The 62,102-nt window shown below is 34.1% G+C and overlaps 1 protein-coding gene and 1 long non-coding RNA gene across 2 annotated transcripts; both read right to left on the reverse strand.

Moving 5' to 3' along the window:
* Nucleotides 1–31,007: 31,007 nt before the first annotated feature.
* On the reverse strand, nucleotides 31,008–54,731 carry LOC146998314 (uncharacterized). Its single transcript, XR_015040061.1, has 2 exons — nucleotides 54,569–54,731; nucleotides 31,008–31,426 (listed from the first exon to the last, which is right to left on the reverse strand). It is a non-coding gene; the product is annotated as an uncharacterized LOC146998314 (long non-coding RNA).
* On the reverse strand, nucleotides 41,894–47,399 carry LOC146998315 (uncharacterized). Its single transcript, XM_085812298.1, has 3 exons — nucleotides 47,358–47,399; nucleotides 42,766–42,858; nucleotides 41,894–42,055 (listed from the first exon to the last, which is right to left on the reverse strand). Exons 1-3 carry the CDS (start codon nucleotides 47,397–47,399, stop codon nucleotides 41,894–41,896), a joined length of 297 nt encoding a protein of 98 aa, XP_085668424.1.
* Nucleotides 54,732–62,102: the final 7,371 nt, after the last annotated feature.

Consider the following 62,102-nt stretch of genomic DNA (forward strand, 5'->3'; position numbering starts at 1 on the left):
GAATTTCTAATTTGTTTCAATATTTATTCCATATTTTGGAAAACTTTATCGAATTTCTGATTAACAAACTCAACGATTTAAAAGCGAGCAATAGCAACATTCTACGGAAAAAAATACATAAAAGAAAAGTCTGAAAGCTTTCAGATTTTATATTATGCGCAAAGGTTCGTTTTTTTAACGTTTTGTGTGTTACCTTTATTTATTAAATATCATTTTCTTCGCACTTAAACTATAAAATTCAGCTCAACAGCAATATCTCAATATATTTAAAAGAGCATATCTTTAGAATTTTCGATACACAGTCTCGCGCGCTGGACGTAAAAAAATTTTTTTTCGTACAGTGTTGCCATGGCTCGCTTAGAAATCGTTGAGTTCTTAATCAAAAACTCCTAAATTCTTACAAAATATGAAAGATATAATAAAACAATTCCTAATTCGGGCTTCCAGATGGGTGGAGACGTACATTATTAAAAATTCGATTTCTCTAGGTATCGTTGTTTTATCACAGTGCGAAAAAATACATACATTCATGCAGATTCTTCATTGTTTAATTTCTTTAAGTATCGCGCAGGGTTCTAATATTTGGTAGCAATAATTTAAAAAATGTTTCCCTGTTTATAGTGAATCAACACAAAATGCCAAAACGAAACAACTAGCTCATCTGGGCAAATTGAGCCTTTGGGATAAAAAAAAAAACATTTCGATCTCCAACGCGCAAGATTATGTATGGGAAATTCTAAATATATGATCGTTTTAAATATTTTGTGATATTGCGGTTAAACTGAATTTTATGGTTTAAGTGCGAAGAATATGATATTTAATAAATCAAGCTAACGCACAAACTTTAAAAAAACGCCCCTTTAATAAACATGAAATAAGTAATATCCCTTAATACAAATATTAATTTATCCTAATAAATAAATTAATCAACTTCCTGTTGCAAAATCTTAAGAATTCAAATAGTATAAAGGAAGTTAAGAAATTTGTTTCCTAAAAAAAATGCAAAACTTTTCAATATCTTAAAAACAGTGAAATAAACAATAAATAACATTAAAAAAACACAAAAAACTCTGCAAAGGAAACCATAATTAATTAAATAATATTTAATCTCATATTTTCAACAGTCAGCAGTCCAGGATGCAAAGTACTGAATGAAACACTGCTGCCAAAACCACATTTGTAAAAGAAAGAAAATATTCAAAATGATGCTATTTCATCAAAAAAAAAAAAAAAAAAAAGATAAAATTAAAAAAATCTGATTCGAATTTTGAAAAAATCGCTTCGACGTGCACTGGATCTTGTTTAGATGCACCTATGTACCAAATTTCGTGCCCTTAGGTCTATCAGCTTACACGCAACACTAACGAAAGACACACAGACTCTTTCTTTTATTCTATGTAGAGATATTCGGATGGAATTTTTAAGCATTAGTATGCTGCAGTAAAACGATGATAGAATTGTTTTCCTTTCTATTTCTAGATATTGCCATTGAGCATCTTCTGGAAGCGAGGATTTTAGTTTCATTCCATTCAAAAATGAACCTTATTCTAAGATAATAGTTTTTGAATTTCTGCAGAGAACTATGCGATTCTGAAAGCGTAAGCGAAAATAAATTTTTTCGACAGCACATACTTAAAGCACATTCTTCAGACAGATTCAAAATCTTCAAAAGCGTGAGACTGCGTACATGAAATGATTTGGAACTTTCGTACACTGTACTTTTGTAAACACTAATCAAATCTCTTTTTAATATAAAAACTATGCTGGATTAATTTTCGAAGCACTGAATTTTTTTTCACTTCTAGATATTGAATAGATTAAGAGCTAAGAATGATGCTTCATAGTAATATAGTAATGCGGAATAAAATAAAATTAGCTGACATAGCAAAGCTTGACTCCTTGTTGGTTCACACACTTAGTTGAATTTTGTACATAAACAGTACTTTAAAACAGGGCTTATTATATATATATATATATATATATATATATATTTTTTTTTAAAGCAGCTATTGTATTCATATATATATATAAGAATACAATAGCTGCTTTCAAAAATAATTGGCGACCTCGAAATTAACATTCTAAATTTGGTGCCTTTCCCCTAAACTCACCCATTCTCCCAAATTCGAGATGTTTCTATGTTACGTAAAGTTTAATGCAGATACCTCTCGCCCAATCAAATAATGCACGACAATAAAGAAATTGGCATTAAGTGTGTGTCTACAACAGAAATGCCAGCCGATATTTTAAGGAAGAATCTCAGCAAGGACAAACACAGGAAATGCATGAATTTATGAAGTCTTAAAATTTAACTAATGAATGTCATTTTTTTTATTCTTTTCTCTTTTTAGCTCATCGAGAGAAAGTGTTAAAGATTGAAATTTGCATTTCTTCCCTCCGAGATTACGCTGAGCAGAAAAGGCGATATAATTCAGGCGATGGTTCCTGCCGAGGAGGAGACGAGGAGAGACGAACAGGTAGTCAGCCTTCCCGATTCTGTGGGTCCTGATCTCCCTGCTACGTCTATCTGATGATGTTTGCCGACGTGGCCAGCCGCTGTGATTCTCTGAAGCGTGGTGCAGAAACGTGATGAAAGGAGCCCAAATAAGGAACAGTTCAGTGGAAACAAAAATCTACTCAAGCATCCTGGATTATCTATCTAGTACATCGCCAAATACTTGCCTATATGAAAAGGACTGTTAAGCAGGATCATATCACATTGTACCAGTCTAGTACATTTAGTACGTTATCCATCGTATAAGTTCATTAATGTGTCAACGTCTGACACATATGTTCATCTATGTTGTTAAATCTTAAGGATAGAAGACGCTGATTAAACTTTTATGTTTAATATTTCAACTTGGTGCAGTTTTATACTTCTGTAGCAGAGAACCTTGATTCACACCCACTACTACGCACAAATCTCAAAATTCTGCAAAGAATGCTAAATCTTCAAATACAGCACTACATAACCGAATGTTTTTTAAAGTAAAATCTGGGAATATTTACACATATTAAAGTTAAAATTTTCCATACAAATTTAAAGTATAATGATCTGTAAATAAAGAGCAAAAATATGAACGCTTAACGAAAGTGAGGTAATTTTCAAACTTGACAGCCTTTCCAATTTTTCATCAGTCCCTAAATATTTCTGTCACGGAAAGTTTCTTTTTAAATGCAAATTATTTATAAACTTTCAAATTAAATCTTTCCAGATATATTTGCTTTGTTGCAAAGTTAGGTTATGTCAATCCAGACATCGCTTTCCAGAGTCACTTGTAATACCCATCTGTTTGATTTCATTTTAAATCCCATCATCAAGACAGCAGGCAGTAAAAGTAATAAAAAGGCTGGCTTTCCGTGCTTACGGCCTTTTAACTCTTCCGTAAATCCAAGCAGAGGACGTAAAAATTCGTCTTCTCGTTAATAATTAATGTTGGCGCTTCAGGATGTAGCAGAAAGTCTCGAAGTCGTATCTTTTATTATTTAAAAGATTAGCCTGGCTTTAGCTTGAACTCTTGTTTCTTCTTGTTTTTCGCTTTTAGCGCCCTGGAGAAAAATAGAAGTAATTCTAAAGTATCAGAACAGGTATGTATAAATTTTCTAGGTACCTAATTCGACAGCGAATGGGTTATCATGGGACAGCAAATCTTACTAAGTGATGAATGCTATTTTTGTTTTGCATGTTGGCTCGTAAAATTACTATTTCTAATTTCTAGAGATCTCCAGCTTTGTTTGAAGAGCGAAACTGGAAAAAATGGGTTTCGTTTTAAAACTTCATCCCTTAAAATTTTGGGCATTATTTTGACATCCTGAAGCAAATAAAATTGACTCGAGATGAAGTTAAAGCGAAATCCTTTATAGCATAACATTTAGCGTCATTTTTAATATGTTAACATTTATTTGTTACGTTTCAAATTCAGATTAAACTGCAGAGAGAAAACTATTTTAGACATTTCTACAGAAAAGATCTTCCAAATTTTGAAGCCCTTTGCTTTACGTCATATTTATTATTGCATTTGAAAGACGAGTTCTTTAATTGCCATGCTTCCTGGCAATTAGCCAAGTTCTCGGACAGTTACCATAAAAATCTCTAAATATTTTTTTTTTCAAATCATAAAAGTAGTTATTTAACAAATTGAGAGGATTAAAAAGATGAACTTTCTTCTTGATAATTTATATTTTATTTTTTTACAATATAGATATCTGGGATAAGTTATAATAAACCCAACCTAAAAAGAGTTTTGAACATTTTCGCTATTATTGCAATTAATAAAAGATGTTCCTAATTCCAACACCATATTTCCCCATAGAGTTTTCTACATATGATACAGAAACTACTGTTTTATGGTAACGCGGTAAAATGTAGACACAGGTAGGAAAGTACATTGTGTAGGCAAAACGAATACTAATGAAATTAATAACTTTACGGAATCATTTTGAAATGCAGAATTTTAAAACAAAATTAAAAATCCAAAGGTTTCCGATTTTAAATTACGTCCAAACGGGCTTTTTTTAACATTTTGTGTGTTACCTTTATTTATTAAATATTACGTTCTTCGCACTTAAACCATAAAATTCAGTTCAAGAGCAATATCGCAAAATAATTTTAAATTGAGCATACCTTTAGAATTTCCGATACACAGTCTCACGCGCCGAAGATAAAAATGTTTTTTCTGTATAACGTTGCCATTGCTCGCTTTGAATTTTCCGTTTGCTTTTGCAATGCGTTTCCGAAACATCCAAGCATTTCGCCTCTATCAAACTAAACCTTTCTAATATTTTCCGCTTTCCAATAAAGCAGAAACCTTTAATTAATGTACAACAACTCTCTTTGTGTACATTTGAGTCATTTATTTCCAGTTTTGTAACTGTATAATAATACCATTTCCTTTCCTTGGAGAAATAGAAGCCGGGTGCCATAATAATTTATCAATATTTAAGCACGAATTTAATATAATCCGTCAAAATTGAGCTTAGTATTGTGGAAACGAAGCAGCAGTCATTTTATGCAAAATTGAAGGCTTCAGAGAAATTAAAATGCAACTAATAGAAGCCTGGATATTTTACAGCATCAACTAGTTACATATATTAATCTTGGAATCAATCAGATATAGCCTCTGTAAACTAAATCAACATCTTACGATCCATAAAATGTTGTAATTAATTAAAGCATTGCTACATTTATATACAGCATTTATGTAATTATTAAAGTTCATTTGATATGTATATCTAAACTTCTAACATTTTGGATCAATAAAGTTTAATTTTGCATTTATTCTTAAGAGCGTGATCTGATTCATCTACAAATGTCCCATAATTTTGGACTTAATGTTAGAAAAGATGCAAATTTAAACATTTTAAATTAAGATGCTTAACTGAGAGCTCATTGTGAACTGCTACTTTAATTATAGTAATACGCTTATAATTCAACTAAATATATACCGTATAATCCTACAGTATTTTATTTACAGCGTCATCTTTCGGTGAAAATTTTAACTAAAATATAACCCATTTCATAAAATCCGAAAAAAAAAAAAATCCATGTTTGTGATATGTAAGGGCTGAAATTGCATGCTGATACGCCAATATGTTATTTGTATGCTACTTTTGAAATGTGTCAAAATTATGAACACCTGTACCAGGGGAGTAGCTAGAGTTTCCAGCGTCCGGGAACAACTGAAGAATTTGTGCCCCTTCCTGTGTGCCAAGAGTGGAAAAAATTTCATTAAAAAACTTCGTAGCATCAATTTGACGCCCTTTGGATGCTGCGCCCGGGGACTGATCTCGCCCTTACCCTATCCTAGCTACGCCACTGCCCTGTACTATATTTTATATTTTACATTAATATGAAAACTATTACAGATAAAACGCCAAGTGTATTGTTCAAGAGTATTGTTTGTGACTAATAGGTTGGTTTGGTTTGGTTTATTTAATTATGGCAAAGCACACTAGGGCTATCCGTCTAAAGGGAGGGAAGCCTTTGTGGAGGACCTTTTAAGGGAAACTGGCTCGTATACACGTCACACATGGGAAAAACCACGTAAACGCCCATGCAGCCAGCCCGTTCGCGGGATTCGAACCTCGGACCGAACTACCAGTGTTCAGCGACTTTACCGCTCGGCCGTTGGTAGGCTATGACTAATAGGAATAGCTCTATATAACAGGCTGATTATTAAAAGCCATATATATCAAAACCAACTCATTACATTCATTTCAGAAAGCAAAGTTGAATTTTGAGTCATATCTCATTTTAATGAAATACAGAAGTTTACTGCGGCCCAAAAGGTATACGGTTTAGGGGTACTTACTACGCTATCGAAGAGCCTGGGTTCGAATCCCGGAAAAGGCATGGCATGGATGTTTGTAAAAGCATAGCGTTTTTGCGACATGTGAGCACTAAATATATGGCAAGCTAAAGTCCTGTCCTGTGGTTTGATGGTAAAGGAGTGCTCTCCCGCAAAATTGAGGTGGAAATAGACGTCTAACCTCTTTGAAGCGCTGGCAACCATTCTTCCATGAAATACATGGACAAGACATCAACAACAACAGAAGTTTATTTTGCATGCCAATAACCCTTAATGGTCCAGCTGTAAATTCTCTTCGAAATTGGACTCTTTACCGAACGTATAACGGTTGCTCAACTGTGGTATATTAAATGAATTCGCGCAGTGAGCAAGATATTGCAAACATTTCCCGTGCTCCTTTGCTCTTTGTTCTTCTTAAGTGTCATGTGCAGTCTGAGCCATCATGAACTCATCATGAACCATCACGAGCTATCACTAACCGAAAGGTCCATATCAGAATGTCAATGTCTTCCAACATAAATCCATTCAGGCGGTTTCTATTGAGAACTGCACTACGACAAAGAATCTACAACATCATTAACCTGCTAATATCATCAGGACTGGATATTGTGGCCACGAACTAAGTAAGCTCTTTGCCAATTTTCTTCCTGAAACGCTTCCATAGTGTCTGAACGAGCAAATGTATGATATATTCCACCACCAGAGACAGTGCCAAAGAGTCCAACTAGTGCCAGATTTGCAGCAGTAATACAATAATTAATTAATTAAGTATTCAAGCAATAATGTATATAAATATTCAAGATTATATGAAGTTATTCATTCAAGCTTGTAGAGTCAATAGGTTATTTTGTTGCTGGAGACGTGAAAAATGAGCAATGCGCTCGCCGAGACTTGAACCTCGGACCTCTCGTATACGCGTGGAATATGTTGGCCATTACACCACGAATTCATGCTGAAAGAAGGCAGAAATACCTTACAAGCTTATATGAATAAATATATTCAATGTAAACTATGATACTTAGGTAGTTTATGTATGGAAGAATTATTATATATATGTATATATAAGTGTCAACAAGCGTACTCAAGTACTCATATAATTAATGTATATAGGCTAATGTAATCAACTAATCAATGTTTTTATTGTAATTAAGTATTCACGTATATAACTAGTATTCAAGGGTAGAAACAGTATTCGTATAACATAATAATGTATCTATTATGAGGCATGTATGTACTGAAATAACGCAAGTTCCAAAATAATGAATGTAAACAGGTTTAATGTATTCAAGTGTCTAAATGTCATCAAGCTCTCAAGTACATACCTAATGAATCCATGTAACGTAATCATGCATCCAATGTATTAATGTATTTAACTGACAGATTATATTTAATGTAGTATTGCAAGTATTTGATGTATTTAAACATTATTAATATTATTGTTATTAGTTGATGTATTTAAGAATTATGGCAACGTGCACCCAGGAGCATCACCAATGCATTCTAACAGCTAATGCTTATATATTCATGCAGCTAATGCATTCATGTAACATCATTCAGGTCCCTGTTTGTTCATGCGACTTCACAGAGAAGCAAATGCATTCCCGATGCAGGCTTCCTGGGATTCGGGATCTGCCGGTTCAAGATAGTGAAGGGCATGGGACATATACCTGCTTTTACCTTTGTTAGACACCATATGTCCCCGTCTTCCGTCACCTGTCATGTGCAGTGAAAATAAAAAATAAATATATCGCCTACAAATTGTTTTATGTTATCCGCATGTTGCGAATGAGTTCCTTTATGTAGTATACCACATGTACAGCACAGTTATGCCTACATGAAATATTTAATATTCAGGTATTATGCTCTCTTAATGGGCATTAAGCTGTGATAAAAACCGGGTGCCAACTTTCCTCCAATGATTTAATAGGATTCCTTAAAAATTCCTGCATAGAAGAATTCCTAGTAAACAAAGTAGCTCTCGAATGCGTTGCTGTAATCAATAGCCTACAAACTGGACTTAAAGGACTCTCTTAATATCCTTAATTCTTCAAAAAATCATTCAAAGAAACAAGTGCTGAAAAGCAAGTCTCTCGTGACTTCTGTACGTCGAGGGTGACTGAGTGATCACAGGGAAAATTAGCTGCCTTTACAGCGACGCTCACAAGCGCCCGAGCAGTAAGGCCGCTGAACACTGATAATCCGACTTAGGTTCAATTCGAGGTGAAAGGGCTGCCTGATTGGGTGTTTACGTAGGTTTCCCTGTTTGTAACATATATACGAGCCAGGTTCCTTTAGCACAATCCTCCATGAAAGCATCCCTTATTTTAGGCAGACAGTCCTCGCGAGCTTTAACATTATTAAACAGACCAAAAATTAAGTCTTTCCGATAAAAACCCTTCGTATAAACGGAGGTCAAGTCGAGAGAAACCACATCAGCGGCCGAGTGGTTAAGATTGCTGTGGCGAAGTGGTTATCCCAAGCGAGCGGGCTGACTGCATGGTTGGCTTTTTTGGTTTTTATAATGTTTAACGCGAATACGAGTTAGTTTACCTCAGAAAGTCCTCTGTGAAAGCATCTCTCTTCTTAGGCAAATAATCCTCGTGGCTTTGCCACATTCAAATGATTTAATCTAACCCTAACCTTTCAAGAACAGTAGGGACTATTACGTTTGTAATGAAACTTTCAAATTTGACTCAGGCTGTGTGATTGTTATTATATTCCTCTAGATGTTAGCTTACGGTATGGTACTCCAATCACTGCAAGGTCAGCTTTGGGTCGTCTCGGCCAGGAGCTAGTCAACTGGTGCACTGCAGGGCAAGTTTAAAAACAAAATGCATTGTATTCCCTAAATGCAAATATCTACAGCTATAACCCTCATTCAAAGTGTAATAATGTTTAGCTATATACGTCCTCTTTAGTAAGTAAATACATACGGCTCACTGTGGCTGTCAACTTGCTGCGCTAAAAGACCAAGTGGACAGAGCCTAAAATTTGCCTTTTATTATGAAGTGAAGTCGCCTCCCGCAGTAGTCTGGAGAACGTATTTGTCTAATAATTTTTGGAAGAAACCGTAGTAATCTTCCGTATCACTGTCTCAGCAGCACAGTCAAAAATATTCTGTGACCTGTCAAGTTAACATTTATATCGCAGTATCTCTCTCTCTTGAGAGAGAGAAGTCACTTTTCAGCAAGAATAACCACAGCTAATACTGCTCTCAAAACTGGATCCATATGGTAGACAAGCGTTCAAATCAGCTAAACCTTGACAAGCATATTCGGGGCATAAAAAGGATGTCATTTGTGTTCTGTCCGAAATATTGACGAGGTAGCCATCCACTTGAATCACGTCTGATATTGGACGTGGAGGCTACATATGGCAATATTTCATATTAATTTCTTTCATTTTCTTAGCTTTTTTATCGAATAAATGGATCCACTGGTCTGGTAGAGTAGAGATTTCGTTTTTTACTCATCTGATTTGAACAAACAAATTTTTATTAGGTTTCGAGGATCCTCTTAAAATGTTCTTTTTTACAAATACTTGTCTACCAAAGAGTGAATGTATTTGGAGTACTGTCTTTGGAACTTATTTTAAATTGTGTTAAATAAAAACGTTTAACAATGTGGTATGCAGCACTAGTTTCCTTGGGGATACTAAAGTACATTTGATGAATGTGCAGCCTAATGCCTCTGGTGTTTCAACTGTATTATTCACATCTATGAATTCAGCTGTAACTATTAAGTTTCATTGGGCAGGCACATTTGTAAAACATTGTTTCGCACCATAAAAAGAAAATGCATTCTATCTGTAGGCAGTTTTATATGAAACCCAACTTTCTCCATATAAGCACAGCGCTATATAAATATTAATCGCCTTAATGTCTTTCACCGATAAAAAGCATATAACCACATATTATCCACTTATTCAGAATTTCAACACTATTTTTTTTTAAGCAGCACGTCATCAAATATGAGAGTCAGTCGACTAGAGAAGGGTCAGTGTTATATATCGCTCCATTGAGCATGGTTGCTTTTCGCTGTATCAATGTGTAACGTGAATACGAGCCAATGTCCCTTAGAAAGTCCTTCACGATAGTATGCTTCCACTTAAGCTGATAGATCTTGTGTACTTTGCCATATTTGAATACCCTCTTTTCGCTACGTGACATCACTAACCTGTTTCTCTCTCACAGCATCCGGTAAGGCGAAAGACACATTTCAAAATGGATTTGTAATGCTCGCGAGAAGGGGGGCGGGAACTTTTTAGTGCCACTTTTTCACTTTTTTCTTTTGACCAAACCAGCTAAACTAATAAGTTTTTACTTATATTGAATAAATTATAAAATGTTATTTAATGTACAGAGTGAAGTTTTAATAAGAAAACAAGCTATTAAGTCGCTCGCATCCAACATGTTTAACGTCCTAACTACGTTCAATGCTAAGGCCATAAAAGAAATGCAAAAGATTGGCATCGAAGTTACAAAAATTTTAAAAATGCATTACTTTGCTACAGTTTGATTTTACATTCTGTGAAGCATGCTGAATGAAAGATTCTTATAAATATTTTTTGTCCTTCTGGAAATATTTTCTTTCCTATGACTTCTGAGTAATTTGATTTTGTAGTCAGTAGGAATTTTCTGCTTAAAGCTCTGCTTGAATTGAATCGCAAATTCCTTTAAACCCTAGCATGTGAGCTTAAAACAACACCATTCTTATCTAGTTTATCCTTTACTCAGGGAAATAGAATAATTCTTTGAAGACATTTTTCGGCCAAAAATTTTCATAAGACATTTAACAAAAGGAAATTTTGTTTCAAGAAAGATGAATATATAAATAAAGACAGTTAGATTATAAATAGACAGAATATGAAATGTTAAGAATGCAGAATTTTCGAATGGCATTGCATAAGTTTGTTCAAATTCAGTATCTAAAGTTTTCTGTTTCTCAAATGACTTGGATTTTCATTTCCATGTCTAGCATTTCATTTATACGAATATGCATCTGAAACACCTGCATGGATGTCTGCATATAAGATTGTAAAAAATATATGTGTGTAATTTTGTGTATGTAAGAAATAAAAGACATTACACTCTTGTGCTTTTGTACTGCAGTGATGCAGCTAACAACCAGAAGAAATGAGTCCTTCTGATTGTGTTACGAGAATCTTAAAATTTACATTTTTATATATATGAAAATAACATCTCACTTGTTTTTAGTTTTTCTCCTCGCCTTTTTAAATATAAAACGTTGTTGGTTTTGCCCTTTTTTCAAAAATGAATGCTAGCTAACTTGTTTTCTCCATTCCAATATTATTTCAAGACATTCCCATCCCTTATTGCATTTAAAATTTCTTTGCAAATCTTTGCGATCCTCAGCTTCAAAACAAAGAATAATTAGATTAAACATCTCGATATATTTTCCAGTATTTGTTAATAATGATTTAGTATTTTTGCATGTTATCAATTCGTATAAGCTTTGTGAGTAAGCCTGCCAGAAGAGCAAAAATTTGGAGCATTTTTATAACTTCCAGCACTAACAATTTTTACAAGTAAAGATATCCGGAGTAAATTCGGATATATTCATAAATTTACGGATATTGAAAGCTATGTAAATGGTATAGCGAATGTAAAAAACGTATGGCAACATTTAGCCCACTGTAAACGTGAATATTGCTTAGCCGACTGCGTTCACGGCACACAGTCTTTTTTCTCTTCGCATTTTCCAATCTAGGATGCTATTGGTTGATATAGTTTTGCATTTGCATTTTAATAAATGAATGTTACTCAATTAATTCTCTCCATTCCAATATTATTTCAAGACGTTATCCTCACTTTGTGCATAATGTTATAATTTACGCAAATATTTGTGTTTATGTAGATTTATATTTATATTTATCTATATTTATATTTGCGTTTATCTCTATTTATATTTGTATTTATCTATATCTATATTTGCATTTATCTATATTTATATTTATGTTTATCTATAATTGTACTTAATTGATTTAAATTATGCGTACTTGTTTTTACATTTAATGTTCGTTATAATGAGCCGCCATGTCCTTAAAAAAGGATAGTATAACAAGCGATCATGTTAAGAAGCAGGATTTCACACCTTGTAATAAGCTATGAACTCGCACCGGCCATTGTATTCGAACCATCAATATGATGGGTCATTAAAATGAGATTCGATTGTATTTATTTATTATTATTTGTTATTCGCATAATGTCTTATTTTAGCGCAAATTCATCTACGTTAGTGCACATTCTTCAGCTTTTAAATTATGTGCATCAAATTTTATGTGCTTATTTGGTTTCTTATTCTTCAAAATCTTTACTAGTCTTGACAGCAACTTTTTATTGCTGACTTGGTGACATTCTGAAAGTTTCTGGGAAAATATACTTTTGAGAGAACAAGTTTGATTTTCCGAATTGTTCTAGTAGACCTCTCTCTTTAAAGAGATTATCAATGCAGACTTCCGTGTTAGACGAGAATCCTTTGAAAGTTATTCTGGTCTGTGGGCAAATTGGATTCTATCAAGTATTTGTCAGTTTTAGTTCTGTCTCTCTGAATGATTCTGTAACTGACGTACAGAAAATTTTAGACCTTTCTAAAATCAGGAAACCTGAGAAATTAACATTTCCTGGTTGAAGCACGCCAGGACTTGAAGCACATATTTTCCAGTTATTTCTTACTTGTAGTATTCATTCTTTTGTTGAACAGGAAGAAAAAGATGATTACATCTGGTATAGGTTTCTTTGGTTAAATAGAAAAGGAGGATATCAACTGGTTTTGCTTGAGCTGCTGAGAATGGAAGCGAGTTTTCCAATAGATTAAGTTCCAATAGTAAAGTTCCATATTATTCTCAAATATCTTTGATGTCTGTTTAAACAAAGGTATTTTCCCAACTGTTGGTAAGTAGCGAATTTGGTTTTAATTTCTAAAGGTAGTAAAAACACGGGAAATTCGGCGCCATAGGGTGCATTCATACGGCGAGGTAAAAGTCATAGAGGTATAGTCACAAGGAATAAAATTTGGGAATTCCGTTCAAACCTGCGACACAGGTCTAAGCCGCACCCACTTAGAGAAGCTAAATTTGCGCATGCGGTTGGATGTGTTTACAGCTTTCCATTCAGGTTTCGCGCGTTCGCTCTGACTGGTCGATGCTTATCCCAAATCGGCATAACGTTGAAAACTTCGAACTTTATGCCAAGAGCCCTAAGCCAGATTTTGGGACGTAGATTTTGGACTGGTTGCCTGGCAACGCTAGCTCGTTTGAAACCACATATGCCCTTTATACAGTCGTCTGAACACAGCTGTATAGACCAATTTGTCTCTTTCCTGCATAGGGAAAACTTTTTTATAAAATGACCTGTTATTATAACAGTTATCATAACATCTCAAGTATATATGCTCTTGATGCAGAGTTAAATGTGGTGGGTATTTTTCACCAAAATATAAGAAACAATGTACACAATAGTATAATTTTTTTAGATATCAAATCAGCTTTCAACTGTTTATATATCTACAAACTTTTATCATCTTATATGTATGCGGCTTAAGTGTTTGTCGCAGATAGTTTATTGGTTGCTTGCGTAACTGTAAATTGTTTTATTTCCCACGCAGTGTAGCGCGTGACGAATATTATGAGAAAACTGAGCCGGAAAAACTAAAAATACAAGAGCACGTGGATTTGACGTTTAATAAATAAATTTAACATCTATATATAATAGAATTCGGAAATATGCAATCTGCAAAAACCGGCAACAATGAAAAAACAAATAAAATGAAATAAATCAATATCTTTATTATATGCGGCTTAAGTGTCTGTTTTTCGCCGATAGTTTATTGGTTTCTTGCGTAACTGTACTAGCCAATGGGGCGAGGTTGCCACGGCGCAGGGTTGCCATTTCAATTGAGACGTAGACAATTTCCTGTAAAACTTGCCTTTGCTATGACTATCAACAAGTCTCAGAGCCAAACTCTTAAGTGTGTTGACATTTTTTTACCTCAGCCTGCATTTGGACACGGTCAACTTTATGTTGCCTGTTCAAGAGTTCGTGAAAGAACGTCACATAAAATTAAAAATAATTGATGGTCCTCTGCAAAGCGAGCTTAAAAATGATGGAAAGATCTACACAAGAAATGTTGTGTACAAAGAGATCTTTGACATGTGAATTAGCATTTTATTATTTAAATCACCTTTATCTATTGAGCTAGCGGTGGCTCTTGAGAAATTTACCGCCAGTGGTTTCCTTCATAGCACTCTACTTTAAGCAATTAAGCAAGTAGAAGGGGGAAACCCCATGGGGCAGTAAGCAAAGGGGCGTCCTAGCCGGCTGCCCTGAGTAATTCAGTTTGAATTAGCCGACACCTTTGCAAAAATAATTTTAATTACAATTTATAATATCTAGAACAGCGGTCATTTCGTATGACCGCCGAGCTTTCTAGTAAAGCTATATTATACCATATAACTTTGGCCAACTTTATTCATGAGATTACAAGAAATACTTTTGCATTGACACAATCTTTATTTGTGTGATAGCACTGTGTTATATCATAAAAAGGTATTTCTATCATAAAATGATATGAAAAAAGTGCACCACAAGGGTCTATGGTTTGTGGCTTCATTCTGGAATATCACTGTGGATTCTGCTTTAGAAATCGAATTTGAAGAACGCATAATCCTTCAAGCTTATGCTGAACGCGTTTTTATAATTGCATCTGGTAAAAATAGAATTCAAATTCAAGACCAGGATACGTTGGCTCTAAGAAAAATCCATGATTAGATTCGTTTATATAAATATAAATATATATATATATATGGGGGGATCGGTTTTTGTTTGTCTAGGAATATGATGTCTGTAAACTTACTTCCGAGGTGGCTGTCTAGGGGCTGGAAATGACAAATCCGACTTATGAATAACTCGAATATTTAATGGAAACATGAATAACTGCTACAAACTACAAAGTAATTACATACGTAGAAGGAAATAGATGAGATTATTTACAGATGAAGAGAAGGAATCGTCTTTTACATGCAAAACATCTTTCAGTCGTATCATCGTCTTAATGGCGGAATAGTCTGAATTCTATCATCGGAAAAGTAAAAGATTTATTTTCACAGCTTGTCACATCATCCGATTATAATGGACGATGCCATCCTATATGTATATATATATATATATTCGTTTGAAGGTCGTTAAGATTCAATTGCCAACTCTTCCTAAAATTGCTAAGTAATGCTAAGTCCAATTAAGTGGACTGCCATGATAACGTTGGATAATAGCCTTACTAAGAGTTGTGCTACTATGGTTTATCATCAAATTTGCTTACATGAATTCCATATCTCATAAAATTGCAAAAACAAAACCTGAAACATGACAAGTTGAATAATTTCTTTCGGAAGGAGATATGGCTTAAAAGGTACAATTTTTAAACTGTTATACTTTATTTGTTTAGAAATAGTGATATACTGGAACCGCTAGAGTATTTAATAAGCTATATCAGGTGCAAATATAGGCTTTATAATGACAAAAGTTTACATTAATACACCAATTGCAGCTTTACAACTCCTTTCTGGAGTTTTGCTTACTCATTTTAAAGCCAAAATTCTGAGATAATTGTATTTTAGTTGTTATAAAAATGGAAGTACTGCTCTCAAAGACACTGACATAAGAAGTTACAGCGAGTATTCTATAATCTTAAAGGGATTTCTACATTCAGCTAAATTTGATGCTTTTGAATTGTAACATTAGGATCCAAATATTCAAGAATATGAAATGGTTACTGGTGGTTCCGAAATTCAAGACATATAGATCCAGGGTTTATTATTGTATTATAAAATAATATTATTATAGAATAAAAATTATTTAAACTTAATGATACTTCATCAGTCTAAGAACGAATTAGCCCCAATAAAGGCAGCTTTCAACACGGTAATCACTAATCTAGAAATTGTTCACGCCTTAGCATCCTATATAAGTAGAATGGTAGTATTTTTTAATTTGTGGTCACTCTGGCATTCGTAGTAATGAACTGGTTGAAACTCGTGTGAAATCTGTAAGCGCTTTTGAAAGATATCGTTATTACCACTCTCTTTTCTAACAGAATCATCAGAAGTTTTGTTAGGAAAGAATTCAAAGAAAAATGGCAAGATGAATGGGATAATGGAAATACAGGAATGAAACTGTATAGCGTGTTAGCACAAGTTTCGAAATCTCGGTAATGATCAGATTTTTATTTGGCTCACACCATCACGGGACATAAAACGTTTTTATAGTATTTAATCGTTTCTTCAAAGTAAATGTACTGTGGAAATGTGGAAAAGTAGATATTAAATGTTATATTTGGGAATGCCCTGTCACATTTGCATTTAGAATTGCAGCTCCCAAATATTATACTTTTATACATAGATTAAGGGAATTCATTACTAAAGCAGATGATATTATTATATATGTATGTATGTGTGTGTGTGTGCGTAATGAAGAGGAGTATTAACTTATCTTATTTGCTGTACAGCGTTTTACAGAATGCTTCTTCTGAAATTTTGCTTTTTCATAATTGTAAGATTTATTTTATTTTATTTATTTATTGAAGGTATATTATGCTATATATTATTGTTTTTTTTTAATTGCAATATTTATAGCAAGTAATTTTTCCTGTATTACATATGTATAAGTAATGGGCAATTTTGTCTTACTTTTTGACCGGGACGGTCCATAATGTTTCTTAGTTAAGCTACTTTTAGGTGCTTTCTTATTACTTTCTTAGTTCTACTTCATTAGTTAAGCTACTCTTAGTTAAGCTTCTTTTTAAGCAAGCAGAATCCCCCCCTTTGAAGATGAAATTAAATTTTTCGTTTTTCTCTGATTTATTAAGTAAACAAATGTTACCAAACCATTAACATGGAACAATACGTGTTTAATAGCATTCAATACAATTAATGCATTCAAGAACAATTTAATGCATTCAGTAAGTAAAAAAAAGTCAACAAAATAGAAAAATAGAAAATACTATACATAATAAACAATATATATATATATGTGTGTGTGTGTGTGTATATATATATATATAGGACTTTTCAGAAATTCGGTTACAAACATTCAGGAGAGATAGAGTACACCTGGACGATGGAAAACCACATATCAGTGACTACCCAAAATACACGAAACGAAGGACACGAACAGGGAGAGAAAACATGTGCTTAGTACAGCAGAAACCAAGAAATGAAAACAAAAACCGACAACAATTGTCATCAAAGAAAGAATTAAATTTTACGAGATCGAAATAACAACCCCAGACTGTGACGCAAGCCTCACATCTCCGGCTCATGGAAGATCTGATGTCCTAGAAAATACCTGGCATGTCTCGGACTTCCCCAGCAGCTGCAACATTGCGTGTAAAGTCTCAATCACGTTATGTTTCCGCTACGACAGACTGGACGTCAAAAGGGACAATTCTCAGAACCCGCATATTTCCAGAAACTCCCCGTAGCTAGGTCACCATTTTCACTTACTACAAAGACTTGAACGCCAAACAGTAATCGATTATCGCTCAGATTGGGATTCATGTTATCCTTCAGAAGCAGAACTTTCGTCTGATTGGGTGATCTCTACGCGGGACAGTGTTCCAGCAGAAACATTTTAGGTGAGGTTTCAAAAAATCCCGCGTAGCCGGTAGATCGTTTCCGTAGCTAGGCGGAACTTCGTTTCCAGCGGTGCTCTTTTATCTAAGAATCCTTCCGTTTAAAACAGTGCTACCAGAAGCTCGCTTCTCAGAAAAGTCCCGTCTAGCAGGGAACGTCGCTAGATGTGATGACCTCTTAACTAGTTCCAGAGTACTGTTAACGGGGGTTTCACACACCAATGCCTTGATGTACCCCTAGAGAAAGTAGTCAATGCAAGTGATGTTGCTAGCCAATGCACCAGACCACCCCTGCCGATGTAATGTTACGAATACATTGCATTCAAGTGGGGACGCATATCAAGGCTGAAAATGTATGCAAGAATTCAACATTATCAACATTCCAGCTATACTGACCATAATAAACATGCTTTCTCACTTTCTTCGTGTTCATCCTTTCTTGTGTATTGTGTCGTCACTACCGCCTCAGGAAAGAATTTCCGTATGCGATTTTTCCTCGTCTATGTATGAGGAAGATATCCGGACATCTTCACCAATAAAAATTGTTACTGCTTGAATTTGCAAAAAAGATAAATTTTTTTTTCCCTCTTCTGACATGTTTATTCACAAAGTTTATACGAACTGTTAACACATGAAAATACTAATTCAGTATTTGAAAACACTGGAAAATATTAAAATGTGTAATTTAATTAGTCTTGGTTTTTAAGCTGAGGATGGCAACGATTTGTAAAGAAGTTTATAACTGAGTCCTATGTTTTAAGGCCTTTATTTTGGAAAATGGAAAATAGATTATGTTTAAATTTTAAGTTTAAAGTAATACGATCAATAGAATATTTTAAGATTCAAGTAATACGATCAATAGAATATTTTAAGATTTGCAATCTGAGAAGCTTTTTGACGTTAGTTTTAAGACGAACGAGCTTTAAGGGATGAGCTGACTCTTGATCTTGGTCTTAATCAGGTACAATACTTGATAATAATTGATAATACCCGACTCTTGATAATCATATCTAAATGAATCCCTCTTCTCTACTTATTTTTGGTATATATTTCTAGCTATTTAGTATTTTTAGGTTTTAATTTTATATTTCTTTAATTCTTCTTTTATATTTATTGGATATTTTGAAATGCATTCTTATAAAATTTCACTCTTTTTGGGTCTTTGCGTATAATGGGTTCTAAATTTCTTACTTTTTATCCATACTGGTCAATTTTCAGCAGCATATTGCGCGAAAATGCTTTGAGTAATTATATTTATAATAAACACTTTCTGCGATATATATATATATATATGTGTGTGTGTATGCATTTGTAAACCATAATCACATTATGCGCATTTAAATGAATCCTTAATTCCTAATTACATTTCACACATTTCTAAAGTTTACATGGCGATTTATAGGGTATTTTTAATACATTTCTAAAATTTACGTGGTACGGAAGAAAACACCTAAAAAAACATTGTTTTCTTTTGAGGGGGTAAGGTAGGCGGACTAATCAGAGACCATAGTATGCGCATACGGTTTTAAGTAACAATATCATAATAACAGAAACCACGGTATATCGAGGATCGTTCTAAGAAAGTATTGCACAAAGTGCTTTTCTATTTTTTTTTTTTTTTTAACCTTTCTCGTTTTTATAATTGGTATCTCAAATTACATTTTCACAGTTATTCGCATTTAATATGAGAGTAAAAATAGACTAAAAAAAACGAGAAAATACCTTGTTAGAAAAGTGTAATTTGCAGCACATTTATAAAGCGTTCTGATTCTACATTGAGCTATTTTCTTCCCCATTTAGGTCTTCCCTAGATGTTGCGTTTAGCATAAATTGCGCGACCCGATGGAAAATCCCCAATCATTCTTCTCAACCAACATGCTCCACCAACTCTAGTCAACCCACTGATGCAAGATGAAACTGCTGCTACAGCGTCATAGATGTTGTTCTTTCAAGCGTTTAGCGATAAAAGAAATTCTTACTTTTTGTGTTCTTTATCGTTTGCTGCTAGGGAAAGGAACAAAACCCTGGGGGCAGTGACCTTGTTTCTCCTTTCTGCTATGATAATGGAGGAAACATCAGCGAAAGTTTTATGAGAACCAAGTCTAGATTATTCAGAAACATTTTATCCTTGGAGGCAAATGATACGTGCATTGGCGCAAGTATAATATGACACTTTCAAGTTTCTATCTTAAGCGGAGTCCCAAACGATTATGACTAGAAGCACGCAGAATGGAAGAACAAAGTGCACTTGTTATATTTCAGTGATTGGAATTTTCTAAATAACAAGGAAAGGATTCTGAGTTTCGGATGAAAGGAAATATTGAGATATATTGTTTTTGTGCTGTGATGATGATGTGGAAAATAAAGATAGTTCATGAAATCTTCTGACAGGAATTTTTTAATCGATTGTTTCAGGTATCATTTCAGTATTTATCTCCTATTCTTTAAAATCATTTTATAGCTTAAATATCTGAAGAATCACCACTATGCAAGTAACAATGTATGTATTTCGTTTGTTTTATTCTTCCTTTCTTGGCTTAGAATTTATACAGAATTTGTAAGATATCTTAAATGTTTGATAATGTTTAGATCCATTCCAGCTCATAAAGGCTATCAGTTCTTCTATACAATAATTGATTTTGCCAACAAATTAAATTAAACGAGAACAAGTAAACTTTTGAAGTTTGCTAAATCATTAAAAACTAATGTTTAAGCAAATATATTTACTGAATTTTTCTTAGCTCAAATTTTATTTTCATTTTTATTTATTTATTTTTAAGTTTAGGACACGGAAAAATTAATAGTTTCAACTTCCTGTAGGACTGAGTCTATCCTCCCACACATTTTACAATAAACATGTATAATGAGTTGAACAGTCTCTTTCATTGTATGATAGATTGGACGATAGAGCTCCTATTCTTGTTTCTTTCTAAACTCAGCCCTTTGGAATTGTTCTTCAGAACTTAATGAGGGGATGAAAGAAACACAATATCTCCATATTCGGCTCCTCCCTCGGAATCGATCAAAACAATTAAAACAACAAGTGTAGGCAAATATTAGGCCCATTGTTTTGTTTTATTTAAATAATCCAATTCAACTTATTGATTTTTTTCTTTGTATACTATAAGGAAGTATCGCATTCCTCCTGCACGTTGTCATAGCGTAAGTGGTTAGTACATTCAGCTAGAAAATGGGAGAAATGTGGGTCGAATCTTGGCGAAGGCAAGCTGTTATCTCACGTTTTCAGTTCCGGAAAACCAAATTTTCTCTACAGTGGAAAAATACTCGTTATCTATGAAGACATTCCAAGGCTTATCTATTTAATGGCAAAAATCTCTGCAGCAACTGCATTAACTTTGCACGTTCTTTTTGACAGTGAAGATGAAATGAACTTCATTACTATACACACAGTGCTGTTGGCGCCCTCATAGAATTACTAGAATGCTTTCTAGAATCTCTATTAACGGTTCGTGGAATGAAAACATTTAACCCTTTCGCAACGGGAAGCGCAAACGCGCACTTATCCCTGAGGTTGGCTGGCGGTCTCTTTCGCGAGTTTCTGTCCAGGGCCGGAAGGATTTTTGACATTTAGCCTAAGTTCATGAAGAAGCAAGAAACGCACTTGTTTCCCATCCGGCACACTGGCGTGCCAGAGCGTTTTCTCGTTATATAAACATTCGCATTTCTATATCCCTTGGAGTCCTTTTTGTATTCCCTTTTTTGCTACTATATAGAGTGTTTTAGGGTGTTTATTATGTAAGGTTCTATTACGTTTTGCATTGCTATTATTTCAGAAAGCCTTCAGTTTACATATATACCCTATACGACTTCAGTTTATTATGGCGAGCTAGCATTTTTTATCAGATGAATGATAAATGAGCCAATTAGTGATATGAGTGAAAGTGATTATTCATTTCTTAAAGAGTTAAAAGAGATATTTCTAATAATTCTCATATGGACATTTTGTCAGAGACTGAGCCCACTGAGTGTCTGTCTTCCAGTTCACGTGAAAGATTTTACTTTTTGTAAACAGATTTTCTAGTATTTTTTTATTACTTTAAAAGTTTCTTAATGTATTTTATCAATTAAAACTCTGGAATAATTTGAATAGCGTTTCCGAAAATTATTTCTCAAAGTGAGCAATTTTTTAATATATTTTCTTGTAAAGTAAAGGAAAAAGATATTTAAACGCTAATTTCAACATATATGATAGCTTAAAGAGCCGCCATAATGCCATTCGGAAACATTCCTTTCCCCTTATGTTTATATAATCAAAAACCACGTATATGTGAGTCATGCTGCTCTCATTTTGAGTAGAAGGTCAAATCTACATGTCTCTGAAACCATATGGACATACAATGCCATCTTGTGCCAAAAGTGTGTAGTTTTTAAAACGTTCCTGGACACTGGCACAAATGTGTGACGGCCGGAGGTGAACGAGAAAACGTTCTGGCACTCCAGCGTATCGGCCGGGAAATGAGTGCGTTTCTTGCTAACACTTATACGTGACAATCAGCGAGAAATCATTAATGTAACATACTAGCCCATAAATTAATACTAAATCTATCACACATATTCTTCATGTAAAAAATTCTACAAAGATAATCAGAGAGGGAGACAATTCGGCTGCGGTGTAACGATACGCGATTTAATTATTGTTTCCTCTGATTCGATCCAAAACCGCTCAAAAAATAAATAAAACATTTGTTGGTATTAAAGATATTTCTTTTTATTATTTATTAGGCAAATGTTTTAGAATTTAGTAATATACGTGGTGTTTATAATGATACTAGCTGTTACCCGGCATGCATTGCAATGCTACGTAAAGGAAACAAAGCATTTGTGTTTTAATTCTGTTATGATTCTGTATGCGTATTTTGGATGTTTTGATTGCTTGTATCACCTGATACCCAGATTGATAATGATTTGATCGGCGAATTTAACTCTAGCAATTTCCAGCAGCACCCAAGCAGGACACTTGAGGCTCTACAATACATGCGTATTTGAGGGCTCTACAATACATGCGTAATCTATCTATCTTTCCAACGACCACACTTGGATGAAGACTGCAATCATAAGTAGCATAGCAATGGAATGCACCAAGATTTGTACGTACTCAAACGTTTTCCAGTCTTGTTTCATGTTGCTCGTCTGTTTCAGACGATCGAGCTTGAACAGTAAGCATAATTAATGTTCAAGCTCAGACAGATTGTAATCATAATTAGACCACAGACTGAAATCATAATTAGCATCGCGATGGACTGCACCAAGATTTGTGCGTACTCGAACACTTTCCGTTGCTCTTTCGTTTCATACGAACGGGCTTGAGCAGTTTACCACTCTTACTTCTCGTTGCTCGTTTGTTTCTCAATCTTGCGATGCCTTTTTATTTCGTGCTTGAGGTGTAGATCGAGCAATCAATTTTCGTTTTGATAACATAACTGATTTCACAGAGAAAATAATGCTTTGTGACGACTATTACAAGTTCACTTTCAAAAAACAAAGAAAATGCGTGTATTGCAATAGCACGCTTGTTAATGCTTTCATATTATTAATGTGGGGAAAATGAAACATTTTACGGTGAGGCTGAGTGGTAACGCTCTTCAAAATATTTTAATTTGGGCAGTGGAAACGCATTTCTCTTAAACAGCAGAGTTTGTTCATTAAATTCGAGACAAATTGCGTTTTTCGGAGTGACAACACAATTTTTTATACCTCCAAGTCTTCTTGTTAAATTTGAAACATATATAATTTACGCTTTGCAGAGGGGCAAAGTAAAGCTTTTAAATCGCTGAAGTTTTATTGAAACGTTCTCTAAATTAGTGTAAAATATATCTATATAAAGAGTGCGAACCCCGTGGGCTGCTTTTTGAGAAATATTATGTAGACAGTGACCCTCCTCTTATTTTGAAAGTCAAGTCTAAGTTTCATAAATATCGGAATTAAGCTGTACATTTGTATAAATGACAAACAAATAAACATTCATTTATATATAGAGAGAGAGAGAGATGAAGATAGTTCTTCGATTTAAAAGTAATTTTTAGCAGTCTCTTCACAACTGTTAAATCAGGGTTTTGGCTACTACACGTACACGCATACATACACATATGTATATCAGCTGAACACAAAAGCATTTCAAGAACTTTAATAAATTAATTATAGAGTGAATTTTGGTTCAATATTTCAGAAAGAGCGCCATCTTAATGTAAATATCCATTCAGAAAAGGCTCTATATCTCAGCTGCATAGCTGTATATTCAAACTGTAGAGCTCATAGCAGCTGCAGCTAATCAGTAGAATTTCCATCATATTCTAATATTTCATAAAACCCGAGATAATACTCCATTTATACGATTAGAATATCGTCTGGTGTAGAGGCGAAATGCAGATGCAGACAGGCTTCTGATAATGAGTTAAACGAGAGCGAATTTTCTGGGCAGAATTATGGATATAGTAAGGCTTCAGAACGAAAAGCCTTATAATGATATTTCAGGAATTCTAGAAGGTGTTTATCCTGGCAGCCAGGCAATGCATTAGCTGTGGATGAATGTTGACAGTAGCAATAATTATATTAGCGAATGTAGTAGATGGGATAGTGCTATGTTCAGTATTAATGCACTAATAGCCAATACTGCATTTTCTTGCATTATAGATATTTCACTAACGTGGTAACTAAATGAAGCAGATGTCTAGGATTTTGCATACGTTTAAGCTTTTGAAGTAAAATTAGACAAAATGGGAACGTAAGTTTCAAAAACAATACTAAGTATATACGACTTTTAAAATTAAAAATTATTATTAAATACATTTAAAATTATTTCTGTTTTACTAAATTGCTGGGGGAAAAAAGAAATTTAAAAAATCTGAAGCATTACTTATTTATACGAGGTACGCCCATGAAGTAATCGCGTAAATTAAAAGAACACATGGGAAAATAAAAAAGTGAAAGAATAAATGCATGTTTATAAAAAGTTACATCTCAACTCTTGTTAAAACCAGTTTAAACTGGTTATTTTGTGGTTTGCATATCAAAAGGCCGGAGTTGATTCCATTTATTTCCATTTTCTGAGAAGAAAGAAATTGTACAAAAAAGTTTGCTCAATGACGGAACAACATGATGACATTATATTTTGTCAAAAAGTACGTAAATCTGCTATCAAAACGTTAGAAATGATTCGAGCGGTAGATGGTAATGAATTTCTAAAACACAACTGCATAAGCAATTAAACCACTTCAAATAAAAGCGTGAATGCATTGAAGATGAAACAAACAAAAGGGCGAACTTTGAAGAATGAGGAAAATGTGGGGAAACTTTGGTAAAAAGGTTATAGATGAATCAGCAACTTTCAAACATGTTTGACATAAGCAAAGAAATCTATAGGTTAATTTTAATTGAAAATCTGAGAATGAGGAAATTTGTGCTCAATTTGGGCACCAGTTTTTGACAGAATAGCAAAAGGAAGACAGAAAAGCTTGCTATCAAGATTTGCTGACTATTACAACAGTTTCTTAAAGTGTATCATAGCGGAAGAACAGACTTGGTATCTACAGTACTACTCAGAAACAAAAGACAAAGTGTATAGTGTATATCTTCTCCCGTACAAAGAAAGGATGGATGTCGAAATCAAAGACTAAGGGGGTGCAGATTGCATTTTGGATTACAAAGGACTTATACTCACCCTGAATTTGTCCCTGAAAATCAATCAATTAATCACCATTTTTGCAAGGAGAGGCCGTTTCAATTAAGAAACACATTAAGACGAGTTATGGAGGAACTTTTCGATTCTGGGTAATGGTTTCTTTTATACAATAATACCGGGCCCCATACAATATAATCTTCACAATAGTATCTTACCAAGCATTTAGTTTCACGGATAAATCACCCACTACATTCTCCCGGCTTATCTACCAGCGGATGTTTGACCATGAAAGGACCCAAGATCTGAAAACGTTTCGGATATTAAATCAAATGTTACGCGTCTTTTTCAAATGGTTAGTTGCAACGCCTATAAACAGCGATTCGATGAGCTGAAAAAAAGTTGGAAAAATTGTATAGAATCCTCTTGTGATTATTTTAAAGCAGATAAATCTATTTGAATGTTAGTAGTCTTTTTCTTATTTATAAGAAATTATGGAGAAATAAGAGAAGATTTTTAAGAAAAATTTTTAAGAAATTATTTTATGGGCACACCATGTGTATTAAAGAATTCCGGTATTAATTGTATGCACATATATGAAGCGTGCCACTCATATATTTACCGCAGTTTTCAAAATCTGATATGATTTATTTTCGTTGCATTAACTTGCTCGAAAAAAAAAAGATGAAATCCCCCGCTTCTACACACTGAAATAATGCTTATTCGTGCATTAAATAGAGACTACATGTATATGAAATGTACCACTCCTTTAATTTACCGCTGTTTTTAAAATATAATGCGATTTATTTTGCAGAAGTTATTTCTGCTGTACTGAATTGTTATTGCTGGAAAATAGGTGAATTTTCAAAACTAAGTGAAAAAATAAATAAAGTAATATATATTTATGCTTTAAAGACTGGCTACATATGAAATGTTTCATTTCTTTAATTTTTCAAAGTTGTCAAAATGTAATACGATTCATATTCCAATATTTCAGTTTAGCTTGTTTGTTTAGTTCATTCTCAACTATAAATATTGCTAAATTCAATAAAATACACTTCTAGCCGTTAACTATCGGATCTCGATGGGGTCGGTTTGTGACCCTTTTTCAAATTAATGTAAAAGTGGGAATGAAAAAAAAATGGATTTTCGCGTTTCATCCTTGCTTTCTTGACTAGAACTGCATGCCTCAAGTAAAAAGACAAAATATACACCGGCACGTGTCGGAATTGGATTGAGGGATAGTAAAAGTATACCGTGGCTGCATATTACCCCAAATTACTGCTCGTGTCAGTCGAAATCCGAAACGTGTTACGCGAATATAGAAGCGATGGGCTCAAAGAACGGATAGAGCGAAATGACGGCTTCGATGCAACAACGACCCTGACACAACAGTGCTGAAGAGGACAAATAACATGGGCGAAATATATTGTACAACCTCTTGCAGGACCCTAGCACAAGAAATATTGTGCATGAACTTTGCGCATACGGGAAGATATCGGCTTGAGTATTACAGATTATTTGCACGGCGGTCTTTTGTTATCTCTACATTTAACCCTTTCCGGCACGCTACCTTTTAAAATCGGCGTTTTTATTTAAAAAAAAAAAAAAAAAGTTAGGCAGTCTAATTAGGCCTAGAGGAGTACACAAGTAATATTTTGTGAAGATAGCACTTATCGTTTTAAGTGTGTGCCCAAAGTGGCACACTGATTGAATAGAGCTTTGAAAAGAGTGCTGAAACGAGCATTGTTGTCAATAAAATGACCAATGAGATGCAGAGAAACAAAGAATACAGACTCTCAGTTGCCCTAGATTATCCGTGAGCCCGGTCTGGGCACATTTAGGGTTCGCCGTTTGATTTTAAGCAAGATTTCAAGGTAAAAATTTAAAACTAATATAGAATAAGGAGATTAGCATACAGCCAAAAAAAATAACATAGAAATTTCTTTTCAAGCAATTCCTTTTATACCCTAAAAAAAATCTGGAAGATTTCTTTGAAAAATGAGGGTCTTAAAAAATTAAACATGGCTAAAATATATGGACTGGTTTGTGTTGAGCTGCCATCTACTATAAATTAAGAAGGTTCAGAGTAACCTATAGTAACCTATAATCCTTTTTCATTCAATTTTTCTGTGCGTACAGAAGGAAATTTTTAGGTGTGTCCAGACCGGATACACTGTGCCGCCAAGGGTTAACAGTTGAACGCAAACGTGTGCGATTATAGTAATGCCATAAGAGGCACATGTAGACATATGAATGGCGTAACATCATTTTCTAAAATGAATCCTGCATGTACACGAAGCATCATGACGTACACGTGCGCGTGTGGCGTCACTATGGGGAATACTTGTTTGAATCTTGCTTTACGTATTGACGTATCAGATCAACATCAGGAGTTATGGTATGAAGCACAACTGGATATGAGCACAGCTCACGTCTGGTACACATACCTGGCACTCTGACTCCATATCTTCAGAAGCAAGCTAGGGCCACTTTTCAACAGCATACTTAAACGACCGCACATCTAACTCATGTTCTGCATTTCCTCGATGCATAAAAGATTATGATTCTACCTTTCTGACTCGTTCATCAGATCTTTCTCCGACTGAACGCTTTGGGGCTTTGATGTGCCACGCACTGGCATGACAAAAACAGGAGTGGCCACAACAGATGAACTCTGGCAACGAGTTACAGCTGCCTGAATTACAGTTTCCAAAGATAACTCTATTTGTCGAATAATGTGAAATTTTAATGATGTTGTCTTGATATTACAGGGAATCTATAAAACAAACTCAGTTATGTTATCCTTTGTCTTTTTTGGTACTGAAATTTTAATGGCCAAGAGTTCAATAATTCAATAATCAATTCAATAATTCAATAATCGGAAGAATACAGACCATTTTAAAGAGTCAACTTTAATAACTATGGTGAAGGTATCTGAATAGATAGTGCAAATCTTTTTGCGTATATGAACATGTAATTATCGCAGAGAACACGTAACAGCATCTGCTGAGGCCTACAGTGTTTTGTAAAAATTTAGCATATGAACATAAATAGAAAAGATTGTTGTAATAAATCGTCAACTACTGTTGACAAACGTTGTTAGAATATATTGACTAAAGTAGGTTCGATTATAATTATATTTTATCTTAATAAGTATGATAACTGAATTTTGTCTTCTTTGTTCACAAGAACATAATAAATACTTTATAGTAGTGGTGTCTGAGTTATAAAAAGGATCTTCATGCAGTAGGTAACACACACTTCTATTCCAATGGTACTTTTACGACACGATGTACACATCACATAAGAACATTAAATGAAAATATATATTTAGCTGCTGTTCTTGCTATCTACAACATACACTGTCTATTTCATGTTATTTACCGGTTGCTGTAAAAGTAAAGAAAGAGGGGTCAAACAGTGGATATTGGTATTTCCTACGCACTCGTATCAGAGAGAAGGAAACTCAAAACAAAACTTTAGGCAAGCACGCCAACAAAAGACAGTTAAAAGTCACCTGAAATCTCGAGCCCCTAGCGATATTTAGTGAGAGAAAGATACTGTTATGAATTTTGTATTTAGATAGATAATTTTAGTAGAATTGTAATTAAAATTGTTGTATTTCCCCGTGCAATGCAGCTCGAGACAAATTTTAAGAGAAAGCTATGCCGGAAAAATAGAAATACAGGTGCACTTGCATTTAATTTCTAAATAAAAACATGGCAATGGAATAAATGGGTAATCTCGTTTATTTGTATTGAAACTGAATAAATGTAATTGACCCCTATGTTAGCTGTAACCGTAATTACATCCTGTTATTGCTTTCCAGAAGCCTCGAGAAGCAGAAATTACTAGAAATATCTCGCGACCGGTTGAAAGCGCCGGAGAGAGAACGTCTGAGTTCAGTTGCTTAATTACTATTATTGCGGTTTGTTTAGTTCCGCGTCAACTGACATATCAGATTTAGCTTTCTCTTTAGATGTGCTTTGTATTGCTCTGTATTTAATGTTTTTTTTAATTAGTTTGAAGTACAAATACTGATTATACTGCCTGATATTGTGAACACTTGTACGAATATCTCTGAGAAAAATTCCCTAGTTCTGATATATTTCTGTTGATAAGAATAAATTTTATTAACTTATTATCTGAATTGTGTATTCAATTTATTACGATGTAAGTTTTATATTAATTTTATTAACAGTTAAATTTTGTGTTAAAGTTCCTTTCCTGTCAATTCTTAACTTCAACTTACCACTTCCGGCTAAAACGTAGTTTTAGAATCACGTCTGAATACATAATGAGGAAGAGCGGTACTTAACCGCGAAGTTCTTCGGTCTCTAGGAGAGAGATACCAGGTATTCTGTATACCGTTCGCCTTTTTAGGCTATTCTCTCGCAAGCTATTATTACGCTCGGCCGTACTTTATGCCTTTGATAACTTCGCAGTCTATTAACGTTAAGGGGCCATTTTTAGTAGAATCTTGATAGCTTCGGCTATACCTCTTTAATTTAGATAAGTTTAGTATTATTCTTAGTCTCTTAAGTTCAAAGCCCAAGTGTCGTCTTTATTGCACATTCCAAGACGAAGTTTTGTTAAACTTTAGTTGGAATAGTAAATGGCTAGTTTACCCTTCTATCTTGTTGTTTCCTGTCACACGAACTCTATTATTCCCTTATCAGTTCTTAAGATTCTTCACTTACAACAGTAACTTAGATATACAGAGTGAGGAACTCTACAACGAAGCCGTATGCACGTAACAATACTTTAGCTGGTACCTAACAACATGTTTTTCACTTACTACTTAGCAAGAAGCTCTCCTTTTTTTAAATGTAGACTAAACAAAAGTCATGATATTAACTTATTTCGAAGTCCATGAAAGAAACTTTTACCGTATATAGTATAATTATTATTTAGTGAAACAAGGAAACCCTTTAGCTGAGTTAGCTGGGTACTTAACAATTGTAAACGAGCATTCTTTTGGACTTAGTAAACGTACTTCTTTAAATGTAGACTCAACAAAAACGATGATATTAAACTCACTTCTGAGTCCATGAAAAATATTTTACCGCATATAGTATAATTATTATTTAGTGAGACAAAGAAACACTTTAGCTGAGTTAGCTGGGTATTTAACAATTGTAAACGAGCATTCTTATCGCCTTAGTAAAAAGTACTTCTTTTTTAAATGTAGACTAAACAAAAGTGATGATATTAACTCACTTCTGAGTCCATGAAAAATTTTTTACCGCATATAGTATAATTATTACTCAGCCTTTTTCGTATAGACATACTTAAAAGTGGAAAAACTCATTGTGAAATTTTGTTACAAAAAAGCGTATTTTGTATTTTGTTTAATCGAAATAAAACAGTATAAAATAATCATAAACAGTTGTCTCGCATTAAATACCCATTTCGCTTACAGGAAAAAGGCAAAACAATAATCTGGAATTTTTCATATATCCGGATTAGCTGTATTCCCAGTTAATCCGGATATTTGGAGCTTTATTGTATTTCAATCTGGTATCTATGGAATTTTATGACATATAACCCTGATGTCAAACATATTTGCCCAATAATCCAATAATTTCTTTTGTACTTTTTTTATCCCGCTTGCAGCATATGGCAGCTCATGTCCAGCTCTGGGGTGAGGAGAAATTGTTTATCTTTTGCTTGAATAGACATCGTCCGCCAATACCTCCTCTGCATGCCGACAGCAGGCGGTGACTGACCCTGCAGAACACATGCTCTCGGGTAGGAGCCCCTCCTTTCTTGTATTGCAAAAGATAATACTTCCCTGGGAAATATATTCGAGAGAACCAAGGGTTCTTTTACGCCTGGAAATAAAAGAATGTTTAAATGTTATTTGAAAATATCTGCGTTTTCTGAAGCAAAACCTCGGCAATCCAGTGAAAATTTTAAAAGAATTAATGCGCAAAAGTAATACAATATTCTGCTATTACGGCAGAATAAAATTGTTACCTCCTAAAATATAATTTTGTATCTATTTACAACTCCGACAATTTTACGGCAGTCTACCAAATTAAAATTTGTACATTTTCGTTACATTAACGACCCGTAAACATGTATTCTTGTTACCAATCTCACTTATCTGACAATGGTCAGCATAAGCCCATGACATTTTTCGTCGCAAGAAGTCAAATGCGCCTATCGTTAGTAAGAGTAAAGTTGGAATAATATGCAGTGTTTCGAATAGAAAATAAATATAAAATACAATTACAACAGCAAGCACTATGTATTAAAATAAATAATGCAGAAGTTACTGATCTGGTGAAAATTAGCAATTTTGGAAACACTTTAAAGGTTGTCAAACTATTGACATTTATTGTAAGCCAGGAACACTATTGACATACCAGAAGAAAACAATGAAAAATTCAATTTAAAATACAAAAATGATGACTAAAAACACAATTTTTAATTAATAAAACAGTACAAATTAAAATTACAAAACCAATACATTAAGCTTTACACATAATGTACAATACGTAACTTTTGTTTTACCATGTACACAGCAATCTGGTTTCGTTTAAAAACAAAGAATTGCACAAAGTCGGATTGCTGATAACCTCGGCATTGAGCTCTAGCCATGCCCACAACTCTCCAAAAACAGTTGAAACTTCAAAATACTTTTCACCATAATAAAAGTAAAAGAAATTGAAACAGATGTGCCAGATGCACCAGTTTAACGAAAAGTTATTGCCTAAAGTGTTTGAAAAAAAAAAAAAAAAAAAAAAAAACATTTTTTGCAAACATGTTAAGCTTAAAGTGCAAAATGTAAACAAAAAAACTTAAATAATTAAAACAGTATAAAGACAAGAGCACTTAACATTCAGAAAAGGGAACAACATTCAAAAGTGAAAAAAAAAATGAAAAATATTCATTTTTGAGAAAAAGCAGAAAAAAATATCGGAAATAAAAATAACCTACCAAAAATATAAAATTTTATTCAATGCTCCTAACACAAATTTTAATCTCCTCCCACTTCATTTCCCTGCATTTATTAAGTGGCCTTCTCGTGTTTATTGCCAAATAAAACTGAAATTAAATTTGACGATTATAAATATGCAAGGTACTTTTGATATGCTTCCAAGTATTTTCTATTGTGTTAGCATGACATCCAGGATCAAGGTAAAAAAATTAATACTATTCGTATAATTAAATATAAAGGCTTAAATCACCTTCCTATATTTTTATATGATTTGCAGAAAACAGAATATATTGTCATTTCTTTATAAATCCATAAGTTTTTTTTTTGTTTGTTTGTTTGTTTTTCCCCTGCCTGCTAAAACTACTAAAAGCAACCTACTAGATCCCCTTTCTCCACCCCTAAACACCCACTGTCCTTCAACAGAATGCTTTCAATAATATTTTCATTTCAAGATTCTCTTGTGACACACACATGCGTAGCTCTCTCACACACACATGCGTGTGTACAAATAACATATTCACTTTTAGTATAAACAGCATTTCAAGCATTGCCGCATACATGCTTAGGCATTGCTTTTTTTATTAGGGGGCATACAAAAAATGCGCACGGGGAATTTTATAAATAATAATACATTTTATAATTCTGAGTTTAAAATTAATAATAAAAATTTTAAAAATTTACGCACAAGAATGGTTCATTTGTATTTTAAATTATATTTCTATCAAAATGTAAGTTGCAGTGCTTGCCATTCTGTTATTCTCAAAACAAATAAATACATTTTAAGAAAAATGCTTGTTATCTCTACCTATAAGAAAAGAAAGAATCTGTGTGTCTTTCGTTCGTGCTGCGCGTAAGCTAATAGGCCCAGGGCTACGAAATTTGGTATATATAGGTGCATCTAGACAAGAACCAGTGCACCGCGAAGCAACTTTTTCGAAATTCGAATCAGATTTTTTTTTAGTTTATCTTTTCAATTTTATCGCATCATTTTGAATTGTTTCATTCTTTTAGAAATGTGGTTTTGGCAACAGTTTTTCATTCACTTGTATACTGGACTGCTGACTGTTGCAAATCAGCACTTTTGCCACTTGCAAAAATGAGGGCGATCATCCTGTACAGTTTTAAATTTAATGTTTCTCTTGGATACTGGAAGTTTGTCGAAAGACGGCAACGGGAAGTTGGTTAATTTATTTATTAGGATAATTAATATTTGTATTAACTTATATTGCTTATTTCATTGTAATATTTTTATATGTAATACATTTTTATTGAAATGTCTGTTTTTTACTCCAAAGGGACTTGTCCCTGAAGGACTATTGTTTTCGTTTTGTGATTTTGCGTTGGTTCACTATAAATGTCCGTTTCACTCTTCAAACTGTTGCCACCAAATGTTAGAGTCCTGGATTATATTTGAAGAAATTAAATAATGAAAAATCTGCATAATTGTATGCATATTTCTCGCATTGTGATAAAACGACGGTACACACAGGCATCGAATTTTGAATGACGTAATCCTACTGCTAATGTCGAAGCCCAAATTTGAAATTTGGAATTTGGTTTATAATCGATTTCATATTTTTAAAAACTTTAACGGATTTTTGAGTAACAAACTCAAGGATTTTAAAGCAAGCAATGGCAACATTGTACAGAAAAAACCATTTTTATCTCCAGCGTGCGACACTCCGTATCGGAAATTCTAAAGATATGCTCAATTTAAAACTATTTTGCAATATTGCTCTTGAACTTAATTTTATGGTTTAAGTGCGAAGAACGTGATATTTAATAAATAAAGGTAACAGACAAAATGTTAAAAAAACTTAAATTAAAAATCTGAAGTCTTTCAGATTTTTATTTATTTTATTTTAATTCTTAAATATTTTTTTAAATTCTTAATTTTTTGTTTAATAAAGTTATTCTGCAGAGTAAAATTCTGCGCAGTTTTTAAATTTAACGTTTGGTGTTCCCTTCAGGCATTTTAAAGTACATTTAAAAGTCAGACGAAGGCTGGCCGCGTAGCTGCTAGTAGATACAATATATGCATAAAATGCATTTATTTTACAATATATGCATAAAATTTAAAATACGCTTAGGACGCTTAGGACACATACATACCTTTTAAAATATATTTAGAAAAACATAATTTATTTCATTTATGTTAATAAACCTTGAACGAACCACATCTGCATTGAATTTTACTCTGAGCTATGAATGATAATGAAATGAATTACACAACTATGAAATACACAATGATTACACAACTATGAATTACACAATGATTTATACTAGTTGTTTAATCTTTTCCATAAACATATGGAAAATCACTAATGCAAAATTTTTCTTCCATATTCATCAACATGCTCTTGCACTTAAATGAATTTAGTGAAATAATTTTAGATTACCATAAATATATGTTTTATAAGTTTTAATGTGATTAACTATCGGACAAAACATTGTATCTGAAGTTAAATGTTGTTATTATCTATTAATACTTATTTACGTACAGCAAATAAATTATTTTCTCATTAAAATTAAAAAATGACTGTATAACAACCTATGAGCCATCATAAAGTTGCACAAGAGATTTGGTTTGGTTTATTTAATCATGGCAAAGCATACTAGGGCTATCTGCTTAAGGGGAGGAATGCCTTCGTGGAGGACTTTTTAAGGAAAACTGGCTCGTATACACGTTACACATGGGGAAAACTACGAAAACGCCCATGCAGCCAGCCCGTTCGCGGGCTTCGAACCTCGGACCGAACTACCAGGTTTCAGTGACTTTACCGCTCGGCCGCTGGTTAGCGTTAGACAACAGAATCGTCACATTTCTTGTTGCCGTTATCTTCAATATAAGATACAACTCTGTTAATTACAATTTTTCATACTAAGTAACTTATCTAAAATGTTCATACAATTTTCATATAATATTTGTTTTCCTCTTTAAAATAAGTCTAAAAGATATAAGTTTACCAAGTATTGTGCTGCATCTCCAAATTCTTATATGACATAATTAATTATCAATATTGTAATAGCTCAATATTTACATTTTGATATTATTTACCATCGCAGGGATACTTAAATATACTGTTGCGTGAGTACGGGTTCGTTATGAAATGAATGCACAAGTCCGATGAAAAATGAACAAAAATTTATTATTATCACAACAAAAATGCTTAAATTTTCTCAAATTATCATGCAGTATTACAATACCTCACAGTAGTTATCTTTTAACTACTCAAATGTCCAATAGAACGTAATTCAAAACAGCTAAAGAACGCTAATCCGCGAATTCGCTGCAATCAACAAGAGCAGTTTTCTAAACAACAACAAACTAAGCAACTGCTACAAACTGAGATGTTTTCCTCCTTTTATAAGATTTTAAAATCACGCGCTAGAATTTTCCAGTACTTTCTCGAAATCAAAAAGAGATATTTATTTATTTAATGCACGCGCTCTTGTATTTTCAATTTTCCGGCTTAGCTTTCTTTTAATATTCGTCACGCGCTGCACTGCGCGAGAAATAAAACCATTTAATTTATAATTGAACTAACATTAGCTTTTTAAATACCAAATTCGTAACACTGCCCCCTTCCCAAGGACTGCACGTCCCGGGCAGTACAATCCCTGGACAGGAAGCTAAACTTACAACTGTGGCATAAATGCAACTGAGGCATAAACATTACATTAGGATATCAAACAATATAAACAATAAATGCAATAACTAACTTAAACAAATCAAATGCTATCAAATACTAAATACAAACCAAATACTAAATACAAATCAAATACTAAATACAAATCAAATACTAAATGCAAATCAAATACTAAATACAAATCAAATCAAATACACATTTATAAACAAAAAGGACCATGGTCTGATACTATTTACAATTATTTACATTACGTACTATGGCCATAGTAATGAGCTAACCTGTCGAAATGAACGACTTTAGGTTTAGAGTTCGAAGACTTACGAATCCGAACCACGACGTCATTCAGTCTTTTTAGGACTGTATACGGGCCATCCCAAGGTGACTGTAATTTCGGGCAAAGTCCTTTCCGTTGAGTCGGATTCCACAACCACACCTTGTCTCCTTCGTGGAACTGATGTTCAGTAGCTCTTGTGTCGTAGCGGGTCTTCATCTTCACGGTCGCCAAGTTGACTCGCTCTCGTGCAAAGTTGTGCATTACTTCAAACCGGGCCTGGAGATCTTGAATATATTCCTCAGACGATGAAGGAGCATCCGGAGGGCGGCCAAACAATAGATCACAAGGCAGACGAAGGTCACGACCGAAGAGCATCTGTGATGGAGAATAGCCGGTAGTCTCGTGGACAGCACTGCGGTAAGCCAGTAAAAAGAGTGGTAATTTCTTGTCCCAGTCCTGTTGGTTTCTGGAAACCACTAATGAGAGGTTATTAAGGATGGTTCGATTGAACCTCTCTACCATGCCGTCCGACTGGGGATGCAATGGCGTCGTTTGAGTTTTGTCAATGCCGAGTAGTTTGCATAGTTCTTTGATTACTGCCGAGGCAAAATTCCTTCCCTGATCGGAATGTAACTGAAGAGGCACTCCGAACCTGGAAATCCAGTGCTGTATCATTACCTCAGTTACTGTGACAGCCTCTTGATCAGGAATAGGATAAGCTTCAGGCCACTTGGTGAAGTAATCAATGACAACGAGTATGTATTTGTTGCCATCAGCAGTTCGTGGCAGAGGTCCCAGGATGTCAAAGGCGATACGTTCAAAAGGCGCCCCTACGTTGTAAAGTTGCAGCTTGCCTCGGCTGCGTCTCCTCGGTCCTTTCCGACCTGCACAGGCATCGCAAGATCGGCACCACTTTTGCACGTCATCCTTTGCAATTATTCCAGTAAAAGCGCTCACGAACTCTCTGCAAGGTCTCCATTATTCCAAAGTGACCTCCAGTAGGGGTGCTATGTAATTCTTTAAGGACATCAGGAATGCGGGATCTTGGAAGTATAAGTTGCCATCGGAACGTCTTCCCATCATCCGATTCGAATTTCCGGTATAAGACGCCGTTTCGAATGTGAAGTGAATCCCAGAGTGCCCAATATTGTTTGGTTGTAGGACTACAGATAGAAATGTCCTGCCAGGTAGGTTTTCTGTTTGATGACTCCATTAAATCAATTATGGGTTTAATGTCGCGGTCTTCCAGCTGGTCTTTCCTGACTTCATCATCACTCCACGGTTCTCGATCAGCCGATGTTGATGTTGTAATTTGTCTTGCGACCGGAGTCAGCAGCTCGTATTTCGCTTCCACCCTGGAACAATATCGGCAGCTTTCTTGGCAAGGTCTTCTAGACAGGGCGTCGGCGTTTCCGTGTGATGATCCCTTACGATGACGTATAGTGATGTCATATTCTTGGAGTCTCTGTATCCACCTGGCTATTTGACCCTCAGGATTCTTGAAATTTAAAAGCCAGGTCAATGATGCATGATCGGTGCGGAGCAGGAATTTTCTGCCGTATAGATAGTGATGGAACTGTTCTACAGCTTTGACTATGGCGAGCAACTCTTTCCTGGTGACACAATAACTCCTCTCCGGTTTAGACAGGCACTTGCTCCAGTATGCCACTACATGTTCTTGGCCGTCTATTTCTTGGGACAAAACAGCACCAACACTTTCATTACTCGCGTCGGTGTCGAGAATAAATGGTCGGTCAAGCTGAGGATACGTCAGGATTGGAGCAGATGTTAAAGCCTCCTTTAAGTTGTTAAATGCATCCTCGCATTCTTTTGTCCACAAGAACTTCTGGTTGCTCTCTGTCAGCTTGTGTAGGGGTCTTGCGATGGAAGAAAAGTCCTTCACGAATTTCCTATAGTAGGTGCAAAGCCCTAGGAAGCTTCTCAGCTGATGGAAATTTTCGAGACGTTTCCAGGATTTAACGGCTGATACCTTTTCAGGATCCGTGCGCACACCTTCTGCAGAGATGACATGTCCCAGGTAAGTCACTTCCTTTCGGAACAATTTGCATTTAGCGGGACTCAGCTTCAAATTGGCTTCTTTCAGTTTCTGAAGCACCTTCCTAAGATTTTCTAAATGTTCTTCAAAACTCTTTCCGACGATGATGATGTCGTCCAGGTATATGAGGCAGGCTTCGTAGGAAAGGCCTTTCAAAACAGTTTCCATAAGACGTTCGAATGTTGCCGGCGCATTACACAGTCCAAACGGCATCACCTTGAATTGCCAAAGCCTTTGTCCCGTAGTAAATGCCGTCTTTTCTCGGTCTTCAGGCTGTATTTCTACCTGCCAATACCCACTCTTTAAATCAAGTGTTGAGAACCACTTGCTTCCAGAAAGAGTGTCTAGAATGTCGTCAATTCTAGGAAGAGGGTAACTGTCTTTCTTCGTAACCTCATTCAACCGGCGATAGTCGACGCAAAATCTTGTTGAGCCGTCTTTCTTTCTGACTAGGACGATGGGAGATGCCCATGGACTTACTGAAGGCTCGATGACATCGCTTTCTTCCATATCTTTTAACAGTGTTCGCACCTCTTCCTGTTTAGCAAACTGTAGACGTCTTGGATGTTGCTTGATCGGGGGATGATCGCCGGTATCTATTCTATGTTGTGTCAAACTAGTTCGACCCACGTCAGAAGACGAGCGGGAGAAAACAACTTGAAGATCTTTAATGACGCGATCGGCAGCATTCCTCTCTTTATCGTTTAATTGCGCATTCTGCAATAACTCCGATGTAATTCTCTCTGAGGACACGGATTCTTGGATGTTACTCTTTCTTTCAACGGTAGTAACTGGAGTACATGCTGCAACCACTTCACCTTTCTTAATAATTCTCCCCTTCTCAGTTACATTGGCGACTCTCACCGGGATAACCGTTCTGGATAGGTCGACGAGTGTTGAGGCTACTAGTACTCCTTTTGGGCTATTACAGTTATTGGGATATTCTATGATGCCGTAGCGGAAATTTCTGTTTTCGGCTATGGATCCAGGAAGTAAAATTTCTGTTCTTGCCGGTATTGTGATATTGTCTTGTGCTATGATTTTATGGACAGATTTAACTTCATCATTGACTCCAAATAACGCTGTGTCCTCAGATGTAGAATGCAATTCGTTATTTTTAAAGTCCAAGGAAAAATTGTATTTCCTTAGAAAGTCCAATCCGAGTATGCAAGAATCAGTGATCTCTGCTACATATGCCGTGTGATGGTAAGCGGCACTTCCAAACGTGATGTTAGCATTTACTTTTCCATCGATGTTGATCTTCTCACCGGACACAGTCTGTAGGGTAACGCAGGGCGGCGTCCAGATAAGTTTGCTTCCCAGTTGTTGAGCCAAATCTTTTCGGATGATGGTAACGTTGGCTCCTGTATCTATCGTCATATTGCAGGGAACTCCATTAATATGTCCTATTATGAAAAGTCCATTACTGCCGCCTCTCACTGCAGAAATCTGAAGCGCTTTAAACTGGGGCTTTTCATGATCTGGCAACCTCCGCCCCGCGAGATGGCCACTAATTAGTTTCCCTGCTGTTTGTTAGGAGCGGTCTTAGCATCCGTGCCCTGGGGTGTTCTGCAGTTTCGTCGGATGTGCCCTTCAGCACCGCAGTTCCAGCACTTTACGGTCGGTTTCTTGTCACCAATATTCTGTCTCAAGGCGTTCAGTTGTCTAGTTAAATCGTCTAGACGAGCAGTGACTTGATCCCCTGGCTAATGGACTTGAGCAGCTCTGACTGGATGGCGGTCTCGACGGGTGGCTTGCTGGGCTGCCTCAAATTTCATGGCATACACTAAAGCGCTTTTCAGATCTTTAACATCCGCCATTCGCAGTGCTTTCTGTATTTCAGGGTCCCGGATGCCATCAATGAAATATTGCAGGGACAGGATTTCCCTTGTTTCTGTCGGGCACTCCGAAAAGGCGTGATGTGACAGCCTTTCAACATCCGTGGCGAGCTCCTGAAGCGTTTCGGTGAGCTTCTGTTGACGAGATTTTAATTGGAGCCTGCTGTAGTCTTTTAAACATTTCTCGCCGAAGCGCAGCTCCAAAGCGCCGGATAGAGCTTCGAAATCTAGCCTTTGATTTTCGGGAAGCGTCTGCAGGATATCCGCTGCGTCTGCTCTCAGAGAAGCGGCGAGATGACAGGCCTTAGCTTGGGAATCCCATCCATTCGCATCCGCAACGATAGAAAATTGTGTCCTATACACCTGCCAGGAGGTCTTCCCATCATATGTAGATAGTTTCAGAACGGAACGAGCAGGCATCGATAAAAATTTGAAACCTTCAGAATTGTTTCCTACCGTCGCGATGCACTTCTTTAGGCTGTCAACTTCTTTGGCGACGGCAGCAGAAACCCTATCATCAATTTGTTGTTCGACGGCAGAAACTCTTTCTTCAATTTGTTGTCGGAAGGCCGAAACTCTTCCTTCGACTCGTTGCTCCACAGCCGACACTCTATCTTCTATTTCATCTTTGACAGAAGAAACCTTTTCTTCAATTTGCCCGACTTTATTTTCGACAGCTCCTATTCTGTCTTCCATAGCCTCAAATTTACTTTCTATTACGCAGGTTATTACTCTTTTCATTTCGTCTTGACCTGCTTCAATCTTTTCTTGTACAGCTGTTATGTCTTCTTTAAAAGTTACTTGACCAGCTTCCAACTTTTCGTGAACGGCTTCCATTTTCTTTTTAACGGATCTTATCTCTGCTTTAACAGAGTCTTTCATATCTTCTTTAAATGATGCTTGGCCAGCTTCCATCTTTTCTTGGAATGCAGCAAAAGCACTAATGAGCTGTCTCAATTGTTCTTCCATCGCTCTTGTGATTGGCATTCAAATCCCACTTCTGACACCAAAAATTGTTGCGTGCGTACGGGTTCGTTATAAAATGAATGCACAAGTCCGATGAAAAATGAACAAAAATTTATTATTATCACAACAAAAATGCTTAAATTTTCTCAAATTATCATGCAGTATTACAATATCTCACAGTAGTTATCTTTTAACTACTCAAATGTCCAATAGAACGTAATTCAAAACAGCTAAAGAACGCTAATCCGCGAATTCGCTACAGTCAACAAGAGCAGTTTTCTAAACAACAACAAACTAAGCAACTGCTACAAACTGAGATGTTTTCCTCCTTTTATAAGATTTTAAAATCACGCGCTAGAATTTTCCAGTACTTTCTCGAAATCAAAAAGAGATATTTATTTATTTAATGCACGCGCTCTTGTATTTTCAATTTTCCGGCTTAGCTTTCTTTTAATATTCGTCACGCGCTGCACTGCGCGAGAAATAAAACCATTTAATTTATAATTGAAATAACATTAGCTTTTTAAATACCAAATTCGTAACACTACATAATATTCATGAATAACCTGCTTCAAAATTCCTTTTGTGCTTTAACCAATTTAACTGAACGCCCATTACGAGATTCAAAGGGAAATACAGAATATAACCATAATGGTCCCCAAATACTTACAGATGTACTTAGATGAAGAACTAAATGTACATTGAAATTCATTGTTACCTCACCATACAGTAACTCAAATTCAAAAACCAAAAATGTGAAATAACAATTTGCAATCTTAGTTTCATATTTTGAAACAGATGATTGCAATAAAATATATATTACAGACACAATATAAGTATAATATCTAAAGTATTTTGTTGATAACATATAATTCAAACATAGAGTCTTGTATTGCAAAAGCCAGTTCCTCCACTACGATATGGCTGATGTGACTTTCCACTGAACTATATCAGAAAATAGTCTTGGCCATCTAGTTACTAATCGCGGAAATTTTATGCTTAATAATAATTTATTTAGTATATTATATTTTTTATCAAAATAGAAATATAATATGTGATTTGAAGAACTTGTCCGTAAATTTGCAAGAAGTTTTGTTATTTCTAACAAAGGCTAATACCTATAATCAATTTGAAAACCACTGACTGTGTCAAAGTAAGGCAGCACGAACAGTGAGCTTAAGCCTTTCATTCCTTCCATTTCTTTTAATTAAACTACAGTATTTTCTATATCTTTTCGCATTTCCTTGTCTTCCTGTCACAGAACATCTCAGCTTTATCTTTTATTTGATTTTCTACCAAAGATCCGAGATGGTCACAGCATGTACATCCCTTTAACTATTTTACGTTCTGCCTTTGCAACACTATTCTGTTACACCAGATATTAACAAAATCTTGATAGTTTTTTGCATACCATCATTAACAAAATTTATTCCATTTATTTGCTTCCAGGATGAAAAGGGTAAGAAAGATAGCCATTACTGGCTGTTGATTACCAAACCATAATCCAGCAACCATAGCATGGTAAGACTGAAAACGCTAATAAATGATAATTCATTTATTGTGAACTAGACTGTCCATAGAGTAGACACTTAATTATAGTACTGACTTTCGATCTACAAAAGTTATTCGTAGTAAGCAGTTAGTAAATTATATTTCTTTGAAACATTTCATATTAACAATTTTTATTTCCATTAGTTTGTAAAGTCTGTCTCTTTGAGAACATAAACTTTTAAAAGGACTGTTGAAGAATTATCTTTCAGTCTTGTGAAACAAACCAGAAATCAGAAGAAGGGTGTATAAGACCCTTTTATTCAAACATAAAATTAACAAATGGCCCAATTTGGATTACAAGAAGCCAGCACTTCTAGCTTAACAGAAATACGTAACGAATAATAATGTCAAGGTGTGGAAGATTAGCCTAACGGCTCACAGAATACTTTAACGCGCAGGAAAAGCTCTGATTTACGCAGGAAAAGCTCTGCGCAGGAAAAGCTATGATTGATTTGTAGTAAACGGGAGAGACATAGCCTAATACACTCAACGCCGCTAACTTAAGTCGCTAATAATCACAGCACAACATGGCCTGGAATAGGCAAACACGCTCTAAAACTAACTTCCGAAACTCTTGCAAATACCACTTCATTCTACCTTAATCTGAATAAATTCGCTTAATGGTTAATTCGGAATTTGAACCAACGTCGAACTAACTGTCTTCTCTGCCATACTGCATTGATATTTTTTTTTACTGCACTTCATTTATGTTATACATTAAATTCGTAATCAGCGTGTTTGTTATTACATAAAGTTGTATTGCTTGTATCATGCCTAAGTAACTAAGGTATAACATAACTTTCCATAATAAAATTATTTCCAGAATTTCTTGTTTTCTGACTTAAATTCTTTATGGATTCAAATTTCCTGTTTGTGTGTATTGACATGTAAAATATGTTTGCTTTCATTTTTTTATCTACTTATTTACTGTTTTAGATTTTCGCGCGTAAACAGATCAGCTCGGCAATGTTCTAAATTTTTAGATATGCATTTTTAAAAATTTTGAAGGTATCAAATAACGCTACTTCACCAAATCTCATTAGTTTTACAATTTTTTAACTGCCTATCTATTGAATATTAGCAGCTAATTTTTCTACTATTATATATTTCTAGATGAGTATGATTAATATTATATATATATAGGTGGCACAGTAAAAATTTGGCGAAGGCTTTTCTGTGTAGATACAAAGATGACGTTTAAGCACGGACGTGGCCGAATATACGACAAAATTCACTGCCGGATGATTAATGCTTGCGATACATATTCTTATTCACACATCATTATAGTTGCAATATGCACCCCATCTTCCTAACATTCTTTGAAATTTACATCTTAGACAATGGACGAAAGAGAGAGATGAGCTGCACGTGTTAGCAGCAGCGAGCTACACGAGGAAGTAAATACGCATTCAGGAAAGCGTGAGATATTCAGTCAAAAGTTTCTTCAAACTGTTTGGAGAAAGGATGTCCGCATTTGTTGCGCGTTACATAAGATGATATGATGCAGATTGATTTCGAAATGACATATGTTCATATATTGCAAACAGTTAGTATTTTTAGGATAGGAACGGGAAGTAGCCAAATTAAAATGAAGAATAAAAGGGACTGTTACCAAACTAAAGTTAGAAATTTTCTTACATATTTTGTACGTACATATTAGAAAAAAATGAGTATTAAAGACTGGAAGATTTTCATTGTGAGCTAAAATTCAAGCAACAAAAATAATATAAAATAACAAATAATGATATTAAAAAGCCAAAGAAATATACTTTCAGCTTCAAATGAAAGGTTAAATACAATTCATGGAGACCGTATGACTGAGAAATTAGGCTAGAATACATGAAAATCTGGAAATTATCTTATGTAAAAATAGCTGGTGTTTTAATCATTTTAGCGCTATACAGTAGTAAATTCTGTACATAATAATTAATACACTCATTTGCGAACTGAACATAAAGCACAGTAGATGTCCAGTAAAATCAAGAGCGTAAATTCTTCAGCTGCATTCAGCGAATGAAATACTGCGAATAACTGTAGCCAGTTTTATGAAACACAAATTCAACAGAATTTTCGAATTCCCCCGTGTGTTACCTCTATATAGTACGAACATGTATGCGAGGACTGTTTCTACGTTTAATGAAGTGACAAGGTGTTAACTGATTTTATATAATAGTTTGTAATTTAAAGATATTTTTCATTACAATAAATCACGAAAGTTTTTCAGTTATAAGAATATTAGACAATTTTAAAGGAAAATATTTTCCTAATTCGAAATCTATATTTGTCAAGAAATTAAATTAGAGGTGTATTATTGGAGAAAGGAAATACTGAGAAGTTGAAAGTTTTCTCCAACGGGTATGATAATTTCAAAATTTCAGTCGACTTTTTTGGATGGGAGGGGGAGGGGGAATTTGAAAGGTTTCAGATTTTAAATTACGTCTAAAGAGGCGTTTTTTTAACGTTTTGTGTGATACGTTTATTTATTAAATAGCATGTTCTTCGTACTCAAACCATAAAATTCAGTTCAACAGCAATATCGCAAATTAATTTTAAAATGAGCATATCTTTAGAATTTCCCATACATAGTCTCACGGGATGGATTTTTTTTTTTTTTTTTTTTTTTTTTTTTTTTTTTTGAGGGGGTAAAGTGTTGCTATTGCTTGGTTTTAAATCGTTTAGTTTCTTAATCAAAAATTCGTTGAAGTGTTACAAAATCTGAAATCGGTAATAAAACAAATTTCAAATTCAAATTAGGGCTTATATTCTATGGAAAATCACGTTATGCAAATTTTGATAGCTCTAGATACCGTTGTTTTATCACAATGCGAGGAACATATATCAATTTATGCAGATTCTTCATTATTTTATTTCTTTAAATATAAGACACTTAAACCACTTAAAGACTAAAAACTTATGTTCTTCGCACTTAAACCATAAAATTCAGTTCAAGAGCAATATCGCAAAATAATTTTAACTTGAGCATATCTTTAGACTTTCCGATACACAGTCTCACGCGCTGGAGATATTTATTTTTTTAAATTTTATTTTATTTTATTTTATTTTATTTTATTTTTTTTTTTTTTTTTTACAACATTGCTATCAGTTGCTATTTACTCGTAAATCTTTGAGTTTGTTAATCAGAAATTCGTTAAAGTGTTACAAAATATGAAATCAATAATAAAACAAATTCCAAATTTCAAATTTAGGCTTCCAGATGCCCATATTCGCAGTAGGATTACGTCATTCAAAACTGGATATTCAAAACTGCCAGCCTTCGTCTGGCTTTTAAATGTACCGGAAAAACGGCTGAAGTTAAATTTAAAAACGCTAAATTTAAAAACTGCGTAGAATTTTACTCTGCAGAACAACTTCATAAAAAAGTTATTACGTATAACAAAATTACAATGAAATAAGCAATATCCCTTAATACAAATATTAATTATCCTAATAAATAAATTAACCAACTTCCCTTTGCAAAGTCTTAAGAACTCAAATGGTATAAAGGAGGTTAAGGACTTTGTTTCTAAAAAAATCACTCAAAACTTTTCAATATCTTAAAAACAGTGAAATAAGCAATAAATAACATAAAAGAATATAAAAAACAAAACAAAAATTGGTACTTTTCCGTTTTGCCGGCGCAAGCGATAAAGTCGCTAATAATGGTGCAACCGATGCCAAACGGAATATTCTCGCTGGTAACCTTTTACGCCTCATTTTCAAAACAAGTCGCAGCTTTTTCTTATCAGATTGATTGTTTCTTTCAATACTGACATATAATTACATAGAATTTTTATCAGATAGTTCAGTTTTATGTCCAAGGCCATTTTCGGTAATTAAGTCAATTAGGATGCAATCACAGCGCTTACCCGAAGCCGAAAATATAGAAAAGGTAAAGTCAAGAGTTAAATTCATCAATTCTAATGAGAATACATTAGCGAAGTAAAGTACTGCAGTTTTACATAATTTCTGAGTAAGCTATTCATACGAATTGAAATATTTCTTGCATTTAAACTTGTGTTCCAAATTAAGATTTAACTTGAAATTAATGTAGATAATTACTGAGAGCATTAGATTTTTGTAAAGAGTAGTTTACGTGAGATGAGATCGCTTGGGGTTACGTGATATGAAGCGGCGAATCAGGATTCTGAACCATGAAAGCGTAGTAAATTCTTAAATTAATGTCTTTTTACGAATTTATTGTCTTTATTTATCGGTTTTTTATAAAATTTTAAGCGATATTAAAATGTTTATGCCTTTAAAAAAAGAATTCTTAAAACTAACATTTTTTTAAATATTTTTTATGTGTATACTGTATGTTGTCGCCAATAAAGTCTGCTTGGCGAGATTTGCGCCGGCGAAACGAAAAAGTACCCAAAAATTCTGAAAAGCACAGTATAATTAATGATATTATATTCTTATATTTTCAAGAGGAAAAAATTCGGTGCTACTTTGGTAGACGTTTGCACGGATTTTTGGCGATTTACATTGGCGCGATTGTTGGAGCGGTTTTTACAGTCATCAGCCATCTTGAAAAATGCTGTTTTTACGTATTTTACGCATATAGTAAAGTATTAAAAAATTTAAAAAAATAAATATCGTTAAAAATAATGGATTAATTTTTTGTTGAAAACGTTGTTTTTTAAGATGGCTGGCAAATGTAAATAAATACATTTACTAAGAGTATAAAATACTAAAGCAAGGTTAAATTATTACTTTCATATAATAGAATAAAAACACCGCTATGAAAACATTGCGCCAACATTTACTTGGATTAAAATATTACTTAAATTGAATAATTAAGAACATCATACCAACGTTTAAAAGAATTAAAATATTACTTAAATACTTTAAAACAAGTTTTATAGGATTTAATTATTTCACATTAAAACATACGTGGCAATAAATATCTCAGGAATTTTTGAAAACATTGTATTAATTTTTTAATAAAAGTTGAAGTATACAATTATAAATTTAAGGAAAATTATGTACTTAAATTTTTTAAGTATTTTTTTAAGTATATTGATATGCACCAAAAAAAAGTCTTCTAACGATCTTCATCTTGGATCCACATCTCTCGCACTTCATTGAAGAAGCAATTAGCGAGGTTTTCTCCAAAAATTTAAAATAAATTTCCTCTGACGCTATTAACAATTTATAAATAAATCTTTGATTAGGAAAGCCATGTTGGTCAAAATAAGGTCTCCAAGGGCATTTTTTTTATTCCGATACAATTAATTCTTGGTAATTACCAATAACAACATTCATCTTCGAAACGGACATATCCATTCCATTTGAAATCTGAGGAATTCGAAGAGATGAAAAATAAAATTTTAAAATGGCGCGTTAATGCACAAATATTCAGTAATCAATCAGGGAGCTGATTACATCACGCATAGAATTACAATTATTTAAATAATCATCCATAATAAAATCATTTTTAAAACAAATGCAAAATTAAATTATATTTTAATATTTAACAGCCATAAATAATGTTTAAAACATTAGATTAAATTTGTAGATATTAATAAAACCAATTACTTTTTAAGTAAGGTGACGTCATTGGTTACATCATCCAAAACATAAAATTATATAAAATATTACAAACAACAAAATTTTTATTTCAAATAAAAATGCAAAATTAAATTAATTTTTAATATTTAGAAGCCATAAATAATATTTAAAACATGGAATTTATGCATAATATAAAACGCATTATTTTTTAAATAAAATGGCAGCAAAGTATCGGTTACCATAAATAACTTATCCGGCAATGGGTTTACCATAAGTCGCATTACTCGCCAAAAGAAAAATTGCCAAAGTCCGTGCAACCGTCTACCAAAGTAGCACCAAAAATTACAATGAAATAAGTTATATCCCTTAATACAAATATTAATTATCCTAATGAAAAATTAACCAACTTTCCGTTGAAGAAAAAAAATCATGCAAAACTTTTCAATATCTTACAAACAGTGAAATAAGCAAAAAATAACTTGAAAGAAACTTAAAAATCAAAAAATTTCGCGCACAATTTTACTCTGCAGAACAACTTTATAAAAAACATCAATCAAAATATATATAAAAAAATGACAATGAAATATGCCAATCTCTTAAAAACAGTGACATAAGAAATAGGATGAAAAATTGTTGCCAAACCCATATTTCTAAAAGAATAAAGCTATTAAAAATGATGCGATTTCATTAAAAATCTATCAACAACAATAAGAAATTAAAATTGTTGCCAAAATCACATTTTTAAAGATGTGAGACATGAGAAGTGTACTCGGAAGCTTCATTTAAAAAATTTTTATAAATGCAAAATATGATCATTTTCCCAAAATTCTTTTTGTAAAAGCAGTCGCAAGGATCGTGTCCAAAAATCAAAGAAAAATAAACTGTACATTTTTAAACATAAACATTTTTAGAAAAATCCCGTTGAAAAGGTGTTAATCTCACTTTGTTAAATAAATTCGTATTTAATCGATTTATTGAAACACGAAATTTATTTTAAGTTCGTAAAATAGCTAAGTGCCTACATTTCATGATAATGTGAAAATGGAGTGCGTAGAGTAAAATCTCGCTTTCCTATAGCCCATTATGTCTCAAAATGACGCGATTGTGTCACAAAACATAAAATAAAAAAAAAAAATTCGAATTCGAATTTCGAAAAAATCGCTTCGAGGTGCACTGGCTCTTGTCTAGATGCACCTATGTACCAAATTTCGTAGCCGTGGGTCTATTAGCTTACGCGCAACGCGAACGAAAGACACACACATGCACACACAGAGACAGACTCTTTGTTTTATTATATATAGAGATAATATCCCTGCTTAAATCTATTTCTGACACTTTGAATGCTCCGCTTCATTTTGTTCGCATACTACGCCAGAATTTTACCGCCTTTTCCTTTTATGATCCCTTAACTATCTCTTAGATGTTCATGTTCTTTACAAATCACAAAAATCAGATTTGTGCAATATTATTCTCTTATGCAACATTTGTCAATTTCAAAAGCCTGACTACATAATCCTGAAATAACATTAAAATTGTATTGCATTGCATACGATTAGGTATACTGCATATAATTAGTCGTCGTGTTTTGGCTTCGATGTTTGGATTACTATTTCTACGATATAAAAGGTCTGAAATGATCATCAGACTGTAAGTACGTTTGATTTCTACATTATTCTACTATTTTAAAAAGAGTACTGATTGGATAATGTCTTTACAAATTTGTCAAGAAATTCAGACAGAGCCATTTGAGTTTACTGCTATATTAGCAGAAGGACGAGCAATTTTAAGTTCTTTAGAAACTGTAATAGACTCAAGTAGAGTCACGAATATTTCAAAAGGAAAAATTATTACTATGGCATATCAAATTTATGATTTATTGGTTACACAAACTTTTGATAATGCCATCCTTAAGGGAAGGGTTGAAGAGCAAAAAAATTTTATCGAATTTCCAGCCACTTTCATTTGCAGCAGTGGCAGATCCAAAACGTTTTCCTCAGAATACAATACAAAAAATACAAGATAGATCTACAAGTAGAAATAGGTCCGAAGAATTCGCAGTTCTACTCTATGTCAAAAAGGAAGGAACTACTTCGAGGAGGTCAAAAACAAAATTGTAAACTCAATTAATCCCACCCAGTTACACATTGATGTTAAAAGACTAAGAAAAATTAATAAAGGAGGTGTTCTAATAGAATGTTCCAATGATATCGAAGCCTTGGAAAATACAAATGATTTGCTTAGAAACGATATGGTAATTCAACGTCCTGTTAAGAAAGATCCAAAAATTATTATTTATGATGTAGATTCTGATCTCTCTCGAGATGATCTTAAGATTATGATTAGAGACCAAAATATGGTCTTTGAAAATGGTGGTTTCGACTTAAAATTTTCGATAAAGGTAGAAATAACAAAGTACATTGGGTGGCCAGTGTAGATGCTAAGAAATATAGATAACTTATAAAAGCAGGAAAACTTAACATAAGATGGTCTCGTCTTAGAATTAAAGAATTTTTGAAAGTAACTCAATGTTTTAAATGTTCAAAGTATGGGCACTTTGAAACAAAATGCCTAGAACCGCAAATATGTGCTAAGTGTGGTGAAGTTGGGCATAAACATTGGGAATGTAAAGCTAGTACAAAATGTATTAATTGCAAAGAGGCAAGTATAAATTGAAGCTTAGCGTTGATCATTCTATCTTAGATAAAAATGGTCATTGTCACAAACGACAAATGGATCTTTCAATCAGTCGTACTAATTATGGCTAGTAGAAGTGACGAATATTTAAAATGGTTCAAATAAATTTACATCATGCCAAAGCTGCTGTAAATCAATTATATATTAAAACTATTGAAAGAGGCTATAATATAGCCTTGATCAAAGAACCTTATATAGTGGATAATAAAGTTCGGGGAATCCCGATGAAATTTCGAACTTTTTGTGACAAAAATTATCCACGAGCGGCAATTGTTCTGTTTGACAGCTCTCCAACAATGCTTTTGTATGCTTCCTCGAATATAGTGGTTATAAAAATAATCATTAATAATAGAAACATAGTTTTTGTTTCAGTGTATTGCCCTCATAATGATGCCTTGAATGACTATATTTATATTGTATTAACAGTATTATTGATTCGCATGAAGACTCGGAAATAATTATCTGCGGAGATTTCAATGCCAAGAGTACCCTATGGGGTCTTTATGATCACTCAATAGATCCAAAAGGTGATCCCATAATCGAATTCTGCTCGACAAACAATTTGAATGTTCTTAATAAGTCCTGATAGCCCGGCTACGATTTCCGGTGCCAGAGGCGAAAGCTGGATAGATCTTACCATTGTAAGATCTTCTTTTGTCTTGAACTAATGTAAATAATGTATAATGTGAATAATGTTTTGAATATAATTACATGGAACGCAAATGGATTATCTCATAGAATTCACAAGCTAAGAGATTTTATAAATGAGTACACTCCTGATGTTATGTTCCTACAAGAACACAAGCTTGGCCCAACCACACCTATTTATGTGCAAAACTACATAGTGCATCGTTCAAACAGATCTCCGTCAATTTCCCGCCCAAGAGGGGGTGGAACTGCACTCCTGATTAAACGCTGCATCCCACATATTCCTGTCACAATACCGCAGCTTTCGGTCGTGGAGGCCTCTGCAATCTCACTCACAACAAACACTTCCACAACATACATTCTTGTCTCCACTTACATTCCTCCAGGACGTCATGTATCTGCAGTCCTGGCGGACCTACAGATATTACTCAGTCTTGGTAAACACATTATCCTAGGTGGAGACTTAAATGCACGATACCGCGCGTGGAACTGCTACAATTCAAACGACACTGGACGTGTAATTTTCAACTTAGCCCACTCGGCTGGATTACACATAGCAGCTCCAAAAACCCCAACACGGTACACCACTAGGTCCACCGGGATCCTTGACTTCTTCCTGCTCGGAAATACCAGTGTCCCACTGGATATTTCCGTGCTGGATGAATTGTCATCGGATCACAATCCGGTTAAGATGATTCTGGACATTAGTAGGTATACCACAACAAACACAAGAGCCTTTAGGATCGACTGGCATATATTTGCCAAAGCTCTCAACAACATACACTATACACTCCCTACGATACAGACTGGGGATGACATTGATAGTTTTATTCAGGAGCTTACCCAAAAAATCAACACCGCACATGATGGAGCCAAAATTGAAATTCCAAAAAGGAAGCAGACAAGGAGCAGAGATTTGGAAGCACTAATCAAGCAAAGAAATGCAGCACGTAGACGTTTCCAACGCACAAGGTGCAGAGAGGATAAACAACAGTTCAATCGCCTATCTAATGCAGTCAAGTCTCTTACACGCGAACAAGCACAACAAAGCTGAACCAGCTACCTTAACTCACTTTCCACAGATGACAACTCATTGTGGAAAGCTGTCTCTAGGTATACTAAATGCTACAATAAAATTCCGCCCCTTAAAGGCCCCACGAGGATTCACTACACTGAAACTGAGAAAGCAGAATTGTTAGCACAGCAACTGGAATCTCAGTTTTGCACGAACAACATACATGATACATCAACAGAACATATTGTTTACACATTTCACAACAGCATCACACCAGATACAAACATAAACAACATCCCTCCAATCATGCCCTCGGAGGTTGTTGACTATGTCAATAAACTCAAGAAGAAGAAGAGCCCTGGCCTGGATGGCATTACTAACTCCATGCTTAAGAAACTGCCATTGAAGATCCTTTTCGTACTAGCGAAGCTTTTCACAAAGATTATGCAGCTACAATATTTTCCAAAAGCATGGAAAACTGCGAAAATCATACCCATCCTCAAGCCAGGAAAGTCATCATCAGACCCCGAGGCTTATCGACCGATCAGTCTACTCTCCTCCATGAGCAAGCTCTATGAATCAACACTCCTTCACAGAATCAACGACCATCTGGAGCGTAACAGCATCCTCATCCCAAGTCAATTCGGCTTCCGGAAAGGCTTGTGAACAACCAACCAACTGTACAGGGTGGCGGAGCTCATCTCTGAAGGTCTACACAAGAAGAGAGTCACTGGAGGTCTGTTTATTGACATAGCCAAGGCCTTTGATCGAGTCTGGCTGGAGGCACTTGTTTACAAAAAACACAATCTGGGCTTCCCAGATTACATCACAAACATCACCAAATCCTACCTAACAGGTAGAAACTTTGTCGTTCACGTCTCTGGAACAAATTCTACTGTACACCCTATAAGGGCGGGGGTCCCTCAGGGGTCCCTTTTAGGGCCCACTTACTTTAATATTTACGTGAACGACATCCCTACAACACAGAACACAACACTGGCTATGTATGCCGATGACACAGCAATCCTCACACAAAGTGCATTTGCTGGTTCAGCTATCCAACATTTACAAAATTACATAGGCACTGGAGACTTGCTCCTGCAGTGGAAAATTAAAGTTAACATCGACAAGACCCAAGCTACCCTGTTTACAAGGAAAGAAAAATTTAAAAAGAATCTCACCATGTATGGCAATTCTATCCCCTGGGCCAAGCAAGTCCCTTATCTTGGGGTGACCCTCAGTAAAACTCTGTCATGGAACCCACACATCACAAATATTATCAATAAGTTTCGAGCCCGTAAAGCTCAACTCTTCCCCTTAATTGCTCGAAACAGTGTTTTGTCAATAGATAACAAGTTACTCATTTATAAATCCATATTGCGTCCATTACTATGCTATGCATGTCCTGTATGGGCGTACTCATGCAATAGGTATCGAGGTAAACTGCAAATAGCACAAAACTGTATTCTCAGGCAAATTGCTAACGCACCTTGGTATGTGCGCAACAATAAAATACATGAAGAACTGGGCGTACGCCCTCTTAAGTCTGTATACTATCAAATAGCCAAGAGATTTCACTGCAGGCAGTTAGCAATCCAAAACCCTGCCATTAAGATACCTGAGTACGACCCATACAATCTGGAAAACGAACACAGACCATTGGCCATTCTAAATGAGTGGATTATGTAGCATAGCATAGTAATGCATTTCTGCTTAATGAATTTATATATCTATGTAGCACCTTCTTTCTTACTACTGTTGTAATCACTCATATTGTATTTTTGTATTTTCATATATTTATGTTTATCTGTAAATATTCATACTTACCAAGGGCTGGTCACCACCTTGTGCACTGCTTTAGTCATAACATCTTGACTTTCAGGTTTTCACCACTCGATAGCTTTCTGTCCTTCCAGTCCATTACAGCTACTGAAAAAGATAGCCTGGGTTAGTTCAGGAGATAGAATTATAACTTAGAATATACAAAAAAAAAAAAAAAAAAAAAAAATCTGAAATGCTTCAGATTTTAAATTACGTCCAAAGGGGCGTTTTTTTAACGTTTTGAGTGTTACCTTTATTAAATATCATGTTCTTTGCTCTTAAACCATAAAATTCAGTTCAAGAGCAATATCGCAAAATAATGTTAAATTAAGCATATCTTTAGAATTTCCGATATACACAGTCTCGCGAGCTGGAGATAAAAGTTTTTTTTTTTTCTTTTTTCTTTTTTTTTTTTTTTTTCTATATAACGTTGCCATTTCTCGCTTTTAAGGCATTGAGTTTGTAAATCAAAAATTCGTTAAAGTTTTACAAAATATAAAATCTATAATAAAACAAATTCCAAATTTGGGATTTCAGATGCCCATATTCGCAGTAGGATTTCGTCATTCAAAATTCGATGGCTCTATGTACCATTGTTTTATCACAATGCGAGAAATAGACAACCATTTATGCAGATTTTTCATTATTTAATTTCTTCAAATATAATGCAGGACTCTAACATTTTATGGCAACAGTTTGAAAAGTGAACCGACGTTTATGAGTCCGATGCAAAATCGCAAAACGAAAACAATAGTCCTTCAGGGACAAAGCCCCTTTGGACTAAAAAAAAAAAAAACCCAAAAAATCTACAAAAAAATTTAAAAATTAAAAAAAAAAAAATAAAAAAAATATGATGAAATCATAAAAGTTAATGTCATCTCAACTATTCGAAATGTCTAAACTATTCTACAAGGGGTAGGGCCTTCGGCCCAGGTACCCTGGTGTACCGAAGCACCGTTCCACTAGGTTTTGTCTTGAACTGGTCTGTTTCTATGGATATATCATGTAGCGGTCATCGCTACATTGAGATTGGACTTTTAAACAACTTACTTAGAGAGAAGAAATTTGAACGTTTCTATATTTGGGATCTGAATTGGCTAAATTTTCGTGCAGAACTGTATAACTTTATAAATCAAGTCTCCGAAGAAAATTTAAAAAAATACTTCTCATTTAAATATTTATATTAAAGATCTTACTATCTTAATAGTGGATATCTGTAAGAAAAATAAGAAGATGAACAAATTTAAGCAGAGCAACGCTCTGGGTAAACAGGTAAATTGGTGGTCCGGAAAACTGGCTGTTTTAAGAAGTCAAGCTCAACTGTATCGAAGAAAATTTCGGAGATGTTATAATCGTATAGAGAAAAAATTATTAAAAGATTCAATATAAGAAGAAATTAGCTGAATATAAACGAGAAATTAACATTATTAAAAATTGTGCTTGGGAACAACTATGTGATACTTTGAATATTCATCAACCTTTTGGTATTCCTTACTATATTGCTGTTAATAAATATAAACGAGCTTTACAAATTTCCTTTTTGAAATATCAAGATGAGTCTTATACTAAGAATATAGATAAAACAGTAAATTACCTAATTACAATATCACTTTCCTTGCGATACTACTTATGGTGATCTAGCATGTCATTATCAATATAGATCAGATTGTAGGATACCTCCAGAAACCATAAATGATTATGATTTTACTTTGGATGAAATGGAATTTACTCTTAAAAAGTTAAATAAAGGAAAAGCTCCTGGTAAAGATGGCCTGATAATGGATATTATTTTACAAATCTTTGAATGCAATGAAAAGTTCTTTGTAGCTATTCTGAATGAAAATCTTCGGAAGGGGATTTTTCCTGAATGTTGGAAAGAGGCTTATTTGGTTTCGTTCAACAAAGAAAGGATAAAGAAGATCCTTCCTCTTTACGCCCCATTTGCTTACTGCCTTCTTGGGGCAAGGTGCTGGATAAACTCATGACACAACGGTTACAATATTATTTATTATCAAATAATTTTTTAAATAATAATCAGTTTGGTTTGATGTCGGGTGAAAGCACTACCCAGGCTATAGATAATTTAATTTCTGGCATCCTTCGAAATAGAAGGAATGGTGAATATACTGCAATTTTATCCTTAGATGTAAAGGGCGCTCTCAACAATGTTTGGTGGCCAATTTTATTAAAGGAATTTAAAAATATGAAATGTCCAAGAAATATCTTCTTATTAAAAAGTGATTTTATGAATGAAAGAAAAGTTTCCTTATATGATGATAATAAGTGGCATCACAGAAATTAGCAAAGGGGTTGTCCCCAAGGCTCAAAATCTGGTCCACTTTTGTGGAATATTATTGCTAATATAGCTTTAAACATAACCTTACCACAAAATGTTAGTATACAAGCTTATGCAGACGATTTTGTTTTATTGGCCACAAGAAGTGGTGGCCATACTATTGATAAAGCTTTGTTTCGCCACTCAAAAATTGGAGAAGTGGTCTTTCCATGTTAAACTCAAATTTGATCCAAAGAAGAGCTTTCTTTTGGGTATTGCCAAAACTAATACTAGATCAATATATGTTAGGTGCAAACTGTATGGACAACCAATTAGAGTTTCTAAGAATATCAACTATTTGAGCATTACGATCGAGGAAAAGCTCACTTTTATACCTCACCTAGATCAAATAAAGATCGAATGCACTCATATTCTTAATATACTTAGTAAACTGAATCACCAAGGTAAAGTTCTTAAGAGTTTATATAAAAGAGCTATTGAGAGAAAGATCTTGTATGCATGTGGCGCATGGTGGACTGGAACGGTCCGAATGCGTAACAAAATTTTACAAATTCAAAGAATCGCTTTATTGAGGATTACTAAGTGTTCTAGAACCGTTTCCACAGTACCTCTTCAGATTTTGGCTGGATGTCCTCCGATCGATAATTTAGCGGAAAAAGAATATGGCATCTGTAAATTAAAAGCTGCTAATAAAAATGTTGATTGTTTCAGTGAGATCTTCTCAGTTAAAGAGTTTGATTTTGGAAAAGGTTTCGACAGTCATCCAGCTTTGTTGAAACGGTTGAATTGGCATAAAGGCCTCCCCAATATGACAGGCTACACGATTTTCACAAATGCATCTAAATTAAATGGTCTGTGGGGGCAGCCTTTTGTGTGTTCTCATATGAGAAACTAAGCTTACAAAGGAAATGTAGACTTTCTGACAATGTCTATCAGGCAGAGTTAGTGGCCCTGCGAGAGGCCTTGTATTGGCTTATTTCTAATTCTGCGATAGATCTTGTGGAAATCTAAAGTGACTGCGAAAGTGCAATTGTTTCAATTACATGTGTGAAATCCTTGTTGAAACGAAAAATTTTGACTTTATGGCAAGCAAAGTGGAATGACCCAGATTCTAAACAAAGATTCACTTTATAATTTAATCTGAATTGTAAGTGAGAAAAGATGCCTAAGTGACAAGTATTTAAACCAAGCTTTGACTAATCTTGGACACTTTTTTTCCCCTTTTATTATAATAGCTTTTTGATTAAAAATTGTGCCTGTCCATGTGCCATAAGTAATGTCGATATTGAGCACCTGTTGTTTAGATGCTCTTCTAAGAATAATATTGTTCTAAGATTTATTCCAGATGTTGCTAAATTTAATACTCTAAAGGATCCAAGTAAAAATACAGTGACTAAATTGAAATTTCATAAACTATGTATCTGTAAATGAAATGAATTTATGTATTGACTGTGCTTAAAATTTCCCTGTCTGTTTAAAGGAAACCTAGAATGTTTATGATATTCAGTTATTTTATTTCTTTGCATATGTAACATATTTTTATGCATGCAAGTAACATGTGTTATATTTTACAAAGTATGTAATAATGTACTTTTGTTGGTGCAGCTGGTAAATCTCACCAGCTCCTAGACTTTAAGTTCATATTTTAGTTGTATATTCTATTTTAAATTTCAGGTAGTAAGGTGGTAGTTCTACTGCTTAATGGGCCTGATTGAGGCCTTGTTATAGATCTCAATGTTTTTTTTAATTAAATAGCTCCACTAAGCCCTGTTAAGCCTCTAATGGCGGTACAGGAAGTTCAACCAATCATACAATTATACTTTCAAATAAAGACATAGTTTAGAATGAAAATTCTAACCTAGTGTTTCCTTGATAGCAATTTATATCAAAGTTTGAGTTACCACACATTTCAGATTTGCAATTATGTCCAAGACTGTGTTCTAGAATTTTATGTGAGAGAAATTGCTCATCTAAATAATGTTTCGACGCTATATGTATCAGCTCCACTACCCAGGAATTTTTCAACTATGAACAACATTTTTTATCTTCAAAAGTATGTCGGTTAAAGATTCCAGGAACAATTAAACTTAACAGTAAATTTTAAATATTGACGTAAAATTTTTATGAACATTTATAAAAACCAGATTTTAAAAAATGTATTATCTAATGAAAAATATGCAAGACTGAGACAGAAACAAAGAATCACAAATGTTCACATCATCTTCAAAGAACACATATTGTAAAAGTTAGGCAGTTTACTTTTCAATATCTTGAATATGTCTTTGCTTGCTATGATTTCCTTTTATTCCTTCATTCCACTTTTATCTCTCATACAGGCCTTTTTAATAATGAAAATTAATTATTAATAAGTGTCCTGTAAAACAGGCCTCTGCAGAAAATTTTAAGTGGATTGAAGACAAGTAATTAAATCAATAAAAGCTTATTTAATTTTTAATTCAGGAAAGATCGCAAGTAGAATATGGAGGTGCATCAAATACAAAATTGCATGTACTAAACGGGCACTTTACATGCATTTCTAAAAAAAAACAATTACAATACGGTCATATGCCCCATCCGCGAATGCTTCTGCTCCTGGATTCCAGTTTTTAAAATATAGTAACCTTAATTTAAATAAATGTGGGGCCGAAGTTGAACGCCACATGGCGCTGGTTATTCGATCTGATGTGTTCGTTTTCAGTTAGCCTTAAGAAGTGTTGGACGAACGGTGATGATCACATTATGTTAAAGAAGTAAACTGAGTTTATTGTAATATATGTATATGATTTAATGTAATTAAACTTGTTGTCCGATGTAAAAAAGCTCCGCAGATTTATACCACCTACAAGATACCCTTACATACATATAACAAATAAAGCTTAATAAATTTGATAATTCATTTCGAACTTCTGAGGAAAAACAAGGGGTAGGAGATCAAAATATCACCTAAATTTACTTAGTTTAGCAGAAATCTAAAAAAAAAGTGCTCATCCATTTAAGATTACGATTTTTTATTATCCCATGATTAATCTTTACAATGAATCATAATCAGTGACAAAATTCTGTTTCCATTTTTATACAATTATAACGGTCAAATTTAGATACAACTTATCTTGAAAAAAGATTTTAGGATGACAAGTACATTCAAAATATTCAAGCTAACAAATACGATTCGAAAGACAACACTTCAAAAATATCAGACAGCTTCCTAGCATCCGACATATTGAACAAATGATCACATTACTATTCATGAATGAACATGATAAATATTATTTCATTACTTTGCAGTCCTATTCTTTTACAGTACTCTTAGTTAGCGTGGCTCTTTTACATATCTTAGAAAAAGAAGTATTTGTTACATTTCTGGATATCCACTTAAGAGGAAAAAAAAATTCTTTCCTGGACACAGTCAATCCCTACATCAATGTTATACAATGTAAAAAATATTGCCATACTTCTTTTTTTAATTTTCGCTGTACTATTTACATTCGAGATTTAAATTGCTGAAGGTATAGAGATGATGAAAATACCTAGATTTGCTCCAAATAGCTTCACTTATACCAACAGTTACCGTTTGGAAATTTTTTACTTATTTTTCTGCTCTTTTAACATGGTTAGTCACAAAGTTTATACAAACTCTTAACACACAAAACTACCTCTGTATTTGAAAACACTGGAAAATACCAAAATATTTAACATTAATCTTTGTTTTGAAGCTGTGGACGGCAACTTTACTTTGGAAAAGAAGTAAAATGTTATTTTGGTAAAAATATATTTACGGGTGCCCCTTGGCGAAAATTGGGATTTTTGGCGGTACATGGATACTGAGTTTTGCAATTCTTCGAGTTGTTATTTTGGCTTTGTGTAGCAGCGACACAAAGACAAAATAACAAGTCAAAGAACTGCAAAAACTCTGTAGCCATGTACATGAACACATCGGCCTATTTTCACTCAAAAAAAAAAAAAAAAAAAAAAAAAAACACCAGAGAATTGCATAAACTTGGCATTGTCCCTCGACTCACCAGAGAATTGCATAAACTTGGCTTTGTCCATGTTAACATTGATCTATGTTCACTTAAAAAGTCAAAGGAGCACTCAACAATATATATATATATATATATATATATAATCTCAATAAACTACATTTTAAATCAAGCAATCAACATAAAAAAGGAAATTCATTTTAGCGCTACATAAAGGAAATATCCACATACCTTATTTAAAAATTTCCCTTTCTTCAGTCAAACAAAATTCCTTAACAGCATCCAAAAACTTCCTAAAATTATCTGAACTAAAATCTGTATACTGATGACGCCACATAAATTCACAAAAATAAGAGTAAAAAATATCCTCCGTAGTGCTGGTAACCTCCAACGTTCAATCATGCTCATTTCCTTTCAACAAACAGGACACTTATAATGGCTTCCAAGTAAACCTTTATTTACACACACTCAATTAATGTTCTCTTCCCCTTCCAAATCGTACAGAAGCTTCAAATTAATCTTTCCACATTCAGATATTCTACCACTTAAACCACAAAGCAAGCAATGTACTTCCTAACCAACACACACCGCAAGCCCTTGCAAAACTTTTCCCATAATTTAAAATTTACCGCAATCATGCACCAACCAATTTCGTCATAATATGGTTTCGATAACATTCAACTACTCAGGTTGAATGTTATAAATGAAACAACTTTGCGATAAATGAAATAAATTTGTGATAATACAAGGGTTCTTTTTTCAATCTACTCTAACCATTATTTTTATAATTAAAACTGTAAATTTTAAGATTTTAACAATAGGATATTATAAGCTTTATTATTGTAATTGAATTTTATGATCTGCATTCAGCAAACTACTTTGATGTTAGCTCTAGGATATTTCTGAGAGCAAACTGCTTTAAGGCACAAGCTGTCTACTTTAGTTATTATTTACAACATTAATATCAGCATCTTGGTTAATATGATTCAGAAAGGGGAAGAGAAAAAAATTTCAAAGAAAGAAAAGTGAAGAGAAAAAATGTATGCAAGGTGAATGCACCCAAGCGATAAATGTTTACGATAACAATTAATGTTTTGGAAAATGAAAGGAATTATAAACAATCTGAAAAAGTTCACTTATCAGGCAAAAAATTTAGTTATCCCCATACACTCTATCAGTTAACATCAAACAAATTATTAAAGATAGATCATTGCATATCGAAAACAAAGGTTGAACCATGGACAAGACACTATGTTGTTCGGTT

This window comes from Stegodyphus dumicola, chromosome 3, assembly GCF_044657685.1.
Source record: "Stegodyphus dumicola isolate Sdum_Otavi_A_Nest chromosome 3, ASM4465768v1".
Classification (NCBI taxonomy): domain Eukaryota; kingdom Metazoa; phylum Arthropoda; class Arachnida; order Araneae; family Eresidae; genus Stegodyphus; species Stegodyphus dumicola.

What these genes read in the sequence shown, in the direction of transcription:
- LOC146998315 (XM_085812298.1), bottom strand. Translation starts at nt 47,399, where the DNA reads ATGGCTGATGACTGTAAAAACCGCTCCAACAATCGCGCCAAT. An exon ending in GCTCCAACAATCGCGCCAAT is followed by an intron (nt 42,859 to 47,357) that starts GTAAATCGCCAA and finishes ATCATTTATTAG; the next exon opens with CGTTTTCAGTCTTACCATGC. An exon ending in TTACCCTTTTCATCCTGGAA is followed by an intron (nt 42,056 to 42,765) that starts GCAAATAAATGG and finishes TTTGAATTTGAG; the next exon opens with TTACTGTATGGTGAGGTAAC.